Here is a 72089-nt window from a genome sequence, read left to right on the forward strand (position 1 = left end):
TTTCAAAAATTGCTTTTACCTTTGCTCGTAAAGGTAGTCTTGATACGACCTTTCTGAATTTGAGTCATTCTTTGGATTGGGGTGTACTGACCCCTGAGGAACACAAAGGGATTTGGAGTGTGGGCAACAGATGCACCATTCCTTTCTATCAGTACAACTTTTTGATCTTGGTATCCACTTGCCCTTCAACAACTTTGAGATAAAGATTTTGAACCAGTTGTTGATTGCTCATTCATAATTGAACCTTATAAGTTTGGCATATATTAAAGTCTGCTAGTATTGGTGAAAATATTAGGGGGGGTCCTTATTATCCATTTTCTTTCACCTTTTTAAAGTACAACGTAGTTCAGTAAACAAAACGCATGGTTAGGGCTTGATTACTTTGGTACATGTTACTTGTTGTTTCAGAGTGTTTTTGAAGAGCATGAAGCATTTTGAAAATTGATTCTTGTTGGTTTCTCCTTTTTGCAAAGCGGACCATATGACAATATGTACCATATGAATTGGGGCATGAAAAAGGAGTACCGACCTGTTTCATAAATACTAGGACAAATGACATTTTCTGATAGTGAATAGAATATATATTTACAAGGAAAGTGATATGTCTTAGGATGAGCTTTATTTGAAGAAACAACTTTTTATTTTCTATAAAGAGTTAATTTACACGAGGGTGTCACTCCTCGAGAAGAAACCTCACAGAAATGTTTGAAGCAGCTTTTTGAAACGCGCCTACTAATAGGCCATCTGACCAAGGAGGAGAGGAATTTCATTTTCTGCGAGCTCTTATTATTCTTGCTCTTGCTGAAAATTATGTTGTCTGGAATGGCTTTAACCTTTGGTAATTGTTAGTTGCATATTTGATGAAGAACGAGGAAATAATCTGCCAAATAAGATAGGGAATCGGAATCGCCTCGACTGTTGCTAGTCCTTCAAATAATTTAATGCCACTCACTATTCCTCCTCCAGCTAGGATCGCGAGGATTTTTCTGCGCCCCTCTCAGCCAGATTCTTGAGGGAGGGGGCGCGTTAGAGCCTACTAGATATGTTGGTATCCTTGGCAATTCTCGATGCACGTTGTGTATGTCACATCCTTCTGCTCCTGTCCTTTTGGATAGTGTAGTGGGGAAAATATGAGATCGAAGCCATATGATTGACTCGACTCGTTATTTCAGTGAAAGTCATCACCGCACTTTATTGTTTCCAAAGGAAATGGGAAAAGAACAAAATAAAACCCAAAGTTTATTTTTAAAACAAAAAGAGATCTTAGGTACGGGTGTTGATTATACAAGGAGAAGGTTTTAAGCATCCGTCATATCTGTGGTACTCCACAGGAACCTTTTTGAAAATCTGTGTTAAAAAAAGATATTGTGTGCGAAAGAAACAGTTTGTTTGGTTTTTAAAATAAGATCGACAAGACACTACATCTTGTGGCTACATACCTCCTCAGTGCAATGGATAAGTCAGAGCTAATGTAGTTCCACTTAAAAGGGAAGATGTTTAAAAGGAATAAACACTTTATCATCGTCGGAGAGAATACTCAGCTATTAATCTTGAACATGAGAACAGACGGGCTCTTTGCATCACAAATAAGAGAAGGGCTCCAACTTGGATAAAATCAACAAGTATGCCGCTAGCTCTCTCAAGTGGAAAAGATTCCATCATATCAATCAATATCAAAATCGTGGGGTATCGCAACTCACTACAATAATTAATCATGTCTAAACTTTTGAAGAAAAGCCACTAAGGGCAAAAGATATTTAAAAAAAAAATTAAAATAGAGTGCAAACATAAGAAGGTTTTGTAAAAAGGGAAAAGATTTTGAAAATCTAAGAAGGGCGCAAGAGATGAAGGGACTATCCAAGAACATAAAATAAAAGTTAAGAAAAGAATGGTCTAACCAAAATAAGAAGCCAACAATTGACATTAAAGAGTTAAGTTAGATTTCCCATCCTTTGGACTACCAACATTAAACCGACGCATTAACACTTGGGGATCTAGATGAACTTATTATCCTTAGCACCACTTGAACGCATCATAAAATTCTAATGAAAATCGGGCAGAGTAACAGCTATATATGGGCGAAATCCTTATCACAATGCCTTGGAATTAACCATCAAGGGATTTTGAGGAAATACCTGCACACAGAAACAGACAACAAGCCAATGCCAGACAAAATAACAGCAGAATAACAGGGTCCAGAGGTACTAAGTCCAAAAGGTCCAGGTCTCCAAAATGCTCGGGATAGTAACCAATAGTCCATAAAGAGCCTTAGGTGTTTTTTATGATTTTAAGTTGTTTATTAATATTTTAGAACAAAAATAGAGTATGATCCAAATGGACAAAAGGAAAATTAGCGGAAACATAAACAAACGTCCAAATGGACAAAGAGAATATAGTGTAACACTCTATTTATTTTCATAATTTAATTTAATTAATTTAAATAAATTATGGGGAATTATTTGGAATTATGGAAGACTATGAGGAATTAAGCAATTGGGCTTGTGTTGTAGTTAGTAAAGAGAGGGTGCATTGGTAGGCCCTATTACTAATTAAAATAAGTTTATTTCAATTTTAATAAAATAGGAGGAGTTGTGGAATAGAGAGGGTTACAGCATTTTGGGAAAAAAAGAGTCTGAACGTGAAAAGAGAAGAGGAGTGGAGAAGGCGACGCGAGGAAGAACGAAGAATCAACCTTCAGGTAAGGGGGGACTCTTCCGTTTATCTTCTATTATGGGATTATAGGTAGTATGATAGAATTTGATCGTGTTATTCGGATCAATTGGGTTGTGCTTAGGTTGTAGAAATGTTAGGTTTTGGGAGGATTGATGCATAATGATTATATTGATCATGTATTGGTGATAATTGGATGGTTGAATGTATTATAATGTGTTATAATATGTGTTATTTCACTGTATGCGAAATCTGGTTGGAATGAGATTTGTATGGTAGTGATTCGGTGAAAAGGGGGACGAAATCGCAGGCTGTTTTCTGCTATTCGGAGCGCAGGAAATCGCCAGTTCGCGCCGCGTCCAGGAGTTGGCGCCGCGAACTGCTTGGCAAAAGGCCAGGAAGTTTTGTTATGCTCAGTACGCGCCGCGAGAGTATGGTCGCGCCGCGAAGGCGTAGTTTCTTCTCGTTCCGCGCCGCGAAACCTTGTTTGCGCCGCGAAGGCGTAGTTTCGATTCGTTCCGCGCCGCGAACGTGTGTGGCGCCGCGTGCTGTTAGTTGTTGCGACAGGTCATTTTGGAAATGTTTAAAAATGTGTAACTTTTAAACCGTAAGCCGGATCTTGGTGCCGTTTCGAGCACAGTGAAGCTAATCAAATAATTTATACAATCAAATGGTGTTTTGAGCTGTGGTTTGAATCATTTTAAAAACAACCGATCTTATTTGTTGTGGTGGGATATGCTTATAGGTACACTAACGAATGTCTTACCTGTATGATGTTGTGGTTATAACTGGTGTTTATTATACATGTATTGTTGGTATGAAATATGTGTTTTACTGATGATTATGACATTGATCGATGTATGTGGGTGATGAGCATGTTATGGTTGATGCATGCATTCATAATCATTTGTGGCTGGTCCTTGACGATGGTGGATCAGTAGTAGCTAATTCCCATTGTGTGGAATTAGTGAGTGGGTGTTGCCGTATCCTTGACGATGGTGGGTCGGTGAGTTGGGTTATCCCAGATTTTGGTACCACATGCATGTAGTTGCATTGCATTAGGCTGTTTTGATGTTATAACATGAATGGAAGATTGTCCAATGTTATAATATGTGTTAATTTGGTTGTTTGCTTACTGATTGTAAGTTTTGAATCTGATCATAACTGTAATTGGGTGAATTGCATGTGAAATGATATTTTATTATCTATATCTTATAACATTAGTTAAATGTGAATGAGACTCACCCTTACTGTTGTTATTTTTCAGATTAAGGAGTAGCTCTCGTACTTGGTGAGGATTAGCTCGTCAAGTAGTTCGTTAGAGTCAGTTGGGTCCGTGTCATGCTCTGGTCGTGTAACACTGGGGGCGTCGTTTAGAGTTACTTGTTAAACTTTTGTTTTGGATGGATTTTATGTTAACGCCTTAAGTCTGTGACTTGGCTGTTTGTTATTCAGATGTTAAAGATAATTCCGCTGTGTTAAACATGATGATCTGAATAAATTTGATTGACGTTCTCTTTTATGGCATGACATGAGTATTATTGTTTAATTATTTGGAAGTTGTAATGCCCTTTTTCATGTTTACTCTGATTATTATTTATTATTTATGCGGGGTATTAGAAGGGTGTTACAATAGTGGTATCAGAGCATTGTCGGTCGTTTGAGTCAGAGTCTTAGTGTCGGTTAATCCCTCGTATACGATTAGTGTAAGGTTGACACTGTCGATACTTCTTGTTCTAATAGATATTGTTTGATATTTAGCAGAACAATGGCCGGAAGAGGAGGAAGAAACGATGATGCTATCGCTGAGGCTCTGGGCATGATTGCTGGTGTGCTGGGAGGGAATGCCAATGGAGCTGGAATTGGTGCTGACAGGCAGCTGAATAGTTTTCAGAGGAACAACCCTCCGTTGTTCAAAGGCACTCACGATCCCGAAGGCGCCCAGAAGTGGTTGAAAGAGATTGAAAGGATCTTCCGGGTGACTGATTGTGACGAAAATCTGAAGGTGAGATATGGGACTCACATGCTGTCTGAAGAAGCCGATGATTGGTGGATGGCTAGTAGGGACGAACTGCAAGCTGCAGGTGTTGCAATCACTTGGGCTGTGTTCAAGAGAGAATTCTTGCGGAGGTACTTTCCTGAGGATGTTAGAGGCAGGAAAGAGATTGAATTTTTGGAGCTGACACAAGGTAACATGACTGTGCCGGAGTATGCGTCTAAGTTTGTGGAGCTAGCAAAGTATTATGTCCACTACAATAATGATGAGGCTAGTGAATTCTCGAAGTGCGTTAAGTTTGAGAATGGTCTCCGCGATGAGATTAAACAGGGTATCAGATACCAGAGGATTCGCAGGTTTGTCGATTTGGTTGACTGCAGCCGAATCTTTGAAGAGGACAATATTAAGCTGAAGTCGTCGCACTCTCGCGAGTTAGTCGACAGGAAAGGGAAAAAGCATATGGATCGTGGTAAGCCGTATGGTAAGGGTAACCAGAAGGCTGGAGGTTGGAAGAAGCCTAGTGGGGGAGACTCTAGTGCCCCTATCAAGTGCTTCAAGTGTGGAGAACCTGGACATCGCATTCACGAATGCAAGAGTGAGGAAAAGAAGTGCTATAGATGTGGGAAGGCAGGTCACATTGCTATTGAGTGCAAAGGGAACACTGTAACTTGTTTCAACTGCGGGGAAGAAGGTCATATCAGTCCTAAGTGTCCCAAGCCGAGGAAGAATCAAGCTGGTGGTAAGGTATTCGCCTTATCTGGTTCAGAGACTACTCCAGATGATCGGTTGATTAAAGGTACGTGTTTTATCCATGGCACTCCTTTAATTGCAATAATAGATACTGGGGCAACTCACTCGTTTATTTCATTGGATTGTGTTAAACGACTGAATTTGGAAATATCTGAGATTAATGGAAGTATGGTCATTGACACTCCTGCGTCGGGTTCAGTGACTACTTCGTTCGCTTGTTTGAACTGTCCAATTGATATTTTTGGTAGAGAATTCGGAATGGACTTAGTGTGCCTTCCGTTGGAACAACTTGATGTTATCTTGGGTATGAATTGGTTGCAATTTAATCGGGTTCATATCAACTGTTTCACGAAAACGGTTATTTTCCCCGAAGATGTCATTGTCGAGGATTTAGCAATGACCGCTAGACAAGTGGATGAAGCCATGAAGGGCGGGGCCGCCGTGTTTATGTTGATTGCATCCATGGAAGTGAAGAAGAAAGCGGTGAGTAGTGATTTACCAGTAGTATGTGAATTTCCAGAAGTCTTTCCAGAAGATGTAAGAGAGTTACCGCCAGAGAGGGAGGTAGAGTTTTCTATTGAGTTAGTCCCTGGGACTAGTCCTGTGTCGATGGCGCCGTATCGTATGTCGGCATCTGAATTAGCAGAATTGAAGAGTCAACTGGAAGAGTTACTGGAAAAAGAATTCATTCGTCCTAGTGTGTCACCGTGGGGTGCACCGGTGTTACTAGTGAAGAAGAAAGAAGGTTCAATGAGGTTGTGTGTGGATTACAGACAACTCAACAAGGTTACTATCAAGAATCGGTATCCCTTGCCAAGGATTGATGACTTGATGGATCAACTAGTTGGGGCATGTGTGTTCAGCAAAATTGACTTGAGGTCGGGATATCATCAGATTCGGGTGAAGACGGACGATATTCAGAAAACAGCATTTAGAACGAGGTATGGTCATTACGAATATACAGTGATGCCATTTGGAGTAACCAATGCGCCGGGGGTTTTCATGGAGTATATGAATAGAATCTTCCATCCTTTTCTGGATCAGTTCGTAGTAGTATTCATTGATGATATTTTAATATATTCTAAGAATGAAAAAGAGCATGCGGATCATCTTAGAGTGGTATTGGAACTATTGAAGGAAAAGAAACTTTATGCGAAACTGTCAAAGTGTGAGTTCTGGTTAAACGAAGTGAGCTTTCTTGGGCATGTAATTTCTAAGGATGGTATTGCCGTTGACCCAACGAAAGTAGAAGCAGTGTCTCAGTGGGAAGCTCCGAGGTCAGTTTCCGAAATCCGTAGTTTCCTTGGTCTGGCGGGTTACTATAGAAAGTTCATTGAAGGTTTTTCAAAGTTAGCATTACCGTTAACTAAGTTGACTAGGAAGGGTCAAGCGTTTGTTTGGGATTCGAAATGTGAAGAAGGATTCCAAGAGTTGAAGAAGAGGTTGACTAGTGCGCCGATCTTGATTTTGCCGAATCCGGCGGAGTCTTTTGTTGTTTATTGTGATGCTTCGTTGTCAGGATTAGGAGGTGTACTGATGCAGAAACAACAGGTAGTCGCTTATGCGTCGAGACAACTCAAGGTGCATGAGAGAAACTATCCGACTCATGACTTAGAGTTAGCAGCAGTGGTATTTGTGTTGAAGTTGTGGAGGCATTACCTATATGGTTCGAGGTTTGAAGTATTTAGTGATCACAAGAGTTTGAAGTACCTCTTTGACCAAAAAGAGTTGAATATGAGACAAAGAAGATGGTTAGAATTTCTCAAGGATTATGATTTTGAACTGAATTACCATCCGGGTAAAGCAAATGTTGTTGCCGATGCATTGAGTAGGAAGTCCTTGCATATATCTATGCTTATGGTGAGAGAATTGGATTTAATTGAGCAATTCCGAGATTTGAGTTTGGTATGTGAAGACACTCCTACCAGTGTTAAATTGGGTATGCTGAAGCTGACTAGTAGTATTCTGGAGGAAATCCGAGAAGGTCAGAAGACTGATGTAGAGTTGGTTGATAAGTTGGCTCTGATTAATCAAGATAAAGGAGGTGAATTCAGAATTGACGAGAATGGTATAATAAGGTTTGGTAATCGTGTTTGTGTTCCTGATGTTGCCGAATTGAGGAAGAGTATTCTTGAAGAAGGACATCGTAGCGGATTGAGTATTCATCCTGGTGCTACCAAGATGTATCACGACTTAAAGAAGCTGTTTTGGTGGCCTGGAATGAAAAAGGAAATAGCTGAATTTGTCTATGCTTGTCTGACTTGCCAGAAGTCGAAGATTGAGCATCAGAAACCGTATGGAGCTATGCAGCCGTTATTTATTCCAGAATGGAAGTGGGATAGTATATCTATGGATTTTGTTTCCGGTTTGCCGAGGACGGTGAAGAATTGTGAAGCTATTTGGGTTATTGTAGACAGGTTGACAAAGTCTGCCCATTTTATACCAATGAGAATGGATTACCCAATGGAGAAGCTGGCTCAATTGTATATTGAGAAGATAGTGAGTTTACATGGTATTCCTTCGAGTATTGTGTCGGATAGAGATCCAAGGTTTACATCCAGATTCTGGGAAAGTTTGCAGAAGGCTTTGGGTACTAAGCTGAGATTGAGTTCTGCTTATCATCCACAGACAGATGGACAGACAGAAAGAACTATTCAATCACTAGAAGATTTGTTGCGTGCTTGTGTGTTGGAAAAGGGCGGTGCTTGGGATAGTTATCTACCCTTGATCGAATTTACTTACAATAATAGTTTTCACTCGAGTATTGGTATGGCTCCGTTTGAAGCTTTGTATGGTCGGAAGTGTAGAACGCCTTTATGTTGGTACGAATCTGGCGAAAGTGCTGTGATTGGACCGGAAATTGTTCAGGAGACAACAGAAAGGATCAAGATGATTCAGGAGAAGATGAAGACGTCTCAGAGTCGTCAGAAGAGTTATCATGATAAAAGAAGGAGGACACTTGAATTACAAGAAGGAGATCATGTGTTCTTGAGGGTGACTCCTACAACTGGTGTTGGTAGAGCACTGAAATCAAGGAAGTTGACTCCGCGATTCATTGGTCCGTTTCAAATTTCGGAGAGGGTGGGAGAAGTGGCGTATCGTATTGCGTTGCCACCGACGCTTGCGAATTTGCATGATGTATTCCACGTATCACAGTTGAGGAAGTACATTGCTGATCCATCTCATGTGATCCAAGTCGATGATGTACAGGTAAAAGATAATCTGACAGTTGAGACTTTGCCCATGAGGATTGAAGATCGAAAGGTGAAACAATTGCGTGGCAAGGAGATAGCGTTGGTCAGAGTAGCTTGGGGAGGACCAGCAGGTGGGAATGTGACTTGGGAACTGGAAAGTCAGATGAAGGATTCCTATCCAGATTTATTTGCCTAAGGTATGTTTTCGAGGACGAAAACTATTTAGTGGGGGAGAGTTGTAACACTCTATTTATTTTCATAATTTAATTTAATTAATTTAAATAAATTATGGGGAATTATTTGGAATTATGGAAGACTATGAGGAATTAAGCAATTGGGCTTGTGTTGTAGTTAGTAAAGAGAGGGTGCATTGGTAGGCCCTATTACTAATTAAAATAAGTTTATTTCAATTTTAATAAAATAGGAGGAGTTGTGGAATAGAGAGGGTTACAGCATTTTGGGAAAAAAAGAGTCTGAACGTGAAAAGAGAAGAGGAGTGGAGAAGGCGACGCGAGGAAGAACGAAGAATCAACCTTCAGGTAAGGGGGGACTCTTCCGTTTATCTTCTATTATGGGATTATAGGTAGTATGATAGAATTTGATCGTGTTATTCGGATCAATTGGGTTGTGCTTAGGTTGTAGAAATGTTAGGTTTTGGGAGGATTGATGCATAATGATTATATTGATCATGTATTGGTGATAATTGGATGGTTGAATGTATTATAATGTGTTATAATATGTGTTATTTCACTGTATGCGAAATCTGGTTGGAATGAGATTTGTATGGTAGTGATTCGGTGAAAAGGGGGACGAAATCGCAGGCTGTTTTCTGCTATTCGGAGCGCAGGAAATCGCCAGTTCGCGCCGCGTCCAGGAGTTGGCGCCGCGAACTGCTTGGCAAAAGGCCAGGAAGTTTTGTTATGCTCAGTACGCGCCGCGAGAGTATGGTCGCGCCGCGAAGGCGTAGTTTCTTCTCGTTCCGCGCCGCGAAACCTTGTTTGCGCCGCGAAGGCGTAGTTTCGATTCGTTCCGCGCCGCGAACGTGTGTGGCGCCGCGTGCTGTTAGTTGTTGCGACAGGTCATTTTGGAAATGTTTAAAAATGTGTAACTTTTAAACCGTAAGCCGGATCTTGGTGCCGTTTCGAGCACAGTGAAGCTAATCAAATAATTTATACAATCAAATGGTGTTTTGAGCTGTGGTTTGAATCATTTTAAAAACAACCGATCTTATTTGTTGTGGTGGGATATGCTTATAGGTACACTAACGAATGTCTTACCTGTATGATGTTGTGGTTATAACTGGTGTTTATTATACATGTATTGTTGGTATGAAATATGTGTTTTACTGATGATTATGACATTGATCGATGTATGTGGGTGATGAGCATGTTATGGTTGATGCATGCATTCATAATCATTTGTGGCTGGTCCTTGACGATGGTGGATCAGTAGTAGCTAATTCCCATTGTGTGGAATTAGTGAGTGGGTGTTGCCGTATCCTTGACGATGGTGGGTCGGTGAGTTGGGTTATCCCAGATTTTGGTACCACATGCATGTAGTTGCATTGCATTAGGCTGTTTTGATGTTATAACATGAATGGAAGATTGTCCAATGTTATAATATGTGTTAATTTGGTTGTTTGCTTACTGATTGTAAGTTTTGAATCTGATCATAACTGTAATTGGGTGAATTGCATGTGAAATGATATTTTATTATCTATATCTTATAACATTAGTTAAATGTGAATGAGACTCACCCTTACTGTTGTTATTTTTCAGATTAAGGAGTAGCTCTCGTACTTGGTGAGGATTAGCTCGTCAAGTAGTTCGTTAGAGTCAGTTGGGTCCGTGTCATGCTCTGGTCGTGTAACACTGGGGGCGTCGTTTAGAGTTACTTGTTAAACTTTTGTTTTGGATGGATTTTATGTTAACGCCTTAAGTCTGTGACTTGGCTGTTTGTTATTCAGATGTTAAAGATAATTCCGCTGTGTTAAACATGATGATCTGAATAAATTTGATTGACGTTCTCTTTTATGGCATGACATGAGTATTATTGTTTAATTATTTGGAAGTTGTAATGCCCTTTTTCATGTTTACTCTGATTATTATTTATTATTTATGCGGGGTATTAGAAGGGTGTTACATATAGCGGAAACATAAACATATGAATGATAAAATAAAGCATAAAGCAAGAAATATAAAGAACAATATAATAAAATTAGGAAATTAAAGTTAATTGTTAAATGTTAGCAAGATGGCCATCTTGAAACTTGTCAAGTATATCATCGAATTGTTAGTAATGAAGATCGATGGTGAGTGAAGGATGATCTCGGATTTAAATTTAACGGAAGTTTATTAGAAGCTTGACAAAATCATAGCTACTACACCACAAACTTCCATAAGTCTTAAATCAACCTCATGTAATTCTCTGCCATATTGGATCTTTTTATTCGGGACACGAAATGTTGCGCTATGTTAAGCTGATCGCCAAGTGACTTATGTAGAAGTCACCCTGCAACGAGGCCGGTCAATAATTTTTTGTGCTAATTGTCATACCCCAAAATTTGACCATCATATTTCAAGATATTTTGACTCATATGACTTTCAACTGCTCAAGACTATGCAAGAATTGGGCACACTTACCTGTCTCTTAAGAACAAGCCTACACTAGGGTTTTGCTTCTCTCAAGGTAAAATCAAGTTCTAAGGCCCCAAGTGGACTTCATGGCTTCTCATATGCCTCAAAGAACCCTCACACTAAATTTTAAGATATGATTCACAAGATTGCCCAGTCAAAAGCTCAAATGATCAACAGCCAACTAGTTTGACCTAAAAGTCAACTATGGTCAACTTACAGTCAAAACTCCTGATTTTTGGTCAACTTACAGTCAAAACTCCTGATTTTTGGTCAACATCAAAATTTTGAGGTTATGTTCATAATTTGATCAAGGGTTGATCATGATTCATCAAGAAAAGCTCCAAAGTCATCAAAACTCATAGTTTCTAAATTAGGGTTTTTAAGGAGAAAGTCAACTGAACTTTGACTGGTTATAACTCTCACATGGTTTATCATAAATTGTCCAACCAAAGCTCTTTCTCAAGGAAATTCAATTCTCTACAATTTTAATGTTGGGTCCAAGACCAAGAAATGCACCATTTGAGATATAAGAGCCAAAAAATTACAGGTCCTTTTAGAAGTTAACAAAAAGTTGTTCTTTGCCAGGACCAATATCATCAAGATAAAATCTTCAAATGCATAAAAGGTTCCAATATAGCTAGCACATCTCTTGCAATGTTTTCTAGGATGGGATAGCGGCCAGAGTTTACTCTCCACCACTCTAGAACATTTATCTCCATGTTATGCTCTAACTTCTCTTCAAGATAGGTAATTAATTTATTATCTGCATTGTCACACCCTTCTGAAAGATAGAACTGATCAGCAGTTCCATAAGGATGACTAACACTACCAAAAACTTGCGGCTCATCTGAATTATCTTGAGGAGACATAAATCCAACACAATATTCCTCATAAATAGATTTCAAGCAAGACTCTAAGGTTCCTTTCAAGGCATCAGCATCAACCTTATTATAATATCGTCGTACCATCCAACCAACCAATATAACCTTGTGTCTAGGGTCGAAAATTAGAGCAATCAACAACAACATGTTAAGCTTATCATGAGATCCCCGATACTTATCATACTTCTTCATCTTCATAGAAAATTTCAGTTTGAGGGGAAGTAGAATATCTAGCAGATGTCTCATAAAATCACAACAACGTTGTTGAATATTGAGCATCATATTCATAGAAAATTTGTTCAAAATATTTTCCTAAACATAATTTGTTCAAAATAAACCTGAAAATTCAATTTCAAAAAGGCAATAAACAACACTAAAACACCAAATATATTAAATTTCAGTATTTCACAAATACTTTAACAACTTAGCTAACTTAGCATACTTTTCTGAACAGTTAAGAATGGCATAAACCAAGTATCCAACAACCATCATCACCAAGCATAAAAACAAAAACAACCATTAAGAATGTTACTTTCGAATAATCTTCAAAAGGGGTTTCAAATAATCTTCAAAAAGCAAACAGAGAAGTTACAGTTTTGCGTACCTTCAAGAAGTTTCCGACACGGCAGTTCAATCGTGAGGCTGAGATCGAGGATTAGATGGAATGAGAGAGAATCGGAAATGGAGAAGGTGGAGGAGAATTAAGCGGAGGGTGTTGTTGCCATTTTGAAAATTATGGTTTGTGAAAGTTAGCGAATGAGAAGAGAGAGTTGAGAGAGTTTCAAATTTGATACCCGATAAGCTGATCCAAATTGATTAATGATTTACGATTTTTTTTTTTGGTTTTGATGAATGAGCCTCTGGTTTTAATATTTTATTTTTGACTGGATTTTTAAATATGGTTTAATTTAGATATAGATTTGATTTATGGTTATGGATTGAAAATAATCATTTATTTGATTATCTAACATCTCTAAAATAATCATTTGATTAAAATGAAAAGGTGAACTATGCAATCCAAACAAGGAATAACATAAGAAAAGAGTATAAACAAAATTAGAAAGAATATAAAGTCCATAAAAAGTAGTGTGATTTTAAAATAAAAATCTAGAACTGCGAGCCGCCATTGCAAGCAGATCCAGCAAATATTTGTGGAGGAATAAAAGTGACGCTCTTCAATTCTAATGGACCCAAAAACACGGGCCATGCCTTCTACAAACAGAACTCAGCTTTGTCGTTGCTGTGCTGTTGTTGTCCCATAAGTCTATCTATGCAATATTCATCCATACTTGGCAGCTAGCGGTACAAACACGTTAATAGTATTAAAGGTAGCCAAATATCGTATCTGGAATCATAAAATCTGGAATCATAAAATATCAACGCGTATTCTAGCTGGCAACTCCCACATTATTTGACTTCAACTATACGCTCCACTCTACCTCTTGTTACTTTTATTTTCCACTTTCCTTTTCAATACACTCCCACTATTATATATACTTACAACTTCATCTCACTTTTCAATCATCTCACAACATTTCCCTTCTACTTCTTAATTACTTTCTTCTTTCTCTCATTACAATACCCAAATGGCATCTCTTAACATTACTATGATCTTCAATCTTTTTCTCACTATTTCACTCCTTCATTTGATCGCAGCAAGAAAACTTACTGAATCAGACCAACTACTTAAATTTCAATACCACAAAGGTCCTCTATTAACTGGCAAAATCTCCATAAACCTCATTTGGTATGGAAAGTTCAAACCATCCCAAAGAGCCATCATCACTGATTTCATTACCTCCCTCTCTTCTCCCAAACAAACAACCACATCACAACCCTCCGTAGCCACGTGGTGGAAATCAACAGAGAAATACTACCACCTCACCAACAACAAGAAATCAGCTAATCTTGCTCTCTCCCTTGGTTCCCAAATTCTCGACGAGAATTACTCATTAGGAAAATCTCTCACAACTAACCAAATCATTAAACTCGCATCCAAAGGACAACAATTAAACGCCATCAACATTGTTCTAACAGCTGCCGACGTGGCGGTTGACGGTTTTTGTTCAAGTAGGTGTGGAACACACGGTTCATCTTACGGTGCTCGCGTGAACGGTAAACAACACAAATTCGCGTACATTTGGGTTGGGAATTCAGAAACTCAATGTGCTGGTCAGTGTGCTTGGCCATTTCACCAACCAATATACGGTCCACAAAGTTCACCATTGGTTGCACCAAACAATGATGTTGGTCTCGATGGAATGATTATAAATGTGGCAAGTCTTTTAGCTGGAACCGTAACAAACCCTTTTGGAAATGGATATTATCAAGGACCAAAAGAAGCTCCATTGGAAGCATCTTCGGCATGTACTGGTGTTTATGCAAAAGGGGCATATCCTGGATATGCTGGAGATGTATTGGTGGACAAAACAAGTGGTGCCAGTTACAACGCAAATGGTGTTAATGGAAGAAAGTATTTGTTGCCTGCCATTGTTGACCCTAAAACCTCAGCTTGTTCTACGTTAGTGTAGTGAAATACTTGTTTTCTTAGTTGTTAGGCAATGAGAGATTCTTTTATTTGTTCATTCATTCAATTCATTTGTTATAACGTTAATAAAATTATAGAAATATAAATTTATTTTTCTTATAAGTTTCTCACTTAAGGACATTCGTTAGTGAAATTCCTACCTTTTCCTATCATCAATTTATACCATATTCCTTTAGATATGTTATATATGTGATAAGGGGTGGCAATTAGTCAAAGGATTTATAACAGAGTAAAATATATATATATATATATATATATATATATATATATATATATATATATATATATATATATATATATATATATATATATATATATATATATATATATATATATATATATATATATATATATACTCTCTATTTCTCTTAATCTCACTCTCACTTATTATTAAAAAACAAAAAATAATAAAGAGAGAGAATAAAATTAAGAGAGAAATAGAGAGGATGGAGAAGGAAGGAGAGAAAAATGAAGGAGATGATCCATACTAAATTATCAATTGAAACATGGGGCGGAGGCCACACAAGCTAAGGGGTGGGCGCCCCATATGCCCAGGGTGGGTGCCCCAGGTTGTCCAACCAGAGATAAGGGACGGGCGCTTCTAAAGGGATGGGGAACCACTCAAATTTTTCCTTTTCTTAAATGTTCTTAGTCTGATGTAAATATAGGTAACAAAATAATTTATTGGGAATACCTTAACATGATTTGCAGAAATAGTATATTAGTAGCAGGAAATAAATTGAAACAGGCTTAACTAAAATATAGTAGAAGTATATATATAACTCAGCTGGTATTATAGTTTGGAATAGAATGACAGTAAATTGGTTAGTAGCAGAATTATTGTAACAGTAAGAATAATGGCAGAAATAGGACTTTGTAGCAGAAGCAGTCTTTAAGAACAGAGAACTAGTAGTAATAATAAGAATTGACGAAAATAGTACCGAATGGGAGTATTAGTAATTTTAAACAATAAATTAATTAACCGGTTTGGATCGAAAATTGTCCGAATAATTACGAAACGCTTGTAGGTTGTTTTGGTTGAATTATGGTGTTGAATATCTGTTGAAAACATGTGAAACTTGCAGGTGATTTGAAGTTGGTTGAGTTGCCTCTTTTTATAGGCACAAATGAAGTTATAGGCGTTATGGCCAATGTTGATAAGTTGTTGTGTTCGTTGTTGAATCATTATCGTTGTTGTTGTTAATAAGATCTGTTGATAATTGTTGTTAATCATTGTTATGTTGAAGTTGTTGGTAATTGTTGTTGTTGTTGTTGTTGTAACACCCCATAAAATTCTTTATTTAATTTAATTAATTTTTTTATTAAATATTAGAATTAAATGGAATTATTTGAGAATAGGGGTGAAATAAGGCTAATGGGCCAGTGTTGTAAGTAGCAGTTGGGGGGTGTATCAGTTGCAAAGCCCTTTTTCTAAAATAAAGTTATATTTTCATAAGAAATGGAAAAGAGGAGTATTTTGGTGAAAAAAAGAACCAAAAGGGAGAAGAGAAGATTGAACGTGAAATTGGGAGAAGAGCAAGTGCGAAGAGAAAGAGCATCCAAGAATTCGACATCGAGGTAAGGGGGGATTCTTCTCATTAACCTCTATTATGGGTTGTATGAATGATTCGATGGAATTTGTATGTTAGGATTTCGAATTGGATTATATGTCGGGTTTGGGGTTTTGGGGTTTATAGAACCTTGATTCAATTTAGGTTGTGAATGATGATTGGTGATGAATAATGATGTTAAACATGATTAGAAGTATGTGTAAACGTGCAATTTATGTCGTATGTGTGATTTATTTTTCTGAAATTCGTACTGGTATGATTGAGAGTATTTGGGAGGCATAGAATACTGTTTTCTGCAGGTTGGGGTTTCTGAAATCACCGGTTCGCGCCGCGTGCACAGGGTGGCGCCGCGAACAGGTGGGCAGAATGTCAGGATGTTTTGATACGCACAGGTCGCGCCGCGTACCTGTGTTGGCGCCGCGAAGGCGTAACTTTTTCCTCGCGTCGCGCCGCGTGTAGGTGTTGGCGCCGCGAAGGCGTAACTTTTTCCTCGTTTCGCGCCGCGTGTGGATGTTGGCGCCGCGTGCTGTGCTGTTTGGGATTTTTGTTAAAGTTTAACGATGTATAACTTTTTAACTGTTAGTCTGTTTGATGTTCCGTTTTGAACATAGTGAGACTAATTCAGTGAGATATGCAATAAAACAGTGTTTGAGTTGTGACTCGAATTTAATTTAAACACTTGATTTAATTGGTTGTGGTGGATTATATTGTTATTGCATTGGTTGATGATTATGACTGTTCAGTTGTTTGGTGTTGATGATTAGCATGCGGTATGTGATGCATGCATTTCATAATCATGTTGTGGGCTGTATCCCTTATGGTGGTGGGACAGCAGTAGCTAATTCCCATTGTGTGGAATTGGTGAGAGAAGTAGCCGAATCTTTATGGTGGTGGATCGGTGAGATGGGTTATCCCATGTTTGGTACCACATGCATTTAGTTGCATTGCATTAGGTTGTTGTGTATAATTGTAACATGAATGGAAGTTGTCCAATGTTATGATTTGTGTGTATTTTGGTATGAATGTTGCTATATTATCTGAATATAATTGATTTGGGTGAATAATGTATGGATGAAGTTGTATTGTTTATATACCTATAACATTTGTTAATGCGAATGAAACTCACCCTTACTGTTGTTATTTTTCAGATTGAGGAGTAGCTTGTGTACTTGGTGAGGATTAGCTCGTCAAGTAGTTCGTTAGAGTCAGTTGGGTCAGTGTCATGCTCTGGTCGTGTAACACCGGGAACGTTATTTTAGAATTGGCTGATAAACTTCTGTTTTGTTTATGGTTTATGGTTGAATTATGAGTCTTCGACTCCAGATGTTTGATTATTCAGTTGTTAAGAATATTCCGCTGTGTTAACATGCTACCTGAATAATTTTTGGTTTATCGTTCCTTTCTGGCATGACATGAATATTGTTATTTTGTTGGCGTTGTAATACTCTTCTTCATGTTTTACTCTGATTTTAATGTTAATTTCCGCGGGGTTTAGAAGGGTGTTACAATAGTGGTATCAGAGCATGGTTGGTCGTTTGAGTCAGAGTCTTAGTGTCGGTTAATCCTTCGTATACGATTAGTGTAAAGTTGACACTGTCGATACTTCTTGTTCTAATGAATATTGTCTGATATTTAGCAGAACAATGGCCGGAAGAGGGGGAAGAAATGACGACGCGATCGCTGAGGCTCTGGGCATGATTGCTGGTGTGTTGGGAGGGAATGCCAATGGAACTGGTATTGGTGCTGACAGGCAGCTGAATAGCTTTCAGAGGAACAATCCTCCTTTGTTCAAAGGCACGCACGATCCCGAAGGTGCTCAGAGGTGGCTGAAGGAAATCGAAAGGATCTTCAGGGTGATCGATTGTGCTGAAAATCTGAAGGTGAGGTATGGGACTCACATGCTGTCTGAAGAAGCTGATGATTGGTGGATGGCTAGTAGAGATGAACTTGAATCTGCAGGTGTAGCGATCACTTGGGCGGTATTCAGGCGAGAATTCCTGAGGAGGTACTTTCCTGAGGATATTCGGGGCAGGAAAGAAGTTGAGTTTTTGGAGCTGACACAAGGTAATATGACGGTACCGGAATATGCTTCAAAATTTGTTGAGCTGGCCAAATACTATGTTCACTATAACAATGATGAAGCGAGCGAATTTTCGAAGTGTGTTAAGTTCGAGAATGGTCTCCGTGATGAAATTAAGCAGGGAATCAGGTACCAAAGGATTCGTCGGTTTGCTGATTTGGTAGATTGTAGTAGAATCTACGAAGAGGACAACCTGAAGTTGAAGTCATCTCACTCCCGTGAGTTAGTTGACAAGAAAGGGAAGAAGCCTATGGACCGTGGTAAACCATATGGTAGAGGTAATTATAAAGCTGGAAGTTGGAAGAAGCCTAGTGGGGGAGACTCTAGTGCTCCTGTTAAGTGCTTTAAGTGTGGGGAGCCTGGACATCGTGTTCACGAGTGCAAAAGTGAAGAGAAGAAGTGCTACCGGTGTGGTAAAGCAGGCCACATTGCTGTTGACTGCAAGGGAAGGACTGTGACTTGTTATAACTGTGGTGAAGAGGGCCATATCAGTCCACAGTGCCCTAAGCCAAAGAAGAATCAAACTGGGGGTAAAGTTTTCGCTTTATCAGGTTCAGAGACTACTCCGGAAGATCGATTGATTAAAGGTACGTGTTTTATCCATGGCACTCCTTTAATTGCAATAATAGATACTGGAGCAACTCACTCGTTTATTTCATTGGATTGTGCTAAACGTCTGAACTTGGAAATATCTGATATTCATGGAAGTATGATCATTGACACTCCTGCGTCGGGTTCAGTGACTACTTCGTTTGCCTGTTTGAACTGTCCAATTGATATTTTTGGTAGAGAGTTCGGAATGGACTTAGTATGCCTTCCGTTGGAACAACTTGATGTCATCCTGGGTATGAATTGGTTGCAATTTAATCGGGTTCATATCAACTGTTTCACGAAGACAGTTATTTTTCCTGAAGATGTCAGTGTCGAGGATTTAGCAATGACTGCTAGACAAGTGGATGAAGCCATGAAGGACGGGGCCGCCGTGTTTATGTTGATTGCATCCATGGAAGTGAAGAAGAAAGCGGTGAGTAGTGATTTACCAGTAGTATGTGAATTTCCAGAAGTTTTTCCAGAAGATGTAAGAGAGTTACCGCCAGAGAGGGAGGTAGAATTTGCTATTGAGTTAGTCCCTGGGACTAGTCCTGTGTCGATGGCGCCGTATCGTATGTCGGCATCTGAATTAGCAGAATTGAAGAGTCAACTGGAAGAGTTACTGGAAAAAGAATTCATTCGTCCTAGTGTGTCGCCGTGGGGTGCGCCGGTGTTGTTGGTAAAGAAGAAAGAAGGCTCTATGAGACTGTGTGTGGATTATAGACAGCTGAATAAAGTTACTATCAAGAATCGGTATCCATTATCGAGGATTGATGATTTAATGGATCAACTGGTTGGTGCGAGTGTGTTTAGCAAAATTGACTTGAGGTCGGGATATCATCAGATTCGGGTAAAGACGGACGATATTCAGAAAACAGCATTTAGAACAAGGTATGGTCATTACGAGTATACAGTGATGCCATTTGGAGTAACTAATGCGCCGGGGGTTTTCATGGAATATATGAATAGGATCTTCCATCCTTATTTGGATCAGTTTGTGGTGGTATTTATCGATGACATTCTAATATATTCTAAGAGTGAAGAAGAACATGCAGAGCATCTGAGAGTGGTATTAGAACTACTGAAGGAAAAGAAACTTTATGCGACACTGTCAAAGTGTGAGTTCTGGCTAAGTGAAGTAAGCTTTCTTGGGCATGTAATTTCTAAAGATGGTATTGCCGTTGACCCAACGAAAGTAGAAGCAGTGTCTCAATGGGAAGCTCCGAAGTCAGTTTCCGAAATCCGTAGTTTCCTTGGTCTTGCGGGTTATTATAGAAAGTTCATTGAAGGTTTCTCGAAGTTAGCGTTACCGTTAACTAAGTTGACTAGGAAGGGTCAAGCATTCATCTGGGATTCGGAATGTGAAGAAGGATTTCAAGAATTGAAAAGGAGATTGACTAGTGCACCGATCTTGATTTTGCCGAATCCGGCGGAATCTTTTGTTGTATATTGCGATGCTTCATTGTTGGGATTAGGAGGTGTACTAATGCAGAATCAACAGGTAGTCGCGTATGCGTCGAGGCAACTCAAAGTACATGAGAGAAACTATCCGACTCATGACTTAGAGTTGGCAGCAGTGGTATTTGTGTTGAAATTTTGGAGACACTATCTGTATGGTTCGAGGTTTGAAGTGTTTAGTGACCACAAGAGCCTGAAGTATCTATTTGATCAAAAAGAGCTGAATATGAGGCAAAGGAGATGGTTAGAGTTCCTCAAGGATTATGATTTTGGGCTGAATTACCATCCGGGTAAAGCAAACGTGGTTGCCGATGCTTTGAGTAGGAAGTCCTTGCATATGTCTATGCTTATGGCGAGAGAATTGGATTTAATTGAACAATTCCGAGATTTGAGTTTAGTATGCGAAGACACTCCTGTCAGTGTTAAGTTGGGCATGCTGAAGTTGACTAGTGGCATTCTGGAAGAGATTCGAGAGGGTCAGAAAGTTGATGTAGAGTTAGTGGATAAATTGACTCTAATTAACCAAGGCAAGGGAGGTGAATTCAGAATCGACGAGAATGGTATTATAAGGTTTGGTAATCGTGTTTGTGTTCCTAATGTTTCTGAATTGAGGAAGAGTATTCTCGAAGAAGGACATCGTAGTGGATTGAGTATACATCCTGGTGCGACCAAGATGTATCATGATTTGAAGAAGCTGTTTTGGTGGCCTGGAATGAAGAAAGAAATAGCTGAATTCGTCTATGCTTGTTTAACTTGCCAGAAGTCGAAGGTTGAGCATCAGAAACCATATGGAGCTATGCAACCGTTATTTATTCCGGAATGGAATTGGGATAGTATATCTATGGATTTTGTTTCTGGATTGCCGAGAACGGTGAAGAACTATGAAGCCATTTGGGTCATAGTGGATAGGTTGACTAAGTCTGCTCACTTTATACCAATGAGAATGGATTACTCAATGGAGAAGCTGGCTCAATTGTACATTGAGAAGATAGTGAGTTTACATGGTATTCCTTCGAGTATCGTGTCAGATAGAGATCCAAGGTTTACATCCAAATTTTGGGAAGGGTTGCAGAAGGCTTTGGGTACTAAGCTGAGATTGAGTTCTGCTTATCATCCGCAGACGGACGGACAGACAGAAAGGACCATCCAATCGCTAGAGGATTTATTGCGTGCTTATGTGTTGGAAAGAGGTGGTACTTGGGATAGTTATCTACCCTTGATCGAATTTACCTACAATAATAGTTTTCACTCGAGCATTGGTATGGCTCCGTTTGAAGCTTTGTATGGTCGGAGATGTAGAACGCCTTTATGTTGGTATGAATCTGATGTAAATATAGGTAACAAAATAATTTATTGGGAATACCTTAACATGATTTGCAGAAATAGTATATTAGTAGCAGGAAATAAATTGAAACAGGCTTAACTAAAATATAGTAGAAGTATATATATAACTCAGCTGGTATTATAGTTTGGAATAGAATGACAGTAAATTGGTTAGTAGCAGAATTATTGTAACAGTAAGAATAATGGCAGAAATAGGACTTTGTAGCAGAAGCAGTCTTTAAGAACAGAGAACTAGTAGTAATAATAAGAATTGACGAAAATAGTACCGAATGGGAGTATTAGTAATTTTAAACAATAAATTAATTAACCGGTTTGGATCGAAAATTGTCCGAATAATTACGAAACGCTTGTAGGTTGTTTTGGTTGAATTATGGTGTTGAATATCTGTTGAAAACATGTGAAACTTGCAGGTGATTTGAAGTTGGTTGAGTTGCCTCTTTTTATAGGCACAAATGAAGTTATAGGCGTTATGGCCAATGTTGATAAGTTGTTGTGTTCGTTGTTGAATCATTATCGTTGTTGTTGTTAATAAGATCTGTTGATAATTGTTGTTAATCATTGTTATGTTGAAGTTGTTGGTAATTGTTGTTGTTGTTGTTGTTGTTGTAACACCCCATAAAATTCTTTATTTAATTTAATTAATTTTTTTATTAAATATTAGAATTAAATGGAATTATTTGAGAATAGGGGTGAAATAAGGCTAATGGGCCAGTGTTGTAAGTAGCAGTTGGGGGGTGTATCAGTTGCAAAGCCCTTTTTCTAAAATAAAGTTATATTTTCATAAGAAATGGAAAAGAGGAGTATTTTGGTGAAAAAAAGAACCAAAAGGGAGAAGAGAAGATTGAACGTGAAATTGGGAGAAGAGCAAGTGCGAAGAGAAAGAGCATCCAAGAATTCGACATCGAGGTAAGGGGGGATTCTTCTCATTAACCTCTATTATGGGTTGTATGAATGATTCGATGGAATTTGTATGTTAGGATTTCGAATTGGATTATATGTCGGGTTTGGGGTTTTGGGGTTTATAGAACCTTGATTCAATTTAGGTTGTGAATGATGATTGGTGATGAATAATGATGTTAAACATGATTAGAAGTATGTGTAAACGTGCAATTTATGTCGTATGTGTGATTTATTTTTCTGAAATTCGTACTGGTATGATTGAGAGTATTTGGGAGGCATAGAATACTGTTTTCTGCAGGTTGGGGTTTCTGAAATCACCGGTTCGCGCCGCGTGCACAGGGTGGCGCCGCGAACAGGTGGGCAGAATGTCAGGATGTTTTGATACGCACAGGTCGCGCCGCGTACCTGTGTTGGCGCCGCGAAGGCGTAACTTTTTCCTCGCGTCGCGCCGCGTGTAGGTGTTGGCGCCGCGAAGGCGTAACTTTTTCCTCGTTTCGCGCCGCGTGTGGATGTTGGCGCCGCGTGCTGTGCTGTTTGGGATTTTTGTTAAAGTTTAACGATGTATAACTTTTTAACTGTTAGTCTGTTTGATGTGCCGTTTTGAACATAGTGAGACTAATTCAGTGAGATATGCAATAAAACAGTGTTTGAGTTGTGACTCGAATTTAATTTAAACACTTGATTTAATTGGTTGTGGTGGATTATATTGTTATTGCATTGGTTGATGATTATGACTGTTCAGTTGTTTGGTGTTGATGATTAGCATGCGGTATGTGATGCATGCATTTCATAATCATGTTGTGGGCTGTATCCCTTATGGTGGTGGGACAGCGGTAGCTAATTCCCATTGTGTGGAATTGGTGAGAGAAGTAGCCGAATCTTTATGGTGGTGGATCGGTGAGATGGGTTATCCCATGTTTGGTACCACATGCATTTAGTTGCATTGCATTAGGTTGTTGTGTATAATTGTAACATGAATGGAAGTTGTCCAATGTTATGATTTGTGTGTATTTTGGTATGAATGTTGCTATATTATCTGAATATAATTGATTTGGGTGAATAATGTATGGATGAAGTTGTATTGTTTATATACCTATAACATTTGTTAATGCGAATGAAACTCACCCTTACTGTTGTTATTTTTCAGATTGAGGAGTAGCTTGTGTACTTGGTGAGGATTAGCTCGTCAAGTAGTTCGTTAGAGTCAGTTGGGTCAGTGTCATGCTCTGGTCGTGTAACACCGGGAACGTTATTTTAGAATTGGCTGATAAACTTCTGTTTTGTTTATGGTTTATGGTTGAATTATGAGTCTTCGACTCCAGATGTTTGATTATTCAGTTGTTAAGAATATTCCGCTGTGTTAACATGCTACCTGAATAATTTTTGGTTTATCGTTCCTTTCTGGCATGACATGAATATTGTTATTTTGTTGGCGTTGTAATACTCTTCTTCATGTTTTACTCTGATTTTAATGTTAATTTCCGCGGGGTTTAGAAGGGTGTTACAGTTGTTGTTTGCCTCTATTAATGGGACCGGAAATCAAGTTATAGGCTTATGCCAAAGTTGAAGCGTTGTTGTGTTGTTGTTGTTGTTGCATTCATACTGTTGTTTCATACATTACATATCAAGTTGGAGCTGATGCTTAGTAAGTTGGCCTGGATTGGCAAATATTAAGCTGAAGGCTTATGCCATGTTTTTAAGTTGAAGGCTTATGCCTTGTTGATGTCTCTATTAACTGACAGTTTTAAGTTGGGAGTTCTGCTCTAGTGGTGCCACATGCATGTGCATTGTATTGAGTCGCATTTTAAAGTCGCATATTTACGTTGTTGTGTTGATGAGTTGTGAAGATTGTAGTAATTATTCATATGAAGAGGTGATTGTATATACTCTAATACTAATATATTATTTATCGTACATTCGTTTATATAGTTCGATATCTCACCCCTTCTGTTTGAATGTTACCCCTATGTCGGTAATGTGCAGGTAATCAAGAAGAATAGATGTTACCTCATTAGTTCGAGTCGGTGTTGTCGCTCTGATACGTAGCACTCGGGGAGACGAGCACATGTTTTTCCTTATTGTTGATTTGTTTCCATTGTTGAATTTTTGAGTTGTTTTCCGTAAGACTTGTTATTTTTGAAGTTGTTTTATGCCGAAGTAAAATGCTATATTTATTTAATTTGAAGTTTAAAGTGTGAATCCGCTGCGTTGTTAATTAAAGTTGATTTATTTTAAAGAGACTAAACAGGTTGAATATGAGTTCATTCATTTAAAAGTGTTACATATATGTATTGAATGTGTGTATGTCGTTGTTATTAAGTTGCAAATGTGATATCCCATGTGTTGGTTGGTATTTTAATACTCTAATTTTTACTATAAATACTCGACCTAAAAAGCCTACCTTGTGAGAGTGTGTTTTGGCAAAATCCCTTTAGGCCAAAAAAGTGAGAAAAAAAAGTTCTTTTCAAATGTTACAATCCTCAACCAATTTAAAAGAAAAACAATGTTCACCACCTTATTTTAAGGATATAAGAGCACGTGAAAGCAAGGGTATTGAAAAATAAAAAGTTAGGGAGAAAAAGAAAAAATACATGTTTTGAAAAAGAAAAATCAAGTAGTATTTGTACATTAGACAACAATTAGACAATCATTCTCAATATTTTAGCTCTGAATGAAATAGGAGATGTTTTGTAAAAGAAAGATCAAGTAACACATGATTCATTTTCCATATGCCTTATTGACCAAAACTACATTAGACAGCCATTCTCTATATTTTAACTCAGAGATAAAGTTTGTTTGGACAAGCCTGTTGAAAGTGTTCTTGGTAGCCGCATCCTTCTTTGCTGGCTAATAATGTCTTCTTTGGGCGATATATTTGACAAATGGATTGATATTCAACTGAAAATATACAATGCTGAGGTTGATTCTCACCATATCCTTGGAAGAAACAACAAATATATATGCATTGGCTTTGAGGCATTTGACAAGTCCATCCTCCATATAACTTGATGATTAACTCCAACTTTTAATGAGTGTGTCGGTTTTCGTCAAACTATGTATGTCAAGGATGTAAGAGAAAAAAGTGATTTACAATGTGTAACAAGCCAAGTAGTCGTCGAGTATAAAACAAAAGACCCAAAATTAATGAAGTGTCTATAAAAATGTAATATCCTTATGATAAAGATTTTTTTATATTTTGAACTAACTTATGTCCCTAGAAACCAAATCTTTGGAGCATGACTCTTGTCCAAAATGGCCAACAGGAATAACCTGGAAAACATTCGAAGGATGATCAATGAAAAACTTATAACTCCTAGCATAGAAGCCAAGCTAGATAACTACATTGAAGTCGCCAAAGACTGGATTAATCCCCTCGTCTGATATCTTTAAGAAGATGTGTTAATGGAAATTCTCTGAGGAGGCAAAGAAAATGAAAAAAAATCATTATTACAACACATATTGGTTTCGGGCCAATTGTACGAATATCCACTCTCATGCTCAAGTGTTTGATTATGAAAGAGGTAATAGTCACAACATTATAGGTTCATGATGGAGTATAATACAACCACATTGATGAAAAATCCTTAGCCAACAGTATATTATGTGTGGGTTTCTACTAGCCCACTATAAATACGGATAATAGTGAGTTTGTTAAGAAGTGTGACAAATGTCATCGATACGCAAGCATCTACCATGCTCTTGCTGAGACGCTAGATTTTGTGGATTTTTATTTGCCCTTCTATATGTGCGAGGTTGACATTATGGGATTTTTCCTTTTAGCCCAAAGGCATTTAAATTTCTTGACAATGGGAGTGTATTAATTTACAAAGCGGATAGAAGGTAAAATTGTTTTCATTATTAAAAAAGAGTGGCTACATCAATATTAGTAGAAAATAATCACTTGCAGATTTACCTAACTAAGTGCATAGTATCTAAAAATGGAACTAGGACAACAAGATTATTTATGATATCATTTTGTATCAACTTGGATCAAGAACATATTCATCTCGGTGGAAAATTTTTAACCAAATTGACAAGCCATCTCACAAGAAATGTGATATTGAACGACATTAAAAATAATCTCGAAAAATCTAAAGCATAATGGGATAAATAATTGCACCAGGTTTATGATCATGCCACATGACTTCACATCAATTTGTATGTAAACATATTTTAAGTTAATTTATAGTCAGATGTAATAACTTCGGTAGAAAATGATATCCCCTATTAGCGCAAAGAACAAACAAAGGTAGAAGAGATGAATCTTACCTTAAGGGACTATTTGGTTTTGGGCGATAGAAGAACACGAGGGGATGAGAGAGGATATTTTTAATTAAATGTGTTTAATTCAATTTTTAAGAGGGCAAGAGAGGAGTGGGTGAGAGTAAAATTTCTCTTAAACCTACTTTTTGATTTCCCTCAAACTAGGGGGATTAGAGAAGGGATGGTAGGGAGGGGAGGGAATATGATATGTGTTATTATAATTGTAATTAAATTGACATAACTATCCTCATATTTATTTTAAAGTTCCAAAATCTTCTTTTTGAAAACTTAAGATTAGATCACAATAAACATGAAACCCTTTTCTAACCCCATAAGTTTTTAGTAAGGCAAACAATATTAGTGGTGTGTGCATTTGTTTTCTTATAATGGCAAGAGTTCTTAATAAGGGTTGTGTTTACTATGCATTGACTTGATATTTTGTATGCATTAATTAACATGAAGGGATCATAAACACTTCTGACTCTCTTGAAAAGAAGTTGATCCATGTAAAACTTTCCTAACAAGGGACTGATTATGGTGAAACTCTCCTTAAAAGTGACTGATTACTGATCATGTATACATTGGACTCTCCTTAAAATGAGTTTTCTAAGACAAGCTCACCCATCATAGGACTGAGTATCGTGAAATTCTCCCAAAAAAGGATTGAGAATTGATCGTCTACATGTTGAAATCTACTAAAAACCAGTTGTTCCACGTCAAATTTGTCCGATAAAGAAATTATGGTAAAACTACCTCCAAAAGGGATCAAATATTGATCGTCCATAAGTTAACTCTCCTAAAAAGGACTAGATTTGTGTCAAAGTCTTCCAACAATAGCCTGTGAACTCTTCATAAGAAAGTATTTTGGTTCTTGTAAATTGACGTATTTTTCATTTTCGTCTTGTATATTTTTTTATTTTAAAAATAATTCATGAATGCTAAAGTATTTTTGGTTTTAATCCCTAAGTTAAAATTCACAGAAAAATATGTAGAAAACCGATAAATTTTCTCTCTCATTTTAATTTTAAAGACTAAAACTAAATAAAATTCAACATTTAAGAACTTTATCCACACCAAAGAAATACAATAACAAAAAATAAAAAATATTCCAATTTATTATAACCAAATTAAAAGAGTACTTAAGTCTAAATATGAAGTTATTTTGAAAAAAAAAATTAAATAACAAGGTTTAAAAAAAATTAAAAAAAAAACAAGTTTTTCAAAAAATTTAGTAAAGTGTCTAGGTTTTGCCGGATCCCCTAGAGTATGCGCCAAATGAATTAGCGCATTGGTACAAAATTAGGTGTATGCGCCAGATGGTTTGGCGCCTATGTGGGGAATTTTTTTTTCTTTTCCTATTCCTATTACACTCATACGCCAAATGAATTGGCTAATTGAGTAACATAGTATACCAATGCGCCAAATGGTTTGACGCATACTCCAGGGGGTCCCGCAAAACCTAGACATTTTGGTAAATTTTTTGAAAAATTTATTTTTTTTGTAATTTTTTTTTAAACATTGTTATTTAAATTTTTGTTTCTTATTTTGATGGTTTAAGTGCATCAATATATATCACATCAATAGAAAGTATATGGTACTCTTAGGTGGGACCAATTCCTACTAAGCTTTTCACGAGAAAAGCTCTTCTTACCCTAAAGTTAGGCCATCAATGGTTAACAAGGATAGATAGACCGCAGGTGGAGTGAGCTTTGGATATGATACAAAATTGTTCATATGTGGGTCCCCAATTTAAGTCCATATAATTCTTTGGTTGAATGGTCAAGCTACAAATTATTAATGTTCATATGAGACATTAGATACTCTTTTTCCATCTTGTAGTCCCATCATCACCCTCTCCACTTCTTTCTCTCTTTGCATAAATCATGTTTTTGCAAATTTTCATTCTTTCTATTCTTGTACTTCTTCCCACCTCAAAACGGTCTAATTTTACTTTAGGGGTTCAATTTTGCAAACAAAGGTTAACTTTATTTGTTCAAACATTGCAAAATGAAGAAAAGAAAAAGGTAACAATTATATATTATATAATCTATTTTGAAAAGTTAAATTAAGAATAATTTGCATAAGAAGAGTTCTCAAAAAAAAGTTTGGATTGAATAATTTTAGGGCACGCCTAGTTTGGATTGGCTTGATAGAATCGAGTTTATTTATATCTTATGAAAAAACTAAAGAAAATAATTTACAAGTGTTAATGGATAAAATAAGTATCCGAACTCTAGAGAAAATAAGTTCATGTGTATTTAAGTTATTACTTAGCTTGGAGTATTCATTATTAATCATTTTGATAATCAAGAAGTTAAACACATGTGTAATTGATGAAGTTCACTTAATGCCAAAAAAAAAAAATTATATATATATATATATATATATATATATATATATATATATATATATATATATATATATATATATATATATATATATATATATATATATATATATATATATATATATATATATATATATATATATATATATCACTATGGATTCCATAGTGATATATATATATATATATATATATATATATATATATATATATATATATATATATATATATATATATATATATATATATATATATATATATATATATATATATGTGGTTATTTGATGAATATTTTAAATATCATTTAACTATGCATATGATTACTCTCTATTTATGTTATGTAGCTTTTATCCATTACATCCTTGTAAGTTAGTGTGTTTTTGAATTTAGTTCCTGCATCCTAAGAGCATTAAAGTCTTTCCACCAAACCACTTCTATTACTTGTAAGATATTTGCAATTCATTTGTATATATTGTATAATGAGTTATTTTTTTAAAATAGACTTTATTTTATTTTAAGTTTTGGTATTAATTTTTATTTTGTTTTAATAAATAATAGAATAACTGCAAATATTTTACTAAATATTTCATATTATTTCTACTATGTAATGTTTCAAATATTTAGTATTTACTAGTCTTCAATTTGAAAAAATTAATAAGTGAAATATTTAATAAATTAAAATAAATAATTAAAATATTTAATATTTTAGACATATTAAATATATACAAAATAGTATTTTAATAGTTGATAAATATCAACGACAAATAATTAATTTATTAAATATTTCAAATATTTATTAAATAGGTTAATAATTATTTTAACTTTTTATAAGATATTTTAACTATTTAATAGCTCAACTATTAAATATTTCAATAATTATATATTTAATACTTATTTCATAATATTTCAACTATTAAATTAGTATACTAAATATGAAATATTTAATATTTTAATTTGTAATAGTAAAATAATATAGTTAAATAATAATTAAAATGTTTTAAACTATTTAATATATATAAATCATGCATATTATCATTTATTTAGAACAGAATAAAAATTAATATCAGCGCTTATAAATAAATATATTGCTGCTTATAAGTAAAAGAATTTGCTGCTTACAAAAACAATAATTAGAACAAAATATAGAACAAATATATTGTTGCTTATAAACAAAATATAGAACAAATATATTGATGCTTATAAACAAAAATTAGAACAAAATATAGAACAAAAATTAATACTAATGCTTATAAATAAATATATTAATGCTTATAAAGAAAAAATTTAGATCAAAACAATAATTACTGTATATAAATAAATATTTGCTGCATATATGTACAAATGCATTGCATATATTAGAGAATAAATACAAGTGGCTTAGTGGATAGGCATGCAAGCTATAAGTAAGAGGGGCATGGTTCAAATCCTACCAACAAATGTTAGGGACCAAAGTGATGAATAAGAAATAGACATATGGGGACTTGGACAAAAAAAAATACAGGGACTAAATTCAAAAACACGCTAACTTATAGGAACGAAAATACTATTTAATAATTCCATTATGTTTTAAAATAATGATTTTGTATAGAAAATTAAAAGAATGTTTATCATTAATGTATTTTTAAATTTTTATAACATAAATGATGTTTCGTTATCCCGTTAAATCAGCTCAGTAGGTAGTTGTACATGGATATCAAGTGCAGGGGTGTGGGTTCAAACCCGCGACATCTCACTTTCGTTAAGGAAGCAAAATTGATCTGAGACTGGTGATTGTGAGATGCAACAATAGAGTTGAGCTTTTGATGCGGTGAGAGAGAAGTTGATCTGCAAGGTTAACACTCTTAGACAGAATGCATTACGGCTTTCTCTCGGTCGCGGATGCAAGATCTTATGGTTGGCCCAAAATAATTTCCCTCGATCCCTTGTCTCTACTTTGTAGTGCAAGGGCTTTTGTCGTATTCTCCTTTTTGTATAAGCTACATCCCGACTTTAATGAAAAGTCAAGATGTGACATTGATGTCCTTTTGAATTCACGACTTAAATGCGCTCCCATGTTACAAATGTCTTTTTGTAGGTTCTATCATAATGATCTTTTGAAACTAAATTACTTGATTATTTTCCTTAGACAATTAGAGACATTTATAGTGCTTATTACTTTTGGTAAGTCACCGCAGGATCTCTGAAGAGGTTGTTCTACAATTTCTTAAGATGTTACTTTTTCTTCTTTGTCATATGTATTTCCACAACATAGTATTTTCTGTAACTGAATGAAATTGTGCCTATCATAAGTCAAGAATCAAAATAAGTTTTTGCTTCTTGGGTTCAGGTTATTTCAAAAATTGCTTTTACCTTTGCTCGTGAAGGTAGTCTTGATACGACCTTTCTGAATTTGAGTCATTCTTTAGATTGGGGTGTACTGATCCCTGAGGAACACAAATGGATTTGGAGTGGGGACAACAGATGCACCATTCCTTTCTATCAGTACAACTTTTTGATCTTGGTATCCACTTGCCCTTCAACAACTTTGAGATAAAGGTTTTGAACCAGTTGTTGATTGCTCATTCATAATTGAACCTTATAAGTTTGGCATATATTAAAGTCTTCTAGTATTGGTGAAAATATTAGGGGGGTCCTTATTATCCATTTTCTTTCACCTTTTTAAAGTACAACGTGGTTCAGTAAACCAAACGCATGGTTAGGGCTTGATTACTTTGGTACATGTTACTTGTTGTTTCAGAGTGTTTTTGAAGAGCATGAAGCATTTTGAAAATTGATTCTTGTTGGTTTCTCCTTTTTGCAAAGCGGACCATATGACAAATGTACCATATGAATTGGGGCATGAAAAAGGAGTACCGACCTGTTTCATAAATACTAGGACAAATGACATTTTCTGATAGTGAATAGAATCTATATTTACAAGGAAAGTGAAATGTCTTAGGATGAGCTTTATTTGAAGAAACAACTGTTTATTTTCTATAAAGAGTTAAGTTACACGGGGGTGTCACTCCTCGAGAAGAAACCTCACAGAAATGTTTGAAGCAACTTTTTGAAACGCGTCTGCTAATAGGCCATCTGACCAAGGAGGATAGGAATTTCATTTTCTGCGAGCTCTTATTATTCTTGCTCTTGCCAAAAATTATGTTGTCTGGAATGGCTTTAACCTTTGGTAATTGTTAGTTGCATATTTGATGAAGAACGAGGAAATAATCTGCCAAATAAGAAAGGGAATCAGAATCGCCTCGACTGTTGCTAGTCCTTCAAATAATTTAATGCCACTCACTATTCCTCCTCCATCTAGGATCGCGAGGATTTTTCTGCGCCCCTCTCTGCCAGATTCTTGAGGGAGGGGCGCGTTAGAGCCTACTAGATATGTTGGTATCCTTGGCAATTCTCGATGCACATTGTGTATGTCACATCCTTCAGCTCCTGTCCTTTTGGCTAGTGTAGCGGGGAAAATATGAGATCGAAGCCATAGGATTGACTCGACTCGTTATTTCAGTGAAAGTCGTCACCGCACTTTATTGTTTCCAAAGGAAATGGGAAAAGGACAAAATAAAACCCAAAGTTTATTTTTAAAACAAAAAGAGATCTTAGGTACGGGTGTTGATTATACAAGGAGAAGGTTTTAAGCACCCGTCATATTTGTGGTACTCCACAGGAACCTTTTTGAAAATCTGTGTTAAAAAAAGATATTGTGTGCGAAAGAAACTGTTTGTTTGGTTTTTAAAATAAGCTCGACAAGACATTACATCTTGTGGCTACATACCTCCTCAGTGCAATGGAGAAGTCAGAGCTAATGTAGTTCCACTTAAAAGGGAAGATGTTTAAAAGGAATAAACACTTTATCATCGTCGGAGAGAATACTCAGCCATTGATCTTGAACATGAGAACAGACGGGCTCTTTGCATCACAAATAAGAGATGGGCTCCAACTTGGATAAAATATACAAGTATGCCGCTAGCTCTCTCAAGTGGAAAAGATTCCATCATATCAATCAATATCAAAATTGTGGGGTATCGCAACTCACTACAATAATTAATCATGTCTAAACTTTTGAAGAAAAGCCACTAAGGGCAAAAGATATTTAAAAAAAAAAAGATTTTTAAAATAGAGTGCAAACATAAGAAGGTTTTGTAAAAAGGGAAAAGATTTTGAAAATCTAAGAAGGGCGCAAGAGATGAAGGGACTATCCTAGAAGATAAAATAAAAGCTAAGAAAAAAATGGTGTAACCAAAATAAGAAGCCAACAATTGACATTAAGAGTCAAGGTAGATTTCCCATCCTTTGGACTACCAACAATAAACCGACGCATTAACACTTGGGGATCTAGATGAACTTATTATCCTTAGCACCACTTGAACGCATCATAAAATTCTAATGAAAATCGGGCAGAGTAACGGCTGTATATGGGAGAAATCCTTATCACAATGCCTTGGAATTAACCATCAAGGGATTTCGAGGAAATACCTGCACACACAAACAGACAACAAGCCAATGCCAGACAAAATAACAGCAGAATAACAGGGTCCAGAGGTACTAAGTCCAAAAGGTCCAGGTCTCCAAAATGCTCGGGATAGTAACCAATAGTCCATAAAGAGCCTTATGTGTTTTTTATGATTTTAAGTTGTTTATTAATGTTTTAGAACAAAAATAGAGTATGATCCAAATGGACAAAAGGAAAATAGCGGAAACATAAACAAACGTCCAAATGGACAAAGAGAATATAGCGGAAACATAAACATATGAATGATAAAATAAAGCATAAAGCAAGATATATAAAGAAAAATATAAAAATATTAGGAAATTAAAGTTAATTGTTAAATGTTAGCAAGATGGCCATCTTGAAACTTGTCAAGTATATCATCGAATTGTTAGTAATGAAGATCGATGGTGAGTGAAGGATGATCTCGGATTTAAATTTAACGGAAGTTTATTAGAAGCTTGAAAAAATCATAGCTACTACACCACAAACTTCCATAAGTCTTAAATCAACCTCATGTAATTCTCTGCCATATTGGATCTTTTTATTCGGGACACGAAATGTTGCGATATGTTAAGCAGATCGCCAAGTGACTTATGTAGAAGTCACCCTGCAACGAGGCCGGTCAATAATTTTTTGTGCTAATTATCATACCCCAAAATTTGACCATCATATTTCAAGATATTTTGACTCACGTGACTTTCAACTGCTCAAGACTATGCAAGAATTGGGCACACTTACCTGTCTCTTAACAACAAGCTTACACTAGGGTTTTGCTTCTCTCAAGGTAAAATCAAGTTCTAAGGCCCCAAGTGGACTTCATGGCTTCTCATATGCCTCAAAGAACCCTCACACTAAATTTTAAGCTCTTATTCACAAGATTGCCCAGTCAAAAGCTCAAATGATCAACAACCAACTAGTTTGATCTAAAAGTCAACTATGGTCAACTTACAGTCAAAACTCCTTATTTTTGGTCAACTTACAGTCAAAACTCCTTATTTTTGGTCAACATCAAAATTTTGAGGTTATGTTCATAATTTGATCAAGGGTTGATCATGATTCCTCAAGAAAAGCTCCAAAGTCATCAAAACTCATAGTTTCTAAATTAGGGTTTTTAAGGAGAAAGTCAACTGAACTTTGACTGGTCATAACTCACATGGTTTATCATAAATTGTCCAACCAAAGCTCTTTCTCAAGGAAATTCAATTCTCTACAACTTTGATGTTGCGCCCAAGACCAAGAAATGCACCATTTGGGATATAGGCGCCAAAACATTACAGGTCCTTTTAGAAGTTAACAAAAAGCTGTTCTTTGTCAGGACCAATATCGTCAAAATAAAATCTTCAAATGCATAAAAGGTTCCAATATAGCTAGCACATCTCTTGCAATGTTTGCTAGGATGGGATAGCGGCCAGAGTTTACTCTCCACCACTCTAGAACATTTATCTCCATGTTATGCTCTAACTTCTCTTCAAGATAAGTAATTAATTTATTATTTGCATTGTCACACCCTTCTGAAAGATAGAACTAATCAGCAGTTCCATAAGGTTGACTAACACTACCAAAAACTTGCGGCTCATCTGAATTACCTTAAGGAGACATAAATCCAACACAATATTCCTCATAAATAGATTTCAAGCAAGACTTTAAGGTTCCTTTCAAGGCATCAACATCAACCTTATTATAATATCGTCGTACCATCCAACCAACCAATATAACCTTGTGTCTAGGGTCGAAAACTAGAGCAATCAACAACAACATGTTAAGCTTATCATGAGATCCCTGATACTTATCATACTTCTTCATCTTCATAGAAAATTTCAGTTTGAGGGGGAGTAGAATATCTAGCAGATGTCTCATAAAATCACAACAACGTTGTTGAATATTGAGCATCATATTCATAGAAAATTTGTTCAAAATATTCTCCTAAACATAATTTGTTCAAAATAAACCTGAAAATTCAATTTCAAAAAGGCAATAAACAACACTAAAACACCAAATATATTAAATTTCACTATTTCACAAATACTTTAACAACTTAGCTAACTTAGCATACTTTTCTGAACAGTTAAGAATGGCATAAACCAAGTATCCAACAACCATCATCACCAAGCATAAAAACAAAAACAACCATTAATAATGTTACTTTCGAATAATCTTCAAAAGAGGTTTCAAATAATCTTCAAAAAGCAAACAGAGAAGTTAGAGTTTTGCGTATCTTCAAGAAGTTTCCGACACGGCGGTTCAATCGTGAGGCTGAGATCGAGGATTAGATGGAATGAGAGAGAGAATCGGAGATAGAGAAGGTGGAGGAGAATTAAGCGGAGGGTGTTGTTGCCATTTTGAAAATTATGGTTTGTGAAAGTTAGCGAATGAGAAGAGAGAGTTGAGAGAGTTTCAAATTTGATACCCGATAAGCTGATCCAAATTGATTAATGATTTACGACTTTTTTTGGTTTTGATGAATGAGCCTCTGGTTTTAGAGTCTGTTTGGTAAGACAAAAAAAGAGCTTTTAGCTTTTAGCTTTTAGCTTTTCAGCTCGTATTAATAAAAAAGCTCTGTTTGATAACTCTATTTTAGCTTTTAGCTTGTAGCTTTTTTACTAGCTTTTAGCTTTTTTTTTCAAAAGCTATTTTAAGTAGCTTTTGAGCTTTTAGCTTTTAGCTTGTGAGTTTTTCTTCCATTAATACCCTTATTATTTTAACTAAAATATATTATTACCCTCATTAATTAAAATGCCATTAATGTAATTTTCTATCTATAAGCTAATGAAACAGCTAATTTACCAAACACTCACATTAGCTTATCAACTATCAGCTACCAACTAAAAGCTATCAGTTATCAGCTAAAAGCTACCAGCTATCAGCTAAAAGCTACCAGTTATCAGCTAAAAGCTACCAGCTATCAGCTAGTTTGACCAAACAGAGCCTTAATATTTTATTTTTGGCTGGGTATCTAAATATAGTTTAATTTAGATATAGATTTGATTTATGGTTACTGGCTGCACACCCCTAGCTGGCTTAATTGAAAATAATCATTTATTTGATTATCTAACATCTCTAAAATAATCATTTGATTAAAATGAAAAGGTGAACTATGCAATCCAAACAAGGAATAACATAAGAAAAGAGTATAAACAAAATTAGAAAGAATATAAAGTCCATAAAAAGTAGTGTGATTTTAAAATAAAAATCTAGAACTGCGAGCCGCCATTGCAAGCAGATCCAGCAAATATTTGTGGAGGAATAAAAGTGACGCTCTTCAATTCTAATGGACCCAAAAACACGGGCCATGCCTTCTACAAACAGAACTCAGCTTTGTCGTTGCTGTGTTGTTATTGTCCCAAGTCTACCTATGCAATATTCATCCATACTTGGCAGCTAGCGGTACAAACACGTTAATAGTATTAAAGGTAGCCAAATATCGTATCTGGAATCATAAAATCTGGAATCATAAAATATCAACGCGTATTCTAGCTGGCAACTCCCACATTATTTGACTTCAACTATACGCTCCACTCTACCTCTTGTTACTTTTATTTTCCACTTTCCTTTTCAATACACTCCCACTATTATATATACTTACAACTTCATCTCACTTTTCAATCATCTCACAACATTTCCCTTCTACTTCTTAATTACTTTCTTCTTTCTCTCATTACAATACCCAAATGGCATCTCTTAACATTACTATGATCTTCAATCTTTTTCTCACTATTTCACTCCTTCATTTGATCGCAGCAAGAAAACTTACTGAATCAGACCAACTACTTAAATTTCAATACCACAAAGGTCCTCTATTAACTGGCAAAATCTCCATAAACCTCATTTGGTATGGAAAGTTCAAACCATCCCAAAGAGCCATCATCACTGATTTCATTACCTCCCTCTCTTCTCCCAAACAAACAACCACATCACAACCCTCCGTAGCCACGTGGTGGAAATCAACAGAGAAATACTACCACCTCACCAACAACAAGAAATCAGCTAATCTTGCTCTCTCCCTTGGTTCCCAAATTCTCGACGAGAATTACTCATTAGGAAAATCTCTCACAACTAACCAAATCATTAAACTCGCATCCAAAGGACAACAATTAAACGCCATCAACATTGTTCTAACAGCTGCCGACGTGGCGGTTGACGGTTTTTGTTCAAGTAGGTGTGGAACACACGGTTCTTCTTACGGTGCACGCGTGAACGGTAAACAACACAAATTCGCCTACATTTGGGTTGGAAACTCTGAAACTCAATGTGCTGGTCAGTGTGCTTGGCCATTTCATCAACCAATTTACGGTCCACAAAGTTCACCATTGGTTGCACCAAACAATGATGTTGGTCTCGATGGAATGGTTATAAATGTGGCAAGTCTTTTAGCTGGAACAGTAACAAACCCTTTTGGAAATGGATATTATCAAGGACCAAAAGAGGCTCCTTTGGAAGCATCTTCAGCGTGTACTGGTATTTATGCAAAAGGAGCTTATCCAGGTTATGCTGGAGATGTTTTGGTGGACAAAACAAGTGGTGCTAGTTACAATGCAAATGGTGTTAATGGAAGAAAGTATCTGTTGCCTGCCATTGCTGATCCTAAAACCTCAATTTGCTCAACATTGGTGTAGAGAAATACTACTTGGTTTGTTTTAGTTGTTGTTAGACAATGAGATATTCTTTGATTTGTTCATTCATTTAATTCATTTGTTATAACGTCAATAAAATTTTAGAAATAAAAAATTGAGTCTATTATGGCTATGTTTCCTAACTTTTATTTATAAGTTTGTCACATTCACATAAGGACGTTGGTTAGTGAATTCCTTACTATTTTTATTCACTTAATTATGTTTTTTTTATAATTTAAATGTCTTGATTTAATAACAATTATGTTTTGTAAATTAAAATAAACATCAATTAATTCAACATAACAATTATGTTTTGTAAATTAAAATAAACATCAATTAATTAATCCAACGCTGGATCTCATAGTTGCGTCTTTTATAACGATTAACATTGGTAAGTCCATCACTCCACACTCATAGTTGCGTCCTTTATAACGATTAACATTGGTAAGTTCATCAGTCCACACAGTTGTCCATTTATTAGTGGAAGATTCTGCAGCTACCGCTACACCTGCTGCTTCTTCATGCGGAACTCCAGATTGAGAAGTTACTCGGAATGCTGCCAAGATATCATATATATATATATATATATATATATATATATATATATATATATATATATATATATATATATATATTAGTATGATCATCTCATATTACACACAACTTATTATTACGCATTGAACTCATTTCTTGAGATCTCCATTGTATTAGGTCGGATTACCATCATGAGCAACTCACTTCTCTATAAGCATTAGTCTCATCTTCTAGAATATGTATTATGAAATTTCTCTCTAGCTAATCCTTTCGTCAAAGGATCAGCTAAATTTTCATTAATGCATACATGATCCACTCTCACAATTCCTTTAGAGATATAATTTTTAGCAGTGTTGTAATTTATCTTTATTTGACGTCTCTTACCGCTATAATAATGACTCTCGATTTTTGCAATTATCGCGGTACTATTATAGTGGATCAACGCAGCTGGCATATAATTTTTGCAATAGCCGCAATGCCACACTCTTCGTTACCACTAACCACCATCCGTGGTGGAATCATTCTCCAAACAATGGTGATAGATACTATTTGTAGTAGTGTAATTCTTTATCTCTAGTGGGGGTCTGTACAGAGAATAAGTATTGCTTGGGAATTCAAGTTCGGGTATGGGGAGGTAAAAATTGTCCTTGCCCGCTCTGCTTTTATTCCTAGAGAGTGCGTACCATTAGAACTTTTACATTAAGTATCTCGCCTCTATATGTCCCATGCTTGGGGAAGTGTGTACCTTTTAGACTTTTTCCTAAAGCATCTCACCCCTATGGGGCTCATACTTGAAGGGTTGTGTATCTTTTGACAATTTGAGTTGGATCTTGTACATATTCAAACTCTTGGGCTAGGTTCTAGAATATGTCGAACTCAACCCAAATTCAAGGGAGCCCGCATTCTTTTTAACCCAGAAAAATGTGGCTAAATCTGGTCGGACAGACCAAGAGACCAATTTAGCTATATCGATCCAAGTTTAGCACAAATCAATATCTGATTAGAGAACATTTAATATTGAAGAAGGATATCACAATTTAGAATTTCAGATAATTAACTCTAATTCTCAATCAACCTTAAAAAGTCTTAATCATCAGGATCAATCCCATTAAATTGCCTTCTAAGGATTTTTACGCAACACGGATCAGAAATAGTACTATATAGGTAGTCGATCACAATTCACTCAAAGATTCGATGCGACTCTTAAAGACTCGCACTAGTAGAATTATCAATTACAATTTTAAAAATAATTTTTTGTTAAATAATAGTTTATTTTATTTCAAGTGGCCTAATATTACTTCTTTCATAATGAATGGATTTGAAGAGCAACACAAACTCGTCAACATAGACTCACATTGATTCGTTTTTCACCGACTATTAATTGATGAGTAATAATTTCACACTGTTCCTCTCTCCTCTAACTTGGTTCGGTGATTGTACCGACTTTACCAACCCAATACCACTACTAGACAACTATTGAAGAAAAGTCTACAAATACACCAACCGCACTGTCCATGCAACCTAACCAATGATGCCCTCATCTAAAAAGTTCATAAATAAATAGATTTCAATTAAATGCAATTTCAATTTTTTAATTGTAGGTTTTGTTTCAATTTTTTAAGAGAATTTTTTTTAAAGTTACTTATTCTATTTGAAATTATGATGATATTTGAAATTATGATGAGTAACTATAATGAGTAGCTTTTAAGTTTAAGTGATATTTTTAGTATTTTAACTAAATTGTGAAATTGGTGGGTTTTCTTAGTACTTTGTTTGTTGGCTGCATTTTGGTAAAAATAAGATGTTCAACAAGATGTAGTAAACATGTTTCTACAACATTGCAGCATGTGATGTTTCTAATTTTAGAAGATCAGTTACAAATGTTCCAGAAGATTTGTTTTGTTACTTGTAGATCATGCAACTCATTGAAGATTGGATTCTCTAAAGATTTGTTGCAAAGCTGAAGAGATATCAGAATATTTGATTTGCTTGATTGATGTTAAAACCTTTTGCCATACATTTGAAGATTTGATTATATTTTATATGATTTGATTTGCAGAAGGTTATTGACAGATTGAATATCCAAGCACAATGGTAGTATTGGCTTATAAAAAGAGGAGACTAAACCTAAGGCAACGCACAAAGAAAATAAGGATTAATATTGTAACAAGAGTCTTAGAGTTTTGCGAGTCTTTTTAGAGTCATGTGTTTTTGTGTGTGTCACTCATACATCTTTGATGCATTGAAGTTGATTGTTTGTTATTGTCAATCACTCATGAGCTTTTAAGCAAAGAGTGTATTGTGTATAATTTGAAGTATGTTCTTTTATTTTGGTCTTTTGTTAGTGTCACTGAGGTGATTGGAAGTGAGAAGGAGATCTCATATCTAGGAGTGTCCTAGGTAGAAGTTGCACAAGGTAGTGATTAGGCGATAAGTTGTAAAGTAGGGTTGTTTAGCTTTGAGCTAATATAATCCTAGTGAATTTTCTTCCTGGCTTAATAGCCCCCGGAGTAGATGAGCTGCACCGAACTGGGTTAACAATTGATTGTGTCTTTTACCTTCTGTTATTTACTTCTGCATAATTATTCTTTTGGTAAAAGTTTTATGTTAGAAGATGATGTCTTAACATCTATCTTGACATTGTGTTTTGGTGTTGGGACATCAGACTTGACATCTATTTGTAAGTGCCAGAATTTCAATTGGCATCAGAACATGCACACTATTTTATTTTTGGGTGAGCTCCAGGGAAGATATGTTCTGGTACTATGTCTAAAGAAGGAGGATACAATAACATACCACCTCTGTTAGATGGCACAAACTATGACTATTAGAAGGTTAGAATGATAGCCTTTTTGAAATCCATGGACAATAAATCTTGGAAGGCTGTTTTGAAAGGATGGGGTCATCCTGTTGTGAAGGACAAAGATGGGAATGAGTCCTTGAAGCCAGAAGAAGAGTGGTCCAAGGAGGAAGATGAATTAGCTCTTGGAAACTCCAAAGCCTTGAATGCTCTACTAAATGGATTGGACAAGAATGTTTTTAGGTTAATCAATACTTGTATTGTTGCTAAAGATGCCTGGGAAATCATCAAGACGACTCATGAAGGCACATCTAAACTGAAGATGTCAAGGCTTCAGCTTCTCACTACCAGATTTGAGAATCTAAAGATGAAGGATGATGAGAGCATTCAGGACTTTCACATGAATATTCTTGAAATAGCAAATGCTTACAGTTCCTTAGGGGAAAAGTGTAACACCCTAATTCTACCCAATACATTATTCGTAATTATAACAAAAAATCAGAGTTATTCAAAATTTTCATCAACAATTGAGATGTCACATTTCGTCATTTTAGATCATTTACGGCATACATGCCTTCATCACAGATACATAGAACGTATAATTAAAGCGAACAATTATAACATTTAATCATTAAACAAAATTATTTAATCCCACAACGGAATTACAAAACTTCACAAAGTTTCAATTTAATCATAGCATCTTCGCAATGTAGCTTTAAGCTACAGTTCAACAATAAAACATCACTAAAAATTCAGCAAGTAACATCTAATTAAAACACGCGTTTATCCCCCCGAGTGCTACGTATCACAGCGACCACCGACTCGACTCACAGCGTCTGAATCTTCATCAAAGCTATCACCTGCACGTTACCAGTATAAAGGTAATGGCGAAACAAATAAAAGGGGTGAGATATCAAACAATATAAAGAGGGTGATGATAAACAGTATATTTACGATTTAAGTCGTAAGCATCACTTTGCGGTATAATCGTTACCGTCTAATTTACTTCGCTATTTCAACCAAAATAACATACGTCAGAATATCTCACATAAATTCATATTCAGATCACAACAATTCACATAAGTTCACTCATCAAATCACATAAACTCATAATCACATAAATGAAATGCGACTCTAACAAGTGCACATGCATGTGGTACCCAAGGATTCAGCCCCCGTCGCCAATTGCCAATAAATAGAGTCATCAAAACAGGTATAAGCCTTCGTAACTGTTTGCAAATCCAGGTCGTCAAAAAAATGCAATCATGAGACTCAATGAATGCATCATCACAAAACAAATCACAACAACATCGTCACGAGGCATACGCCTATATCACAAATGTTACCAATAATTAGAGGTAACTTAACGTCACTTTATTTCCTGCATTTCGCAGTAATCACAAAATCATAGCATCGCATTGTCACTGACCATAAGCCTACAACTTAATATCACCACATAACCACAGCACGTCAACATCAATGCATACACAACAAGTCAACAACTATGGTCGACAATCAACAGCAAATCGTCACAAACAACACAACGAAAATTTTCGTGAATTCAATGATTCACTACGTCCCAACATTCACAAAAAAAAACACGTCGCATCATAAAACAACGACTAACGGACTATTTCTGGACTCCTAAATATCATCCCAACCGCTATATATTTTTCGTCAATTATTTACTCATTTTCTGCTCGTTAAGTATTTTTCTCACTTTCTGGTACTTTATTAATTTACTGACTCTCTGTTAGAATTACTGAGCCAAACCCCTCCTACTACTGATTTATCATACTTCACATTTCACTGCTATTAGACTACTAGCACTGTTTTATTTCTGCTAAATATTATTATGCAGACAATTTTAGACCTTGCTGCTAACACTAACATCACTATTGTTTCCTGTTTTACTTTTATTCATCTGCTTCTGAACCGCTAATTGAGTCGTTTCTAAATTGTTCTAATGCTGCTAATTAATTTCTTTAGCAATTCAATCTGAGGTACCTAATTAACCAGTTAATATACTGAGAACCTAATATGCTAAAGCAATGCACAGTTTCAAATTAAGTATTAAAAAAACAACAGCATAGTGGAAACATAGGACCCCCGTCCCTCACACTAGCTACACGTCCCAAAAAGGGACTTGTTGGACCAAGAAACCCACCCCCAAGGGCCAGGCCGCCCGCCCCACAAGCACATGTGGGGTCTTCCCCACTCCATTTACACGGGACGCCCGTCCCACTCTTAGGGGCCCCCGTCCTTATACTTTTTCTTTCCTTCCCAGTCTTGGGTTATCACTCCGGTCTCAGTATTCAACTCAACACAAGTTTTGATTTCAGAACAATTATCATTGCAGCATCACCACTCATTCACCATACAGAATCTATAAATTCATCATCATCGATTACCAATTCAATCCAATCGTCACAGACAACACAAAATCAATAATACTCATATATCAACATAGTATTTCATACAATTCACATAGAACTTCATCACACATATCACGAAATTAACCAGAACAAAGAGATAATATCAATCCCCTAAATCCCATATACGGTCCATCATATCCCCGTTTATAGAGCAAGAACCCCACCCTTACCTTGTATTCGGAGTCCGCTCTATAATTTCCGGTCGAATCCAAGCTTATGGCTTCTCATAATTCTTCTGGTTCCTTTCCTCTTCTGCAATTTCTCTTCCTTTCTGCAATTTGTTCGTATCACCACCAAACCCCTGTTCTTTTCCTCTACTTCTATTTTCTGTTTTTGCTACAAACTCCTTCGTGTGCTATATTGCCACTAATAATTATTTCCCCTTTATTCAATTATCCAAATAATATCAATTTGTATTATTCTTATTGGGCTTACTCTTGGCACACCTCCAATTTACTAACATCAACCAATCTAACTTAATTAACACAATATACTCCCTTTTTACGCTTCGTCTCAAATTCTCGGTCTAATTTTAATTACTCGGAAAATTCCCAAAACGCCAAATATTATTTCAATAATATTTGTAATACTGAAAATATTAAAATTCACGATTAACTCTCGATCTGCTATCCTGAATTAATACAGACTCGGTCGCTCAAAATACGCCAAAACTCAATAAATACCAAAATAATCCAAATTGAATAATAAATCGAAATACGTGTGTTACAATAAGATGTCAAAAGAAAAGCTTGTTAGGAAGATTCTTAGGTCTCTACCTAGAAAATTTGACATGAAGGTGACAACTATTGAAGAAGCTCAAGACATCAGCAATATGAGAGTTGATGAACTTGTTGGATCACTTTAAACATTTGAATTGGCCATTAGTGACAAATCTGAAAAGAAAAACAAAAGCATAGCTTTTGTCTCCAATGCTAAAGATGAAGAGGGTCAGGATAATCTGGATATTGAGGAAAGACTGTCAAATACCATTGTGTTACTTGGGAAGCAATTCAATAGAATTCTGAAGAGAATGGACAGGACGGGAATACCAAATGTCAATATCATCTCATCTGACATTAGCAATAACTATGATGCTCAGAAAGATACCAAAACTGAAGAGAAGTTTGATAAAAAATGCACTCAATGTTTTGAGTGTGAAGGTTAAAGCCACATTAGGACATCCCACCTTCCTCAAGGAACATAAAAGGGGTTTTTACTGTATCTTGGTTTGATGATGATGAGTCGGAAGATGAATCTAATACTGAGAAAGTTAAACCTATGACTTCTTTCTCTGGCAGATGGGCAGATGAAGTAGAATCTTGTGATTAAAATGTCCTCTATGAAGATCTAGATGTGACCTACAGGGATACTTGTGACAGGTGTGAAGAAAATCTCAAAACATAAGAATATCAGAGAAAGATCATAGCTGAATTGGAGAATGAAAAGAAGAAATTTCTGTGTACTGTATCTCATCTTCAAAGTGAGGTAACTATTTTAAATTCCAAACTTGATAACATGACACATTCCTTGAGAAGGATGAATAATGGAACTGATATGATGAAAGAGACTAAATACGCAAGAGTTATTTATCCATCTGATAATCAACAAAAGAAAAGGTTTGTAGAAAAGTTACTGCCTTGTGAAAAAAAATGATCACCATGTCCACCCACATGTTACAACAACATGGAAGACATACTGCAACTTCAACCAAATCTCAATCATCAACTTGGAGATGTCATTATTGTGGTGAGTATGGCCATATAAAGCTTTTTTGTTACAAATTGTATCGAGCTCAAAAAGCTTCAGACTATTCCAAGGCTAATCAAGTGAGTAAATGGAGAAGTGTTAAAGATAGGATATTAATCTTATAGCTCATACTTCCTGAAGAACCTCAACTAGAGAAGACTGGTACTTTGACAGTGAATGCTCTAGACATATGACATGGTTTCAGAAATTGTTGGTGGATACTAGATCTCAGCCCACAGGTTTAGTCAGATTTGGTGATGGATATAAAGGTGAAATTAAAGGAGTTGGAAAGTTGGTGTGTGTTGGCTCTCCTAGTCTAAAAGATGTTCTTATTGGGAAAGGACTAATTGCTAATCTTATTAGCATTAGTCAGTTGTGTGACCAAGAATTGTCAGTCAATTTCTCAAAATCAAAATGTTTAGTAAAAAAATGATAAAAATGTTATTATGATAAAGGGTATAAAGTCTTAAGACAATTGTTATATGTGGAAAACTCAAATAACGGCATATTCTTCCACATGTTTATATGATAAAATATATAATATGTTTTCGTACATATATTAAAGTTTGTTTAAGATAAATAGTAATGTGGCACAAAACTAATATAATCATGTAAAATAGACATCTATAATAATAACTAAAGTTCAAGCTCTATACAAATATATAATTCAAAATATGCAATGGTTAAAAATAAAAATAAAAATAAAAATATTGTTTCTAAAACTGATGATAAAAATATATAGTGTTAAGTATAAATAAATATAGACCAAATAAGGAAAAAATGTATCTCACAAATCATTAAAAAAAAACATAACCACTAACTATATTTTCTTTCAATGATTCTGATTAATAGAAAGGTCAAACACCAATTATGACCCTAAAACATTTTTTTTCCCTTTAATATCGGGTTTTTTAAGCAACTTTTAGATTTTATTTAAGGGTCTGGCTAACTATGCTCTCAGGGCACTCTTTAAGCATACTAAATAAAAAAAATATTTTTATGAAAGTCAACATTTCAATTTCCAATGCATCGAATACATGCGCTTTTAAAAAAACTTACCACTTTAATCATTTAAAGAGTGCCCCAAAGACACTGGTTAGCATTTTCTTTTTTAAAACAAAACATATACAAACACTAAACTCTAACTCGATCTAACTAAAAGTAGACGATGAAGTTTATATATATATATATATATATATATATATATATATATATATATATATATATATATATATATATATATATATATATATATATATATATATATATATATATATATATATATATATATATATATATACAATCAAATTAAAACTTAGTTTAGAATGTAGTATGCATTATTTGAATCATGCTACTTGATTATTCGAATCATCATAAAATGTCAAAATTCATTCTATTTCTCTGGATACCATAATTCGAATCATGTTGAATCACAAACTTGGATTTGAAAAATATTTAGCATTGGTGATTTTTAACACATATGACATGTGAATTTGAACTACATACGAAAGTGTTATATTTTTTCTTCTATATTGCGTTCTTAAACATTATTGCAATTTTTGTTAATTCTTAGTTTACTAAAATATCTTTCTGGTTTTCAATTATATGAGCTTGGTGCCAAGATAGTTAATTCATAATGTGTATTTTTTATTCGTATTCTTTTTATTCAATTATATGAGCTTGGTTGTCAATGATTTGGGATGCGATACCAACTAACAAATGGTATTAGAGTTTAACTTTTGTTAAAGTATCTATTAACTTAAAAGTTTAAGGTGTGAATTATTCGAAACAAAAAGAACTTACAATAGAGAATAATTTATTCTATAAAAAATTTATGTTTATTGAAAGGGCTGAATGAAAGTATATATCATGACTTAATATAGAGTCTTGAAAGTAGTTGAAAATGGGCCTTAAAAGCTATAAAATTTTAAATTTATAAAAATAGCTCAAAAAACTATCAATAAATAATTTAATATTTTATCTAAACAAATAATTTAATATTTTATCTAAACAAATAATTTAAAAATAAAGAAATCCAATTGAATCAATTGAACGCTTCATAAAAATAGCCCAAAAAATTATCAATAAATAATTTAATATTTTATCCAAACAAAATATTTAAAAATAAATGAATCATTTGAACGCTTATTAAAGAAAGTGTAGAAAACTTCAATAATAAAAGGGTAAAAGTTGCAAATTTGTGCCACATTGCAGTAACAATGATGTCAAATAATAAAAACATATGAAAACAGATGATAAAAAAATTTATTTAACTTTCACAAAAATAAAATAGTCACTTGTTGTAACCCATTTTTAGGAATAATCTATGTGCAAACAGACCTATGCTCCATTGGCCCACAATACCAAAATTGGATTTGTTGGACATTTTTTCCCGGCACCCTTATTTATTAACCTGTACCCCCTAAATGTTTCATAATGGCTAAAACACCCCTCTTATTATATATCCCCTCTCATTTTGATATTTGGGTAAAAAAATTCACTCTCTAAAAGCAGTAAATTAATAAAGGTTCATTAGTTTATTCAAAAATATGGTATATATTTTTATCGAATTTACCAAAATCTTTACATCTTTATCTAATGTCTAAAAACTCAATATTAGCTTTTACCATACTTTTAAAAATATGGTTTGATGTTTTTTTTAAAAATTTAGAAAATCCGATAAAGAGCGAATTGTCGAGACTTTTGTAAATTGTCCGTAATTTATTGAATATTTACAAAATCTGGTATATCAAATTTTTTAACCACACAAAAAATATTCGGTAGTTTAACTCATAATGATATCCATATGCGCCCGAGGTTGATGGGTATTATGTAGATTTTATCCAGTTCTTCACCAATGATGTGGTATATATTACTTGCATGTTTTTTTTTTTTTACTTATGGCATAAATGATTCATTCATTCTCTCTTTCTTTCTTTTTTTTAGTATATTATGTAATAAATTTAAACGACTTTTGATATCTCTAGCATAAATAATTTCTTCATTATAAGTTTTAATTGACATATATTTGTCTCCATGACTAACATGTTATCATGGACATACTCTATTGGGAAATAATATGGTATTATTGTTGTTACCATTTATTGTTATATATCAAATGGGCAAAGTGGGAGGAAAGACAAATTGATCATGGGTTGTGAGAAGGGAAGAAACTACAAGAACATATAATCGTCACAAAACACTTTTAGTAGAAAATTTAAATGTCAATTTATTTTAAGATTTGTGTCAAATGGTAGTGGTTGGAAGGTAACGGTTAGATAAGGTGTTCACAATCATGAACTAGTTAAGGATTTAGTGGGTCATGATATATTAGATCGTTGGAAAATCGAAGAACGATTGTTTGTGAATGATATGATAAAATACCATATGTCGCTTAGGTACATAGTGACTTCTTTGAAAGATAAAGATCCTGATAACCCGACGAGCGTTACGCGAATCTATAAGGCAATATCTATATATCGAACGAACAAGAGGGGTCGATTATCGGAAATGGAACATCCTCTGAAACTAATTCATGATAAGAAATACATGTACTGGTAGGTGAACACAATCAACGACAAAAATCTATCCCAAGCACCTCCTTATTCTAGCATGCAAGCTCTCAATATGTCTTCTAAGGATTGGATAGTCCTCTCTGTTTGACCATCTGTCTACAGATGATAAGCATAACTCAAACGTAACTTCATACCCAAAGCTTTCTGAAAACTCTTCCAGAACCTCGATTTAAACCTCGGGTCTCTGTCAGATACAATACTGGATGGAATCCCATGCAAACTGACAATCTTCTTAATATACAACTCTACTAGCCCCTCCAACGGATAGTTAACAAGAATCAGAATGAAATGATCCAATTTAGTCAATCTATCCACAATACCCAAATAGTATCACAACTCCTCACTGTCCTCGCCAGTCCAGACACAAAGTCCATCGAAATGTTGTCCCATTTCCACTCAGGAATAGACAACATTTTCCAAATTTTTCAAAGGAAGAATCAAAGGGTAAATCAAACATGGCTTGAAATTTGTTAACTCTATTTGTTAGTTATTTGTTAAATTTAACTTTTCCGACCTCTATTTGATGTTAAATATGATGATTTCACATGTTCCTCATCAATGCTCTGATTTAATCATCTTTAAGACAATGATACAATTTGATTTAGCTTGAAATTTGAAATGCATGCAAGCTCTAATCGATTAGGCTAATTGATTATCTTCCTTTTTTTAAAACTTCTTGGTATTTTGGGCCATGGGTTAAGATTTAGCATTGGCAGGCAACTTTTGACACCCCCTTTTTCGTACAGATTGCTCCCATTTCTCCAAATGTGCATAAAACTCAAATAATCTACCAGGAAAAAATAATTGAGAAATTCATAAAGCACTTATTTAGAGGGTTTATCAAAGTTTTTCGATTTCTAAGACTCTAAAAAGTGTACCACCTTAAATACCAAGTAGACTTGAGAAAATCTCCCCCTTTTGAAGGAAAAAAAATATTATTGTGAATCCTTCTCTATGAATCGTTTGATAAAGAGTTATGGTAAACCATGATACTGATAAATTCATTACATACTTATCATCTAAACCTACTAATATGTTAAATGATAATCACATATCATTATGAATGGGGAAAAGCATCCTTAACAGTAGTGCTTTGATAACATATGTTGAAATACACCATCATCGAGCATACTTGAATCACAAGCATCAGAATCATCAAATGTCATCGGGCTCTACTTTTACTTTTATGCTCAAATGTGTACATATTTCTTTACATAACTTCATTAAATATACACTAAGGTTTCATTAAAGCTGCAAAGCATCCTACAAAGTGAATCGGGTTTGACCTTTGGTACCCAAATCATTTTGGGTCCTGGTGTAATGATGGCTCTAACAGGTTTAGGGTTTTTAACATTATACTTTATTATTTTATCATAAAAAATGTTATAGGTGGCCAAACTTATTACAAAATGAGCGTTTATAAATATGATGATTCACTTTCTTCCTATTAAAGCCTTTATTATGTGATCTACTTGATTCTAAACATAATCTAGTTGTATTTAAGGAAGACCTTTGATTTAACACAGTGAAATCTAGTTTATCTTTTCCCTAAGTAAATTTATGTAGCGTTTAATGTAATTTTTTCACTTCCTTTTTCATCGGGACACAAGTCTCACATTTTCTATCTTGGTTTCTAATGTTAGCCATTTCATATCTAAGCGTTTAAATTATATTTTCTAGAAACTAAATATAGTCATCCATAAGTAATATGTATAAGTTCATCCATAGTTATGGTTTTTTTCAAAAGAAGTTACAAAATATTTTATTTCTAGTTTTTAAAGACCGCGTATATAGCAGAATTTAAAAGATACATTACTACCTTTGTCACACAACTTATAAAGTAAATTGTGCTATATATAAAACTTTAGTCAAAAGAACAACTTAAAGGTAAGATTAGGGCTTTTACCAAAAGTCACAAGTCTAACGATATTTCCTTGTTGTTGCTATAAATAGAGATTTCTCTTCATGTAGGAGTGAAACAAGAGAACATATTTGTTTATTAAATTGTATGACTAGAATAGAAAATGTCGGTATCATTTTATGAATATAAGTTGTCAAGCACATATGCATCATAATTTAACTTCTCAACCTTTGGTACCCAGATCTTTTTGGATCCTTTGATGTTAGTGGAATACATATAATGAGGAGGCATCTTTCTCTTTTTACGTTCACAATTCTCTTTATAAAAAATACAAAGGAGGATATCCTTGTTTGCTTTCATGATTTTTTTTTATAAACTTAACATATCAATATGACCATCTTTATTACAGTAATTACGTTTTAGGGTTTTGCATTTATAGGTTGGTTGGACATTGCAAATATTGCTAAAGACTTTACTGTTGTTCTTAGGTTCCTAACCAAAACCAGCCTTATTGTAAGATTCCCTTTGGTTACCTAACAAAAAATTAAAGTTGTCTTTTTGTTTTGTGAATTTATCATGTATGTTTTGAAGATCGTCAATTTTATTTTTTAAACTATCACGTTGATCACACGTGACAGATTCATGTAAGACCTTTTTAGAAGAAGAGGAGTTTTGAATTAAATCATCTCGTCTCTCTTTTATTATTTCTATTTCTTCCAATTATATTTTATTTTTCAATTCAAAGGAAGAAATAGTGTCTTTGGAGGTAGAGACAATTTGTTCAAGTTTTTTTTAGTTAGCTTTTTACATATGTGAAACAACTCTTGATACGAAAAATAAGAGGTTACCTCATCTTCTTCATGATTTTCCATGAGACACATGTTAGATTTTTTCTTTTCAAAGGATTCCACATAATTGTAATCCCAAGATATGTAGCCTTTTTAAAATTCTTTATACAATTTCTAGGATCTTCTCTAATTTTGAGGGCAGTTTGGTCTTATGTGTTCTTCTTTTCCGCATTGGTGGAATGTGGGAATGAAGGAGTATCTTTCTAAATTTTTCTCTTGGAAACTTGAACTTTTTTTCGTGCCTTAGGAACTCCTTGAAATTTTGAAACATGAGTTTCATATATTCATTAATCTCACTTTGACAGTTTTCATCTTATGATTTCATATCTTTGATGTTAGTAGCCTTTAATATAATATTTTCCTCTTCTTTTTGTCATCTTCTTTGTTATCAGCAAGTCTCTTCAGCTCCATGTGATATGCATGTAATTTACCTAAAAGTGTGTGTGTGTGTGTGTGTGTGTGTGTGTGTGTGTGTGTGTGTGTGTGTGTGTGTGTGTGACCATGGTTGCTAAATACATAGATTCACAAATTGCAAAGACTTTAGGTTCCCTACTCTAGTTTAGGAATCTATGAATTTTCACAACCAATTCCTCATTTGAAAATGTTTTTCTAGAATTCTCATATGACTCACAATATGGGTAAACCATGTTAGCATTTGATTTATATTCTCTTCCGGTTTCATTCTGAAAAGTTTAGACTCGTGAGTTAATGGGACTAACCTTACCCTTTTTTTTACCTCAATAGTTCCTTCATGGGTAATTTAAACACATTTGTTTTGTATTCTCGTAGGGAGAAACTCACAAAAAAAATATCAAGACCGAGAGTAGTAATGACAATTTTTTATTTCAAACTGCATTGCACATTTTATTTATCATCTTTAGCCCAATCCTTTTTAGTTTTTTTACTACAACACCATTAACTTCATGTGTAAGAACAGATGAATCTTCCTTCACAACCTTCAAAATACCATGATTCATCCCTTCTATGAAAAACTTCATTTTCTATTTCCACAAACTATACCCTTCTCCATTAAAGTACAGGGTTTATTTAGTGAATAGCTTGAAGTCATTTTCCTGTTGGGATGATTAGTCTTTAACCAGAGTTAGACTCTAATACCACTTATTGGACAAGTGACTTCAAGCACGAGAGATTGGTGAATTGTGGTAATCAAAATTCTCGATTAATTTAAGCATTTTATTACATAATAATTGTTTTATTATCTTAAGATCAGAGAGAAATGTAGAGAAAAGAAAACATAAAATAGTAAATTAAACAATAGAAATTAAAGAGATAAGGTATAGAAAGATATCACTAGAGATTTATCCAAGTTCCACCAAATGTTGGCATAGTCGTGTCCCTATGATATTTTTTTGAGATTCCGCTATAATATTGAGCTTTTGAAGGTTATTCCCACAAACCTTTGATACAAGTGAATCGAGATATTCTATATTGGATGAACTTATAAATCGAGTAGAGATTTTGCAAGCTTATCTATATAACCGAACAAAACTTTGGAATGCTTAGTTCTATAACCAAACTGAGATTTTCCAGCGGTTGATCTCAAGAACCAAACTTAATTCTTTAAGAGTATCACACTCTTGAAAATAACAATATTGGCACAACACCAGTATAACTCTTTCCTCACAAGTATAACCCTAGTTGGATTTACTTCTTTTATTTGAATTACTGATAAATTTATATATTTTATTAGATTATTGTGTGGTAATTAAATAATTATGGATTGTGAGGGTGTGTGACCGTGAGATGGGGATGCTGAGAGAGAGTAGAAGTTGGTTAGAATAATGTGGAATTACTTAGAATTATTTTTAATTAAAAATAATAGTTTATTTGATTTATTTAATTAAAATGAGAAAATATGGGTATTTGGTAGAATATTTGACTATTAGATTAAATAATTACAATAAAATAGAAATTTAAGAAAAAAAGGAAAAGTAGGGAATTGGAGAGTAAGTGAGGATAGAATAAAGAAAAACCAAATTAGGGATTTTTGTTATTATAAAAAGAGCAACTGAGAGAGTTAGTGGGTTTCTATCAGTACGTGAAAAAGAGGAGAATACAGATAAAGATCATTGGAAGGGAGAGCTAGGAGAACCACGTAAGAGGGGAGAAGTTTCTTCATAAATGAATATAATGCATGAGGAGTAGAATGAGGAGTCCTTAACCTCCAATAGGATTTGTGTGAATTTGTCATGATTTGTTGTTGTTATGTGTCAATCTAAATTTTGATGATTGATTGTGGTAATAATTCATTTTCATGGATGAATTTGTGTTAATTGATTGTTGTAATAACCTGTTGTGTTATGTTTAATTGTTCCTCCATGGATGTGTTCTTGAAGCTTTTACTGAAATAAAGTTAGATTTTTAAATAAGTTGTTATGTATGTTAGGGTGTGTTTGAAGTAATATTTAAAATTGATTACATTGCAATAACGTGATTAAAATGGGGATTTTTTGAAATAATGCAGTAAACAATTGATTGGTCTTTCCATGTAATCGATTGGTTCCTTTTTCAAAACAACAATTTTCAGACAGTAACTTTGGAACAATCGATTGGTATGGGTATGCAATTGATTGCTCCATGAAAAAATTGGAATTTTTTAGTAAAATAAAACTAAAAATCAATTGGCCCATGTGTGTAATCAGTTGGTCTAAGCCTATACGTAAAAAATTAGTGAAAAAGTATGTTAACAACGATTAATTAGTTTGCGGCAACAGTTGATTGGTTCACTTATTGTTTTGACCATAACTTGAGCTACCTAACTCTAAATGAGGCACGGTTTAAAGCGTTGGAAAGATAACGCGAAGCACTATCCCAGGGCGATGGTTTAGGAGTTTAATTATGTATGTATTATGAATGGAGATGAAATTGTATGAATACGTGCGACGTGTTTTCATGTTAATATAAAGGTGAAATAGTCATGAATCAATTGTGTTGTTCTATAATGTTGAGTGCTAATCCTATTAATTATGCTACTGTGTGATTGTGTTTGATGTTTTCATTTAATCTAAATATGATTGTTGAAGTTTTTTATCGATTGTATGGATGCATATGTTGATGCCTTGTGGATAATTATGTTAATATGCATAATTTTTGTTATTGTAGTGGTAGTTTCAAAGGGGGAACTACATTATTGTATGATGTTTAAGTTTCGAAGGGGGGACATAAACATGTTGGGTGTTGTTGTTGCTTCAACTATATGCCATACATCATTTGTATCGTTGTTGGGAAAGAGGCTAGTTACAAATCTAGAAGGGTGGAGAAGTAACTTGTCCTGAATCTAGAAGAGTGGTTTTAAGGTCTAGAAGGGTGGATTTGGTTGAAGAACCTTTTGATGAGATGGTACCACATGCATATGATTCGAGTGGATGTCGTGAGTCTCATTGCAAACATTTAATGATTAATATGTATTTGTGATGTATATGACATTGAACTGGGGGTGAGAATGGATTTGTTTGATTGATGTGAAGTATGTGTAGATGTTTGTATTCTACCTTACAGCTCATACCATTTTATTTATTGAAGTGAATTCTCAACCTCTTTACTTTGAAGTTGTCCACCATGGACATCTTGTAGATAATCAAGATTAGAATCGTTGTTGTGAGTGGAAGATAGCTATTGAAGCTTAATTCCTTTTAGTCCGTTATTGTGTTAGTGGTTATGCTCTGATTATGTAACATCAGGGATGGAAACGTTTGATTTATTTTATTAAGATTAATGTTAATACTTTGAAAAGTCTACTGATTATGTTTTGAAGTTGAAGACGAGCATGTTTTAAAAAATTTCTTAAGGAAATATTCCGCTGCTATATAGTTAAATGTTCTATTGTTTTGAAGTTGGTAGCACTTTAATTGTCCTATATTTTTTCTTATATAAGTACCGGGAATAGGGTGTTACACATTGCACTAAGGAAACTATGATGAAAAGAAAATACTTAAAGAGAGAGAGAAGAGAGATATAAATTGTAAAGAATTAGGAAAGCTCTGAATTCTGGCGTGTGACGAATTGGAGAGAGACATCCTTTATATAGGAGAAAATTTAGCTCCAAAAGGAAACAATCCATGGGTCAATTAACTCTCATCAATGATTAGGTACTTCAAATAATAGATTAGCTACCAACTATTAAAAGGCTATCGCAATCGATTATAGACTCGATTAATCATGATATAATCAATAAGGTTCATGATCTAATCGATTATATAGTTCAAAAAGTAGTCCTTATCAAGCAGACAGTCCCCTAATCAACTGGTTAGATCTTGAAAATATTTTTAGGTGATTTTGTTAAGTAAATAAAGGCCATAAAAGTATTTTAGGTGTGTGTGAGTTTCCTTAGTATCTTAGGAGTTACTCTCCTACTTTCACAAGACTCTGGTCACTCAGTCAGACACGACCAGACGAACTTTCGCACTTGCTTTCTTTCACAACTCTAAAGGTTTCATGTTCCTTTTCCAGATATGTCAATCATATAAGCACTTCATTGGAACCTTGAATATTGTACTTGATGAGGCTTGATAAATCTTAAAGTTAACCACCTTCATCCAAGAGTTGGAAAGATATTACCATTGACTTCCACAAGCATAAACGTTGTCATTATCAAAATACCAAGAAGCTCACCAACGTCAGGATTGCAAACTTCATACCTGCAAGCACATAGATCCACAATAAAAACATTTTCATATGGTTTATATAAAATATGAGAGGTTTCTCGAAGGTTTTTAGTGTGTGATTTTTCTATAATATTTTCAAAAATACCTTAATGTCTTTACTTGACACTAGTCACTCAAACGAACATCGTTATTTTTTTAGTTTAGTATCACCACTTTGAAGTTTCAAGTCTTGACATCATTATCTTTGAGTTTATAATCACACAAGAACCTTGAATCTTTTTAATGAGGATTAAGATATCTTGATGTTGCTACCATCATCTAAGGTTAAACCACCCGCGAACCTTGAAAAAGAAGTCTTTACTTGAATGTAGTTTGAACATAATGTTGACTTCAAAGAGATGACTTGATCATCAAGAACATTTTCAAAAGGTTAGCTTGATAAACTATCTTGAGCATCTTTGACTGCTGGCGTTATCTTCACCAGATAAAAACTTCATTAGATATCGTTTGATATAAGGCGTTCTCATCATCCAAACTAAACAGCTACGTAGTTGACTTGCCGCCTTGCTTTTAACAAACTTCGCCACTTTTAATCACCTTGACAATATATACAAACACATAGATCAACACCTACAACATAAATATACATTATTAAAGATTAAAACATAGTCAAAATTTTAATTTTTTTTTCAAAAGGTGTATCTCAAAAATAATATTTTATGAAAAACTATTTGAAGTAACTTCAATTTTAAGTGAAGTTTTAAAATTTTATATCGAGAAAGTTATAACAAAATGATAAAATATCTAAAATAACATTTTAATTAAAATTATTCAAATTAATTTATTATTCAATTTTTTTAAAATTCTTTATAATTATTTTAATACAAATATATAATACTATAAAAATCAATTAGTTTAAAAAAATGAAACAAATGAACCCAAAATAAATATAATTTATCTAGACTCACTTCATTATTTAGTTTTTATTCCATCTGATCATGAAATACCATATGATGATAACACCTCAGCACCTTTTCATAAGACTATTGAGTTTGTGGGAATGTTGGCAGATGAAGTTAATGAACTTCGTATGCAAAGCTATCAAACAAAAGACATGAAAACAAAGTTGATGATAGGGATGCAATCAAATATGCATGGGTTTTGATCCTAGCCAAACTTTATAGCCTTAACCCCTAAATTTCACTTTAATGGGAATCACTCTTCTTTATAATTCCTATCGGTTGTTGATTTATATTTTTCTTCTTTATTTTTTTGTTTGATAACAAAATCAGAGAAATTTATTGAGCAAATTTATTTTTTGGGAATTCATTTTGTGAAAAATCTATTAAACTTGTGTAAAATGCCAACAAATATTAATGTGAGCATTGCACATACCTATTCATTCTAAAGTATCGAATTTAGGAAAAGTTTTTGAATTTTTCTATACCTTTTAGTTAGAAATTTTATCATCAATATATTTCATTTGTCATCAGTAGGGGTGGCAAAATGGGCCCGGCCCGCGGGGAAAGCCCGTTTTAGCCGCACTTTTTCGCGGGGCGGGGCAAGGTTTTAGGCCAGCTCTCTTTAATGTGCCCGCCTCGTCCCGTTTTTTTGTGGTCTTTTGCGGGCATTTGTGTTTTCATAGAATTTTACTATTTTTAGGCCTAAAAAGCCGAATGCCCGCGAGCTTTCCCCGCCCCGCCCTCACTTTTTGCGGGGCGGGGCAAGGTTTTAGACTCGCACTCTTAAAAAAGTCCGCACCGTCCCGCCCGCCCCGTTTTTCCGCGGGCTTTTGTGGGGCGGGCCTAAACGGGGCAGGCATGCCCGTTTGCCATCCCTAGTCATCAGCAAGAAGAAGAAGAATATTGTCAAAAAGGAGTTGGTTCGAAGAAAAATAGCCCTTAATTAATTTTGATGATAATAAATAATATGGAACAATTATATTATTCTAATGGGTGTTTAAGTTTGCAAATCAAAATGTCTAAGCATGACAAGAAATGCCAATGGAATAGAGAGAAGTGGTTGAACTATAAATCAATTCAAGGCATTCCTTTAGAACAAAGTGTTAATCAAGCTTTGACTTTGATAAGATTGTCTATTCTCAAGTATTTCAATAATGTATGATTTCAAGCTTTTAAATAGATTGTTTGATGCTCATTCACTACGGTTTGATTTAGTCAAATTCTATCTCAAGGAGAAACACAACACAACATGAATAACAATTTTTTTACGCGCAAAAAGAAAAACAAGAAGATAAGTTTAAGTAAGCACTTTAAACTTCACACAACTATGAAATGTAGACAAGATCATCCGAGTCATGTAAAAATTGTCAGAACTTGTGAATCACAATGTTGGAAAATATAGGAGGATTTGAATGTGGAAACTGAGAGAGATGGAGAGATAATTGAGCGGTGAGAATATATATTTTTATTAATAATTGATGAGGATGTCTCCAAGACATTTATATAACAATTACAAGTGGATTGAGACTCAAATTCACGGGGCCCACCCGCACCTGAACCCGAGTCAATGAATGAAAATTCGAGTTGAATGGGTTTGGGTTCGGGTGCCACCCGATATTTCGGGTGCGGATTTGGGTAGGAAAAATGTATTTTATGTTTTTTACTGCGGGTTCGGATTTGGGTGAAAAACCCGAACCCAACGGGTGTGGGCTTGGTGTTATTTTGTCACCCGAACAACATTTGGGTTTGGGTTTGGGTTCGGGTTCGGGTGCCAATTTCGGGTGCGGGTTTGGGTAGTGTGAAACCCGCACCTGTTGCCATCCCTAGACACAAGTTACGTAAGCCAAATAATAGAAAACAGAATTCTCGGATCTGTAACCGGTTATAGCTGCTAAAACATTGAAAAAAAACTAACAGTGGTAATCGTTACTGCGAATTCTTAACCGGTTATCTCAACACCGGAATCACTTTTTCTTCAGCTTATTTGACTTACTGACATGCCTGTAACAGGTTACACACCCGTGGAAATCAGTTACAACACTTTAATTACTAAAAAAACACTATTAACGCACCACCTTAATTCAATTGCTCTCAGTCTTCCATGCCCGTGTTCATTTCAACCTCTTGAACACTTCAAGTGTGACCCCATTGATCAACAAATCAGCCACTTAATCTTCACTTCTACAATATCTCAATCCCAACTTTCCTTCCCTAAAAAGATCTCTCAATTAGTGAAACTTCATCTCAATATGCTTTCTTCTCTCATGTAAAATTGGGTTCTTAACAAGGTTTATATCGGAAATGTTATCAACCATGAGCGTTAGTGCATCACCTTCATTGTTGCTCATCTCCTTCAATAGATTCATCAACCACATAGCTTGACATACACAACAAAGGGATAATATATCGATCTCACAAGACTAAACGCCAAATTCAATTGCGTATTGCATAACTAACGCAAGGATCCAACAAACCTCCTATACTTATTTGGATTCACCCCTCCCTCATCTTCATTCTTAGATAACAACACAATTGGTTCAGCTGGAGTAATTGAAGGATTGCAATACTCCATTTCAAACTTCTTGAATATCTCTAGCGCATACCTTCTTTGGTGCATGAGCAGTCCCTTTCTGGACTTATAGAACTCATCTACACTTTTTGTCGCTGTCCATAATCAACAAATATCCTACATATAGACAAAGCATGATCACCCTTTCATTTGTATTAATTTTCACATACACGCCATGTTCAGATACACGCTTCTTGAAGCCAATCTCCTTTAAGAAACCATATATCCTCTTGTTCCAAGCTCTTGGAGCTTGTTTTAAACCGTACAACACTTTTTTCAACTTTTAGAACTTTGACTCTTGGTTTTTCGAATCAAAACCATGGGCTTCTCTATATATACCTTTTCTTCAAGTGGTCCATTCAAAAACGCAGATTCCACATCCATTTGATATTTGGACTAATTGTTGTTATTCGGAATACCAATAACTAGCCTTATGATTTCAATTCTAGCAATCGGTTCAAATACCTCTTCAAAGTATATGCCTTCTCTTTTCGAATATCCCTTTGTAATTAATCGAGCCTTATGCTTAATTATTTCAACCTTGGGATTTGCCTTCACCTTATAGACCCATCTTACACCAATCGGCTTTTTTCCTTCCAGTAGATTAACTAACTCCCAAGTTATTTTTTTCTCAATCCATTCTAGCTCCTCCTTTATAGAACAAATCCATTTTACATCACTCAAGGCCTCATTCATCTTAAATGGTTCAGATTCAGCCATAAGTGAAAATTGGACGAAATCACCATCAACATTGACTTTATTGTCTCATATCATCTCACAATCTTGGATTCTTGGAGAAAAACCTCTTTGCCTTGTTGATCTTCTCACATTCTCTTCAATTCGGGCTTCAATGCGGGATGGTTCTGCATTCTCAAACTCTGCAGAATCTGAATTTTCAATATTGTAATCGGTTATAGCTGTTACGTAACCAATTTTAGGCTACTACATCTCCTTGATTTCGTCAACAATGACATCTCACCTGATCACAATCCTCCTGTTTGCTGCATCATACAACTTGTAACCTCCGGTATAGTGATACCCAACAAGTATCATCAACTCTCCCTTATCATCCATCTTTTTTCTAAGTATCCCCGCCACATGCCGATATACTACGGAACTTAAAACTCTCAAATTCTTTAGATTCAGTTTGAATCCAGACCATGCATCTTCCGGTGTTATCTGCTCAAGCTTCTTTGTTGAACATCTATTCAACAAATAGGCAGTTGTGGATACCGCTTATTCCCATAACTATTTTGGCAAGTTCATCTCCTTTAACATGCTTCTCACCATGTTCATAATCGGTCACTTTTTCCTTTCAACAACATTGTTTTATTGTGGTGTATAGGGTGGTACTACTTCATGTACTATACCTTCTTGATCACAAAAACTCCTAAAGTCATTTGAGACGTATTCGCCTCCACCATCCATTTTGAGACTTTGAGCTTGTGACCACTTTGCTGCTCAACCATGGAATTGAACTTCTTAAACACTTCAAATACCTCATATTTTCTCTTGATTAGGTACTTCCATATCTTTCTACTATAATTGTGACAAAATATATAATGCAACCAATCGAATTAACTTGCATCGGCCCACACACGTCGGAATACACCACCTGAATATGATGCTTGGTTTTATAACCAACATCCTTGATGAATTTGTGTGTGTTGCTTCGCTTGCAAACACTCTTCACAAATTTTAACCAGTATGTTGATGAACAGAAACCCCGTTACCATTCCATTCTTTTGCAAGCATTGAAATCTCTAAAATTGAGATTCCCAAGAAAGTAGTGTCATATCCACTCTTCTCGACTAGCCACTGTAGCAAGACACCTAGGCTTCATCACCTTTAACTCAATTTTGGAGGTTCTATTGGCATCCATATGAGCTTTTAGGACCAAAACCTTGTTTGCGTTCATAATGTGTAGCGACTGGTTCTCTATGTAAATTTTGTAATCTTTCTCAAGCAATTAGCCAATACTTAAAAGGTTACACTTGATTCCTGGAATGTAAAATACGTATTTGATTAAGGAATGTCCAACATCCATCTTCATTATCAAAAGGTCATCGATCCCATCGGTCGTTAGAGTGGTGTCATATGTGAACTTCACTTTGTTCTTAACGGCTTGATTAATGGTGACAAACCAATCCTTCCGCCCCGTCATATGTGTATAAAAACTGAAATCCAAATATCATTCCTCGCTGCACTGGACTCTTTCTCTCATAGTCACCATAACATTTTCTTTTACTTGTAACCAATTACATCTTTTACGTAACCGGTTACAGCATGTTTTTGAAGAATTCTCGGAACTGGTGTTGATGTTGCATTCCCCTTCTATAATCATGACCAAGAGTGTGTTCTCTTTATCAAACACTTGTATTACAACCTTGGGTTCATCTACTTGAGGTTCCTTCTTATTCGCGATGCACTCTCTTGTAAAATGACCGGACTTTTGACAATTAAAGCATTGCACTTTGCTCTTGTCAAACTTTCCCATTTCACCTCAAAAAGTTTCCTTGACCACCATTCTTGTTACTGCTTATCTCACCCTTTTGATAAGTCGAATTATTCGTATTTATGGACTCTCTTCCACCAAAATTTTGAAAATTCCCTTTACTATTCATGGATTATTTTCCTTTTGAATTCTTGTTCTTCTCATTGAACCGAGTTTGCAAAGCAATCTCCGTCTTTTCCTTGTTGTTATTTCTCCCCTCCATCCTTTGTAGCTCCTCTTTGCTCATTTTTGCAAGATCCTTCAACTCCTCAAATGCCACTACTATGTTATCAAATCTTGCCATCAAATAATGAGAGATTTTCAATACAACATTATGCTCTTTAATAGTTTCTTCACATGCCTTTATTTGGTTCACCAATCGATTAATTCTCGTCATGTAATTGTTGATTGTATCATTTTCCTCCATTTGAATTAATTTAGGTTGACATTTGTGAATTTGTAACCTCGCCACCTTCGCGTTGTCAGCCCCTACATATGTCTTTTCCAAGATTTCCCACTCTTGCTTTGACGATTCACAATCACCAACTTTCTCAAATTTGTCACCATCCACACATTGATAGAGCAAAAACAACACTTTTTAAGCTTTCTTCTTCTCTTCCTTATGCGTTGCATCCATTGCACCTTCGACAAGAGGACTCCCCCCGTTCTTTTTCACTTCAAGAACATCTTGGTAGCCAAACAATACTTTCATTTCCTTGCACTATTTGTCATAATTCTGTGCATCAAGTATTGGTAGGTTTGTAGCGATTCTTTCATTATAGACATAATTCATGTTGCACACTAGGTGTTTGATGGATCGAACCAAGATATTGATGTCAAATGTTAGAACTTGGAATCACAAGGTTGGTGAAAATGGAGGGTTTGAATATGGAAAGTGAAAGAGAGAGATAATTGAGGGGTGAGAATGTATATTTTCGTTAACTATTGATGAGGATGCCTTCTAGGAATTTATACCACAATTACAAGTGTATTGGGACACAAGTTACATAATCCAAATAACATAAAAACATGATTCTCGAACCTGTAACTAGTTACATAAAACCTGTAACCTTTTACAGCTTCTAAAACATTGAAAAACACTAGCATTAGTAACTTGTTACTGCAAATGCATAATCGATTACACCAACGCCATAATCACTTTTTCTTCAGCTTGTTTGACTTATTGACACCCTTGGTAACTGGTTACATCACTTGAATTACTGAAAAAACTCTTATAAAAAAACGTGGAGACTGTAGAAGCAACGGTACAATTATTGTTGGTTAGATGCAACAATATTATTCTCAAGAGTATTATTAATAATATATGAACCTTACTATAAAAATTGGTAAGTCTTTATGAGAATGACAAAGACTTTATGTTGAAAGGTTTTTACTTGCATTTTGTGTTGAAAATTTTTATCCTCATTTTAAAAGGGTTATGTACCAAATAAAAGTATAATATATGTTACAATCCCCTAGTGGATAAGGATTGTCAGAGGCTTTAAGATTGTTAGGGTATTGTTGTCTAATTCATGTGAGGTGAGAAGTTGTTGTATAAACGTATTTTTCGTGTTATTGATACTCCCTTTAGTGTGATAATAATGATGTATTTATAGCAACGTGATATGAACGGAATCCCCTTATAATTTAGCTACCACACTAAGCATAAGTGTTGGATTCCCTAAAATTTAGGATGTGTGATAAAGTATCATGACTTACTATGTAATGTTTTTTGACTCAATAAACACTTTAAGCACAATCACGCGTGATAGACGATAAACTTGTAGACTCGGGTGGAACATCTAAACAAGGGGCGTTCAAACCAAAAAGGGACCACTAGAACCAATGCAAAAGGAGATTTGGGAATAACAAAGGGATAAAATGTTCCTCTCACATCTCCCCTAAGGCCTCTCTAAATTAAACCACTACGCAGTCCCCCAGGGTCGAGGGTTCGTAAAGGCCGAAGTGTTTTTAATCTTGACTCATCTTTGAACCTTTGTAAAAAGCTTCACCAAGGCTTTATTTCTTAGATCTTAGGTCTTTAATGACCCTCTATGTGAGACATTAGTTGAGTCCCTCAAGTGAGACTTAAGAGAGACTCTTAAGAGATAATTTAGTTATGAGGTGTCACCTTGTGTCTATGGTTAGGCCCAGGACATACACCAGGATATCAATGATGCAACTTATCTGTTATCTCGAGAAATTTGTGAAGGATAGAAAAACACTTAGAAAGGGGGGGTTTGAATAAGTGTAGTCTTAAAAACTTGAACGATAAAAATAAATTGCACAGTTATTTTTATCCTGGTTCATTGTTAACTAAACTACTCCAGTCCACCCCCGCGGAGTGATTTACCTCACCTGAGGATTTAATCCACTAATCGCAACAGATTACAATGGTTTTCCACTTAGTCCGCGACTAAGTCTTCTAGAGTATCCTGATCACAACCTGATCACTCCAGGAACAACTGCTTAGACACAAGCTAAGACTTTCTTAGAGTATCCTGACCACCACGTGATCACTCTAATTACAATTGCTTAGACACAAGCTAAGACTTCCTAGAGTATCCTGATCAACACTTGATCACTCTAGTTACTTACAAATTAATGTAATCAATTCTAAGAGTATTACAATTGCTTCTGAAAAGCTATAATCACAACAGTGATATTTCTCTTAACGTTTAAGCTTAATCTCACTAATATATTACAACAGCAATGTAGTGAGCTTTGATGAAGATGAAGTTTCTGAGCTTTGAATTGAACAGCGTTTCAGCAAGTTAATATTCACAGAATTTGGTTCAGAGTTGTTAACCTTGCTTCTCATCAGAACTTCATATTTATGGGCGTTTGAGAAGATGACCGTTGAGCACATTTAATGCTTTGCGTGTTCCGTACAGCTTTGCATTTAATGTTTCACGCTTTTGTCAACTACCTCGAGCCTTGTTCACGCTGTGTCTACTGACGTTGCCTTTAATAGCTTCCAACGTTCCTTTTGTCAGTCAGCGTAGCCTGCCACCTGTACTTTCTTCTGATCTGATGTTTGTGAATATAATATTTGAATATCATCAGAGTCAAACAGCTTGGTGCAAAGCATCTTCTTGTCTTCTGACCTTGAAGTGCTTATGAGCGTGATACCATGAGAACTTCAGTGCTTCTGCTTCTGATCTCAAGTTCTTCTGATGCTTCCATAGACCCATGTTCTGATTCTGCTTTGACCATCTTCTGATGTCTTGCCAGACCATGTTCTGATGTTGCATGCTGAACCTTCTGAGACAAAGCTTCTGAGCGCTGATTTGTGCATACTCTTTATATATTTCCTGAAATGGAAATTGCAATGTATTAGAGTACCACATTATCTCACACAAAATTCATATCCTTGTTATCATCAAAACTAAGAATATTGATCAGAACAAATCTTGTTCTAACAATCTCCCCCTTTTTGATGATGACAAAAACATATATAAATGATATGAATTTGCGATCAGAAAGAGCAGACGGCTAAAGACAAATTACACAGCTATAGCATAAGCATGTGAATATGTCTCCCCCTGAGATTAACAATCTCCCCCTGAGATAAATAATCTCCCCCTGAAATAAATACTCGAAGAACTTTAATAATAAAAGACTTCCCTGATTATTTCAGTAGAGACGATCACATAAGCTTCTTGCTTCTGATAATTCATAGCTTCTGACTTCTGCTTCCATTGGACAGCTTCAGAACTTGAATTTCTTTAGATCCCTAGAACACTCACAGCTTCTGATTCCTGCTTCCATTTAGGACAGCTTCAAAACTTGAATTTCTTTGATCTTCAGAACATTCACAGCTTCTGATTCCTGCTTCCATTTAGGACAGCTTCAGAACTTGAATTTCTTTGATCTTCAGAACATTCACAGCTTCTGATTCATGCTTCCATTTAGGACAGCTTCAGAACTTGAGTTTTCTGGATCTTTAGAACATTCACAGCTTCTGATTTCTGCTTCCTTCCGATAGCTTCAGAGCTTTGAATTTCTTCTTACATCACTTCATGCTAGATTGTATCAGAACATTGTTGAATGTACCAGAGCATCATCAGAGCATCTCTACATCCTGAAATGTTACAGAACAAAACTAACCGACAAAAGTCAGCATGAATGAGTTAGAACATAAAATGTGTATCAGAACACAAAATATGTATCAGAGCCATATAAGCCATATAGAATATATCAGATCCAATAGACAATGTATCAGAGCAAATAGACAAGGATTTGGATCATATTCTATTATCAGAATTTCTGATCATTCTTGCTTCTTGCTTCTGATTCTGAAGCTTCCTAGCACTCAGCTTGCTTCAAGAATCCAAGAGCTTGATTCATCATCTTGTTGCTTCTCATATTGATCTTGAATCTTCGATTCCTGCAACAACACAACTTAGAAACATATGAAGCTTGCAGCTTCTGTTAGTACAGCAACTGATTAAGTCAAATCATTTATCACATATTTCTCCCCCTTTTTGTCATATCATCAAAAAAACAGAAAAGATTCAGATACAAACAAAGAGACACACGGAGGAAAAAGGATGATTTCATTGAAGTTCAAACAACAGGTACAGAAGTACACGAAGAGAAGGAAGACAAGATGCACAAAAACAGATGCAGCAAAAGCAAAAACAAAACAACACAGACTCAATCTAAGACGGCCCTAGCCTTGACAGGATCTTGGCCAGCATCTCTTGAACCCCATTGTTGTGCTCATTTTGCTTCTCTATGAAAGCTCTAAACTCATCCTGTTTCTTCTGAATATCTTCCAGAGTCGTTGCAAGACGAGAAGATTCATCAGAAGAAGCTTCACCGCTTCTAACCACAGGAATAGCATTGTGATCTGTAGCTTCCATAGATAGATCATTTGCAGGGATTTCCTCTACAGGAACTGATTCAGCAACATGATCTTCTACATCTGCTTCTTGCATAGAAGCATCTCCATATTCTGCAACAGGAATTTCCGAATCTCCATTCTCAAGTGCCTGAAGAATGGCAGCAAGATTCCTGGGAGCAGAAGGACCTTCAACTTCTGGTGGGTCAACAACTTCTGGAATGACCAAGCTTGGGTCTTTCTCAGAAGGGTTTTCCCGCAGAAAGTCAAAGAGGGTTTTGAAATCCCCGAGCAGAGCTGGATAATCAGGAATCCAGATAACAATATCCCTGCATGGATTCGCTTCTAATGCAGCAGCCAGCCTTGCTTGTTCCAATTCATCCAAAAAGGGCTTCTCTTCCAAAAGATGTCTTCCTCTGAGACGAACAAACCAGAAGTCTTCATAGCTTCTCAGAATTCCACGAGGCCGTGGGGCAGCTTCTATACAGGCTTCCTGAAGTTCTAAAAACAGAGCATCTGATTCTCTGCGTAGGATCCTCCAGAAGTTTCGCATAGCAACATCATTCAAGCCAGAAGGGATGGAGGCATCTGGAATTGGTGAAAGAGGAGGAGATTTTGGTTTGGTTGTGGGAGAAGATGGAGGTGTAAGAACACGGACAGATACAGGTGATTCTGATGTGGCTTTTTCTGGTTCAGGGATAGGGGCAACCGCTATTGGTGCAACTTCTGAATTACCAGCAGGAATAGAATCAGGTTCAGAAATACATATACCTTTGGATGCTTTCTGAAGAGCTTTGACCACAGCCTCAGTCTTCTTCTGCTTCTTACTCTTCGGCTCTTCAACAATTTTTGTTTTGCCGCTAGAGATCTCTTTTCTTCTGACGCTCGCCAGGACTTCCTGTTGATTCACAGCCTCTTGAACAACATTTTCTTCATCGGATTCTTGAAGAATCATCTTCCTTTTTCTGGTTTTCTTCTTCTCAACAACTTCAACAATCTCAGCATTGTTATTTGACTTCTTCTTCTTTTTCTCTGCTTCCTTCTTTTTCTTCACAAAATCAACAGAAACAGCCTTAACAACTTTTGCAATGACTTCTTCTAGGACCACTTCTTTCTCGGTGGTAGCAGCAGGATGATCAAACTTTCTTTTGGTCCTTTCTTCCTTCTTGCGATTCACTGTAATTGGAGCACCTTTCTCTTGATCTTTAAGACTTTTATCCTCTTTTTGTGACTTCAGATACCTAGTTCTGACTTCTGGTACCTCACTATTGAAGAAGGTTTTAAATTCAGCTAGAACTGGTTCTCTTCTGATTCTTGTTCCAGCAAGAGGTTGAGGAGTCTTAATGATAGCCTTAATCACTTTCATCTTCTTTAAAGTGAAGGCATTCAGACAGGCCCCAGTTGTGACAGCAAGGTCTTTGATAATACCTTCAGACTCCAGATTTTCAACAATCTTGGAATGAACCAGAAGATTTGAGATAATTCTACCAAACGGAATAATGGTACAACTTTTTTCTCTGAAGGCATTTCTGGACTCCTTCACAGCCTTCCACATATGGTTGAAGATAATGTAGATAGCATCAACCTTCTTCTTAGTGGCAATGCAGTACAGAATGTATTTTTGCTCATTGTTGATGAAGTCAGAAGCATGTGTTCCTTTCCTGTGATAGAAACATCCAAGAAGAATCTTGGTCCAGATTTTGTAAATATCTCTCAAGTCCTTGACATTCTTCGTTTCATTTATGTCTGGGTAGAGAGTAGATAAAACATCTTCCCAATTTACCCTTTGATCGATTTCAAAAGCTCCTTCAGGGTTTTTCAGATCAAACATCACCCTTAAGATGTTCTCAGTTACTACCACAAACTTTCCATGGACGAAAGACAATATGGATTTTGGAGCGACAACTGCATGTACCCAGAATTCCTTGACAAGATCTGGGTAGACTGGTCCACAGAACTCAGCAAACAAAGAAGTCCATCCTTGAAAAATTATATCTTCTTTGAGATGAAAATCGTGTTCTTCAATGTTATCAAAATCAACCATAAGTTCACATAGAACTTCTAATTTATCCTTAGGAATGGAGCACGCAACAACTGGAGTGAGTTCCTGATTAACTTCATCTTGAATATGGAGAAGAGTAGATGAACCAACATTTTGAGATGAAGAAGCAGCCATTGAAACAGAATGAACAGCTAGGAAGAACAAAATTCTGGGTTTTCGGTTAGGGTTTTAGAAGCGACTAAGAAGATTTCAAAAGAGAGTATGCAAGAAGAAAGAGAGACTCGGAGCGAAAAAGATATATGAGATGATTTGAAAAGAATATATAGAGACGGATTTATAAAAAAATGCAATATGATTAGAAAATGAACAGTTACAGAATCAAGAGAAATCAATTTTCATTTATTGATAAGTGACGTTAGGTGAGAGAACATGGTAAATGAAATGATTTAACACAGTTACCTAGGTCGGCGTTTTTTCAACTGCACGCTTTGTATAAACCGTACAGACACGTGTTCACCATCAGATAATGGATGACAGCTTGTAAATTATGAATAGACTTTGCGCCTTTTGATTCTGATCACTGCTTCTGATTGTCATTCTTAAGAAATGATCTGGTTCTGATAGGATCATCTTTCTTCCCAAGGATCACATCTTCTGAATGAGCTGAAGCAAGTCTAGGTGATCTTCTGACTGTAGGTTCTTCAGAAATTCTCAGATTCTCTAAAGATGCAGCAACTTGATCTTCTGATCCATTGCTTCTGAGACTGCCAGCTTCTGCAGCTTTGCTTCTTGGTTCTACTGCTTCTGATATATCAATATCAAAATCTGCAAAATTCTCAAACTGCTTTGGTTTTTCAAGACCAAGCTTATCATCAAACCTGATATTGATTGATTCTTCTACAATCAATGTTTCAGTATTGTATACTCTGTAGCCTTTAGAGCGTTCAGAATATCCAAGAAGGAAACATTTTTGTGCTTTGGAATCAAACTTACCAAGATGATCTTTAGTATTCAGAATAAAACATACACATCCAAAAGGATGGAAATATGAAATGTTGGGCTTTTTGTTCTTCCACAATTCATAAGGAGTCTTATTTAGAATAGGTCTGATAGAGATTCTATTCTGAATATAACATGCAGTGTTTATTGCTTCTGCCCAGAAATGCTTAGCCATATTGGTTTCATTGATCATGGTTCTGGCCATTTCTTGTAGAGTCCTATTCTTTCGCTCTACAACTCCATTTTGTTGTGGAGTTCTAGGACAAGAGAAATCATGGGCAATACCATTTTCTTTGAAGAACTCCTCAAAGAATCTGTTCTCAAATTCGCCACCATGATCACTTCTGACCTTTATGATTTTGCACTCCTTCTCAGATTGAATCTGAGTGCAGAATTCAAAGAACACTGAATGAGACTCATCCTTGTGTTTCAAGAACTTTACCCATGTTCAGCGGCTATAATCATCAACGATGACTAACCCATATTTCTTCCCTCTGACAGATGCTGTTTTGACTGGGCCAAACAGATCAATGTGCAAGAGTTCTAACGGCCTTGAGGTAGAAACAACATTCTTAGACTTGAATGCAGGTCTGGAGAACTTGCCCTTCTGACATGCTTCACAAAGAGCATCTGATTTGTATTTCAGATTTGGGAGTCCTCTGACTAGATTTAGTTTGTTAATCTGAGAAATCTTTCTCAAACTAGCATGTCCTAATCTTCTGTGCCAGACCCATTGCTCTTCAGAAACAGACATAAGACAAGTCACCTTCTGCTTCTCAAGATCAGAAAGATCAATCTTATAAATGTTGTTCTTCCTCTTGCCTGTAAATAGGATTGAGCCATCCTTCTGACTTACAGCCTTGCAAGACTTTTGATTGAAGATTATATCATAACCATTGTCACTTAATTGACTTATGGACAATAAGTTATGCGTTAATCCTTCTACAAGAAGTACATTAGTTATGGAAGGAGAGTTACCAAGACTTATGGTTCCAGAGCCAATGATTTTGCCCTTCTGATCTCCTCCAAACTTGACTTCTCCACCTGGTTTAAGCACCAGGTCTTGGAATGTAGACCTTCTTCCCGTCATGTGTCGCGAGCACCCAGAGTCCAGGTACTATGACATTTTGCTTTCTGTCCTCTTTGCCGCCAAGGATATCTGCAATAGGAATAATCTTTTCCTTAGGTACCCACAATTTCTTGGGTCCTTTCTTGTTAGTTCTCCTCAAGTTCTGATTGAACTTGGGTTTAGCAAAATATTTAACAGGAGGAACAACATGATATTCCTTATTCTTAGTTCCATGATATTTCTTAGGTTGTGTCACATGCTTCTTGGTGTGTGTTATGTGAAAACTTTGTGCATGTGATGTGTGCTTAATATCATGGGAGTGGCCAAATTTAAATTGGTTATACAGAGGCTTGTATGATATTTTCATATCATCCACAGATTCAAGCTTGTATGGGATTTCACCCT

General features: G+C 35.4%; 2 protein-coding genes across 2 annotated transcripts; both read left to right on the forward strand.

Moving 5' to 3' along the window:
• The first annotated feature begins 13635 nt into the window (after positions 1 to 13635).
• LOC131617291 (protein PHOSPHATE-INDUCED 1-like) lies at positions 13636 to 14769 on the forward strand. Its single transcript, XM_058888607.1, has one exon. It carries the CDS (start codon positions 13714 to 13716, stop codon positions 14656 to 14658), a length of 945 nt encoding a protein of 314 aa, XP_058744590.1. The 5' UTR covers positions 13636 to 13713; the 3' UTR covers positions 14659 to 14769.
• Positions 14770 to 37299: 22530 nt separating this feature from the next.
• Positions 37300 to 38456, forward strand: LOC131617292 (protein PHOSPHATE-INDUCED 1-like). The gene has a single exon (XM_058888609.1). The coding sequence runs from the start codon at positions 37378 to 37380 to the stop codon at positions 38320 to 38322; it is 945 nt and encodes a 314-aa protein (XP_058744592.1). The 5' UTR covers positions 37300 to 37377; the 3' UTR covers positions 38323 to 38456.
• Positions 38457 to 72089: the final 33633 nt, after the last annotated feature.

This window comes from Vicia villosa, linkage group LG7 (assembly GCF_029867415.1).
Source record: "Vicia villosa cultivar HV-30 ecotype Madison, WI linkage group LG7, Vvil1.0, whole genome shotgun sequence".
Taxonomy (NCBI): Eukaryota; Viridiplantae; Streptophyta; class Magnoliopsida; order Fabales; family Fabaceae; genus Vicia; species Vicia villosa.

Bases quoted from the DNA above. Each gene is read 5' to 3' on its own strand.
- LOC131617291 (XM_058888607.1), top strand. From the start codon at position 13,714: ATGGCATCTCTTAACATTACTATGATCTTCAATCTTTTTCTCACTATT.
- LOC131617292 (XM_058888609.1), top strand. From the start codon at position 37,378: ATGGCATCTCTTAACATTACTATGATCTTCAATCTTTTTCTCACTATT.